The sequence below is a fragment of the Bidens hawaiensis genome, unplaced genomic scaffold (genome assembly GCF_021521415.1).
Source record: "Bidens hawaiensis isolate Kalapana, Puna unplaced genomic scaffold, B.hawaiensis_p1.1 tig00014741_1, whole genome shotgun sequence".
Lineage (NCBI taxonomy): Eukaryota > Viridiplantae > Streptophyta > Magnoliopsida > Asterales > Asteraceae > Bidens > Bidens hawaiensis.
The window spans coordinates 240388-312476 of record NW_027492298.1 but is presented as its reverse complement, the minus strand read 5'-3'; the positions used below and the strand labels follow the sequence as shown (position 1 = coordinate 312476).

Below are 72089 nucleotides of genomic sequence, written 5' to 3'. Positions count from 1 at the left end.
AGTTCACTACTGTATTTACTGATAAAAAATGTCTGATTTTGAAACCGGGATATGTGATTCCCGAGGACATGGTTATCATGCAATCACCTCGATCGAATGATATTTATGTCTTAAATATGAGTTCTAAAGTATCAACATCTATCGAAACATGTTTTGTCTCAAAAGCAACAGAGAAAGACTCTATTCTATGGCATCGTAGAACGGGTCACATTCATGTTCGTAAGATGAACTATCTAATGGCAAATGACCCAGTTGAAGGTGTGTCTTTGAAGAATTTTAAGTTATCTGACCACTGTATTGCTTGCTAAAAGGGCAAACAGAAGAAAAAGTCGCATCCTTCTATGTTATTGAACTCTATTGATACTCCTCTTGAGCGACTTCATATGGATCTTTTTGGTCTAGTGAATCGTGCAAGTATCTCTAGAGATTGGTATTGCCTGGTAGTTACCGATGATTATTCAAGATACTCATGGGTCTTATTTTATGAGTTCGAAAGATCAAACACCTGTTCTTGTTCAGAATTTAATCACTAAGATCGAATCACTATACAAGCAGAAAGTGAGAAGAATTCGAAGTGACAATGGTACTGAATTTAAAAATAATGCATTGGATTTATTTTGTATCAAAAGGGAATTCATCGAGAATATAGTGCACCATACGTACCACAACAAAATGGTGTTGCTGAGCGAAAGAACAGAACTTTGATTGAAGCACCAAGAACAATGCTTGCTGATTCAAAGCTTCTTGTCCAATTTTGGAATGAGGCGGTGAATACTGCGTGTTATACGCTCAATCGGGTTCTAACTATTAAGAGACTCAAGAAGACAAGTTATGAGCTGTTGAATAATCGAAAGCCTAACTAAAAGTACTTGAAACCTTTTGGGTGTCCTTGTACGATGTTGAAAAAGGATGTGGGTAAGTTTGATGAAAAAGCCATTGAGGGGTATTTTTTGGGTTTTGCTTCTCCAAAGAAACGGGTATTTAACTTCACGTCTGGTTGTGTTAAGGAATGGTACCATGTGGACTGTCAAAAGTACACCACACCTCCTCAAGGGAAAGGTCCCAACTGGATGTTTGACTATGATGACTTATTTAATTCATTTACTCCAACAACTGACCAACCAGATGAAGACTTGGTTCATGCTTACTTTGAAGAACAACCGGTAATTCCTAGATTTTCAAGTTCTAATGATGTTGAAGCTCCACCTGAAGATCCTGATAATGATTCTCCAGTTCTCTTTGATGCTGCATCTACTTCTTCTGATGATATTCCAGTTGTTGATCAAGTTATTGAACTTGATAATGATGATTCATCTCACAAGCTGGGAGAACACTACACTAACTTATTTGATAATGTTGAGGTTCATGAGAATCCCACTCTTAGGATTCATAATTATCATCTGAAAGAAAACATTATTGAAGAACTTGATGTGGGCGTTCAGACACGTCATCAAGTTGCTTCGTCAAGTGAGAATAATGTATTATGTGCTTATACAGATTTGCATTCATCTGGAATTGTAAATCTTGCTAATTCACTTGCTTTCTATCTCAAGTTGAGCCTATGACGCCTCATATGGCACTTCAAGATCCTTCTTGGTTAGAAGCCATGCAAGAAGAATTACAGTAGTTTGCACGTTTGGGTGTTTGGGATCTTATCGACAAACTTGCTAGAGTCAGGAAGGCGATTCCGACTAAGTGGGTATATAAATGTAAGAAAGACGATCATGGGGTGATCGTGAGAAATAAGGCATGATTAGTGGTGCAAGGTTTTCATCAGCAAGAGGGTATTGACTACACTGAAGTATATGCTCCGGTTGCAAGATTGGAGTGTATACGAATCTTTCTGGCCTATGCAGCTTACAAAAACATAAAAGCTTATCAAATGGATGTTAAAAGTGCTTTTCTCAATGGTGAACTACACGAGGAAGTGTTTGCGTTACAGCCTCCAGGTTTTGAAGACCCTGATTGTCCTGCCCGAGTTTATCGCTTAAACAAGGCATTATATGGTTTACATCAAGCCCCGAGAGCTTGGTATGGCACGCTCGCCAATCATTTGACAGATAGTGGTTTCAAACGTGGGACTGTTGACTGCACTTTATTTTACAAAAACATTGGTGATGATCTTTTCCTCGTTTAGATTTATGTTGATGACATAATATTTGGGTCTACAAACGACGCGTTGTGTAAGGAATTTGAGAAGACAATGCAAACCAAATTTGAAATGAGTTCGATGGGAGAGATGAACTTCTTTTTAGGGTTGCAGGTTCATCAGTCTGCGAAAGGAATCTTCATTCACCAGACTAAATACGTGAATGACGTCTTGAGCCGATTCAAGATTACTGCCGGAAAAACCCCTTCTACTCCTCTCCCCGTGGGTCACAATTTATCACCGGGTGAATTGAAAGATTCTGTCGATCCTACCCTATATCGATCTATGATTATCTCTTTGATGTATCTTACTGCCTCTCGACCCAACATAATGTTTGCTGTTTGTTTATATGCTAGGTACCAAGCTAGTACCCGAGTGACTCACCTGGCAGCGGTCAAGCGTATTCTTCAATATCTGTGGGGCAATCTAGACACCGGGTTATGGTACCCCAAGGACGATACATTTGATCTTACCGCTTATTCTGGCTCAGACTATGGAGGATGCAAGATTAACTTCAAATCTACCACAACAGGATGTCAATTCTTAGGAAGCCGTCTTGTTTCCTGGCACTATAAGAAGCAGACAATGGTCTCCACTTCAACCGCCGAAGCTGAGTATGTTGCAGCCTCGATTTGCTGTTCCCAGGTTTTGTGGATACAACAACATCTTCGCGACTACGGTTTGAAGTTTCTTACTACTCCCATTTTAATTGAAAATTCTGCTGCCATTAGCATCACCAAAAATCCCGTACAACACTCTACAACGAAACATATCGAAATTCGATATCATTTCATACGGGATTGTTTTGAAAAGAAATTAAGTGACCTTGAGAAAGTACATACAGATTTTCAAAAAGCTGATTTATTTACCAAAGAATTTGACAAAACACGTTTTCAATTTTTGCTTGGTTTAAATGGCTTAAAGACCCTTGCTGATATCCTGAAACTAGGATAACTATCTTTATTTTCAGTTTATTTTACCTTAAATTTTATTTTGGTTTTGGCTTTTATGGGGTGAAATCAAAAATACAAAAAGATTGTGCTTTTCGTTTGTATAGATAAAACCCAAAAACATTGAAAATTTTAAAAATTCAAAAATAGTGTGTTTTTGTGTTCATAATTTTCATGTCATTATGTTTTTAAAATCTGAAAATCCAAAAAATCTTAAAAATTTGGAAAATTAAAAAGATTGTGAATTTTTCGTTTGTATAGAAAAATCTGAAAAAGACAAAAATATTGTGTTTTATGTATGGAAAGAGAAAAACCAAAAAGATTTTTGCTTGCGTTCGCTGAAAAATATGTCAATTACTCCTATTTGAATGACATGTACTTGTATACGTTTGGTCCTGATAATTTCTTGTAAATTTTCGGGATAGCCATTTACCTGACATTTGAAAGTAATTGGGGAGTTCGTTATAATTTTTATTTTATTTTCTCACTGAAAATTATGTCGGTTATTTAAGTTTGTGGAGCATGCTTGCATGTTTTGGTCCTGTTAACTACTTGTAGATTGAAAGGATAGCCATTTATCTATAGACTGAAAGTAACTGGGGCGATTAAATTCATTTTTGTTTTATGCTCCTCAAAATCTTGAGTTTTTGAAGCAAAAAGAGAAAATGATAGTACATTGATTGTTTGACCCAAAATCTAGCAAGAAATAAGCTTAAAAGACTGAACGCTTAATCATTGGTGCATTGATAGGTCTTAAACAAGCTGTTAGAGTAAAATATGTTATATAAACATAAAGAAAATCCAAATTGAAAGAGGTGTTAGTCTCTAGCAAAAATCTCGGTGAGACGGCAGAAATGTAATAACCTGCCATACTCAAGCCTATAGTTGTTGATCACCCAAAAATATAATAAAGCAAATAACAAGCGTTAGGATTCTGGACACTGTGAGTTTTTATGCGGCTTAATCATCTGAGTATTCATAAGGATGAATATTTCACTCGCTTTTAGAGCAAAACCAAAGTCATTAAACTTTATCACTGTTGTACTATGTACAATCTAAACAACTGACTTGATCAAAATCCGTTGTTAGTCATACATTTGTTCCTCCCTTGCGCGCGTCTCAATACCAATAAGAAACGAACCCCAGGGTATACAATGTATGTAAACCGACAGATGGACTCGTGCATACTCACTCACGGTAAAGGAAACTTGATGCATTGCTCAAATGGTCTAAAATCTTCAAAATTTTGATCAACACTATAATGGTTTAAGTCAAGTTGGGTTGATTTGGCAAATATCAAATTAAGCTTAAACCGGGATTAGAGGCTGATAATTTCTGATATTATGTGCGCTAATTGAACCATTAATCATATCACAAAAAAATGCTTGAAGGCTTGTTATAAGATTTAAGTGGACAACAATATCAATGACCGACTTGACGCCAGTCATAATATCGTTGAAATATATAACTAAGATGGAAGGGCAATTCGGTCAACATGATTCTCTGCTCAAACTCAACAAAAATCCAAAAATATGTATTGATTTTGATAGACCATATAAAAACACAAAAACATTTTCTATTCTACGCTTTTATTTTCGAATAATTTTCTTGTAAATATTTTACATTTTAATAAACAAATTAGTTTTAACTTATTCGATCGCTACGGACACCAAATCTGTGCACTAACATTTGATATTATTTATAATTTCTCTTTTAAGTTATGTGTTTCAAAACATGAAACATTTTTAGGTAGGTAATCATCAAGAATGGGTCCTCGTTGATTCATTTAAGTTAAAATTGGTTTATATAAATATTTAATTCAGTTATTTAATTATGTTATTCATTTAAATTTAAATAAAAGGCAATTCTTTAACTTATGAATAACGAATTAGGTCATTTTCAACGAATTACATTCTAATTCGTTACCCTAATTCGCTTCCGCCACTCTGTAACGAATGACACTCAATTCGTTATGCATTTTTAACGAACTAGACACGAACTGAATCTAATTCGCTATGCCACGTGTTAGGTTCAGATAACGAATTATCTGATTCATTATTTCAAAATTCAAACGAATCAAATGATTCGTTACCTTGAAATTCGTACAATGTCAGCCTATATAGGACGGCGTGCATACGAATCAGTTTCCTGTTCATTGTCTTCTTCTCTATTTCGTACTGTTACTCTGCTCAAATTTCCAGAAAAACTTGATAATCATTATTCCGGGTTTTGATTATACTTTTATGTTCCTAAGGTATAGATGATCACACCGTAATAATTTTCGTCAAATTTGATGTATGTTTGGTGGGTTAATTGTATGATTATGTTATCGGGTTTTAGAGGTTTTTCTTAAATCTCAATTTTAGCTATTATTACCATGTTGTGGTTTAAACGATTGATAGCATTGTATTCGCGATGAGATTCCGAGATCAGTATGATCCTTTATTCAGCTATCTATCGATGATTATGGTGTAATCGATCTCAGACGTGTTATTTTGACTTTTACTTGTTCTTGGTAATTTAGACCTTGACCAATTAAGTCAAAAATTAAGCTAATTTAATCATTCGTTAATGTGTAACGAATTGGAACTCATTCGTGTCCAATTCGTTATACATTTCACACGAATCAGATTAACGAATAATATTTATAACAAATCAGATTCCCTTCGTTATTTATAACGAATTAGATTTCAATTCGTTCACTTTTTATAGTAATTCGTTAATCCTGATTCGTTAATCATTTACTTGATAGCGAAGTAGCTGATACGTTATAACGAATTACCATTCATTATAACGAATCAGTAATGTATTTAACGAATGACAGTTTGAATTAATTTTTAAAAAATTTAAAGATTTTATCAATATACACTAGTATTATTACTATAATATTAATTATAATAGTATGATTATTATTTATTATCACTAATTCTCATTTTTTTTTGTTTATTCAGAATTACGGCTGCTAATATGGATAAGGATCCACCTGTTTCTGATCAACAACAACAACAATAAAATCTGCCATTGCTTCCATATGACAAGAAACATAATATTTGTGCCTTTGTTGGTACAATTTTTGTTGATGAGACTGTATTTGGAGGGTTGTTGGATTTCTTACGTCGCTCGCGTATTCATTACTCTATCACTACAAATCCTGATGTTTGATTCAGTATCATTCGTCAATTCTGGAATACGGCAAGATACGTTGAAGTTGAGAACCATATTGAGGCTACAATCAACCAAACGCCTATCATTATTGATATTGCTGTGATCCGACGAGTACTTCGTTTTGGTGATACTGTTGATCAACCATGTGAATTTGACAAATGGTTGATCAAGGGTCTGTTTAGTCGGGTATTATACGGTGGTGATATTGAAGCTTCTATGTACAACAAGAATGGATTATTCATAACATACAAGTACTTATTGCATGTACTAATCCATTGCTTAGGAGGTCGAAAGGGTGGGTTCGATGAATGTCGGATTATGCTACAATCGGCATTTGTCGCTTTGATCTTGAACAAGGACTTCAACTTCTCAAAATTGATCTTTTATCATCTTAAGGAACAATGTCTTCAGACGGTTCAAAGAAAGAAGTTTCTTATGTACCCTCGGTTCCTCCAGTTAATTATTGAAGACCTGATTCCCAATTTGGTTATTGATCAGGCCATTGTGAATGATTTGATGCCGCTTGAGTATATGTCGGTTGATACTGTTCGAAGGATGAAGGTTTATAGAAAAGATCCTCCTTCGACCAAACGTTTGATTGGTCATCTAGTGAATCCAGATTATGTATGTCATGACAATGATCGCAGGATTCATGATGATTCGGATTCTGAGCGCGAGGAAGGACCAGGTGGAAATGATGATGATGATGATGATGATGATGATGGTGGTGGTGGTGGTGATGGGGATGCTGCTATTATTGAGAAACAAGCTGCGGTTGAGGCGGCTTTAGCTGCTATAATTGCCGCTCAATGCAAGAGAAAGGGGAAATAGTTAGCTACTGAAGGATCATCTAAGTGACGAGTGTTAGCTGGCGCTGGCGTCTCTTTTGGAGTTCAGCCTCCAAGGCGTCTATTATTCAAAGACCGGCGGTGCTGCTAACTACTAGCACCCCGGAACTTACTTTGACGACCATGCTTACTTCAGATTTTAGGCTTGGCATGATTTCACAATCAGTCCTATCTACATTGCCAATGCCTTCTACTGCAACCTCGGTGGTTTCTCCAACACCGATGATGATGCCTCCACCACCAATGGATATCTCGTTCTTGAGATTGAGTCGACCACAGGGTCCTGTGCAACCTGTGTCTGCTTCATTTCATGCCATGACTACACATCAGCAGACAAACATGCTTCTAAGTTTGCTACATCTTTATGAAAATCAGATGTCTATTGATCGGCTGAATCAAGAAACATTGATGTAAAATCAAAGGAATTTGATGGGGTATGTTTCCTACTGCCAAAAAGAAACAAGAGCCCTCTGTGATATTGTTACGTCTCAGGGGGTGAATATCAAAGAGCAGGAGGAACTTATCTTGCAATTGACTTGCAAGGTTGATGAACTTAAGAAACTCAAGAATGATGAAGAAGATCCAGTGTGACAATCGTCAATTTCAGGTTAACCCCGTTAACTCAACTCCGTCAATTCAAACTTTAAGATCGTTGAATCTATAACGCACACTTCATTACATTTAAACTAGGGTTTAAATGACGCTTAACACTTACTACATGTGTAGTCTTTCGGGATTTGCACCGAAACGCAAACGAGTTGACGCGAACGATTGATAAATAAACGACAAACGTCAAAACACTAATTATGTGAGTATTATGTGTTAGATATATGTGTGTTACTTGATTGTTATGTGGAATGTTAAACAAGAAACAAGAACCAACTAGTTTAGGCTAGAGATGTAACACTTGAAAGATTAGGGACTAGAGTGTAACTTGTATTATTATAAATATATCCTTAACTAAACCCTAACCTATTATTATTCTTTCTTCAAAAACCCGATCGGAACAAGCTCCCACCCCACCCTTGGCTGCCGTCACTTCCATACACACATTCAAGCCTTAATCAAGTGTTTAATCCAAGAACTAGGTGCTAGGAAGGTATAATTGATCATCCTTTATCTTCTTGTTGTTTGATTTTGATGTTTAATGGGTTAATCAAAAACCCTAGGCAGCCGATTTTCTTATGTATGTATGAGTTAACATGGTGGTTGTTGAATTCATGATGATTGATAACTAGTATTGATGTTGTTGCATGATTCATTGTTGTCTTTGATTTGAGTTAAAACACAAACCCTAATCTTGTATGTATGGTGTAATTGATATGCATGGATAGTAGTTATAGTGTCTAGAGGGTTATATGGATGCATGATAGTTCATAGATTGTTATTATGTTGAGTTTTGATGTGAACAGATTCTGGACAGAATGTATATACGATGTTTAAGTGACTGTAACGAAGTGTAAACGTGAAAATTGATTGAGATTGTGGGTACTGCAGTAAACTAGGTTGAGTCTAGTTTCTATAAAGTATAAATTCGTAATTTTTGGATAAGTGGAAGTATACTTTTATGATTTTACAAAAACGTGATGCAAAGCTGAGCTGTTAGACCTGCTGTTAGGTTATGTTGTAAATGTTATATCTCATGAACTACGAGACCAATTGGGTTGGTTCCACTTCTGGAAGTTGACTCATTGAGTTAGGAACCAAACCCAAGTGGTCTTGCATTTATTGGATTTTTTGTTTAATGGGAATTGCAAATAACATTCTGTTGCACATGAATCTGACTGATATGAGTTTGCTGTAATATTTTGGTCATTATAAGAAAAATATGTGGAATAAAAATAAGATAAAATATGTTCTGGAAACCTAAGATATGTATGCTTCTGTGGTGATTTTTGGTGAATTAATTGAGACGTTATGATCGGTGAACTAGTGCAATCTTTCAAGTAGAAATTCTGTCATAACGAAACTAGCTGCTGAGTTGTGTAGGAATGCATGAAATATGATAGTTTTTGTATAATTGTTGTATTTTGACCAAATTGCCCTTATGGGGAATAATGGTTAGTTAATCTTTGTTTGTTGACCAAAATGCCCTTACGGGAATAATTGCTAGTAAAGTATGTTATTAGTACGTGACACGAAAGTAATTGCTCACTCATGTATCGTATCACAATTGTACTTGTTTAAGTCACACACAATTCACAAACGAAACACGAAATCTGTTACGTGCATAGGTATTATGTGCCGAGTCTAGAGACTCGTTAAACGTACCGATACTTAGAAAATCTCTTTGTTATTTAGAACGCTAGAGAGTTTCTACGACGCACATCACTTGGTGATCTAGATCGGGATATTCTTCGCAAACAGTGAGTTTCACTTACCCCGCTCTTTGAACTGTTTTCAAACGTTTTTCACTTGGGGGAGATAACATACTCCGATAAACATATTTTCTGAGATAAACACATATTTAAGATTTTGTTATAAATTATATATCACTTGTAAAGGCTAAGCGGCAAACGTAACATTTGAAGTCCCACACATCGGACCGGTTAATATTTGGAATAGCGAGTCACTGTTGAGTAGTACTACTGGGTTTGACAAACCCCACCCGACGTTAAGCTCAACTGGAGGTTGAGTGGGTGTAATTTTGGCTAACATTTACCATGGTCTGGATTGACCTGGTGACGGGCACTTGATAAACAGTCAGCTTCGGTCGCGAACCACTTAGCGATACTTGTTGTATAGATTAGCTACCTATCGATATATAATTTGACATAACACTATCTGGTAATGCAAAACACTTAAACGTCGTAACGGGGTTACGCAACACTTAAACGTCGTAACGTGGTTACGCAACACTTAAACGTCGTAACGTGGTTACGCAACACTTAAACGTCGTAACGTGGTTACGCAACACTTAAACGTCGTAACGTGGTTACGCAAAACACTGATTCGTCGTAACGAGGTTACGCAAAACGCTAAACGATTTATCTTATTTAACTTGTGAACTCACCAACCTTGTGTTGACACTTTTAGTATGTTATTCTCAGGTAGCCGAGGCGGGCGCGCGGTCTAGGAACATGCATTGTTTGAATCATCTTTATTTATATGGTTTACGCTTCCGCACTTATTTGCATTTAAACGTTTTTATGGTTTGATTATAACTAATGATTCCGATCCTGTTAGTTCACACCCTCTGACGGTAAAACTCCGTTAGTGGATTTTGAGGGTGTGACAGATTGGTATCAGAGCCATTGGTTATAGCGAACTAGAAGCTGCATGCATACTAGACTATAACCGCGACGACCCATTAGTTATAATGATACGCACTGCATAGGTTTGTGTAGTCTTTGTTGTCTTATCTCTTTACCTCTTTCACTCATACGCGCGCATACACGGCATACCTGTAGAGATGTCGACGCCATCCTCATCATCGTCCGATCCGATGACTCATGCTCACGGGAAGGAACCGCAATTACCTACCGCATTGCCACCCCGAGTAGTCCCGGAACTCGAAACACCCGCACCAAAGAGGTACCGCCTATCCGGAGGCATTTACGAAAACGACGTTAGCTGGGATTGGTACCCTAATATGATCAGACGTATGGTCTATCGCGAACAAGTTCCCCCGTTACCTCACCCGAACCACCCTGCTTATCCCAACACCCTACCACCCATAACCGAACCTGTAGAGAGAGTTCTCGCAGCTGTTGTCTCATACTTGGAGCGTGACGTGGGTTACATGCGCTATACGAGGGAGAACGTTTCCAGAATGTTAAAAGACGAAACCGAGACTAAGGAGGAGATTTCCCGCATGGCAGCGGCAATGAAGGAAATGCGAGAGGCTAGTGATCAGCAAACGAAGGTTATGATGAAGATGCAATCCGAGATGATAGACTTGCAAGAGCAACTCCAAGAAGCAAGGACCCGAACCGAGATAGCTCGAGAGCGTTGCGATGTCTTACAAATGCAAATTGCTCAGAACGCAGCCGAACCTGAGGCAGAGCCTGAGGCCGAGCCTGAGGCAGATCCCGAAGAGGAGCCTGAGGAGGAACCTGAGGAAGATCCCGAGGAGGAACCCGAAGAGGAACCGGAGGAAGAACCGGCTGAGCCAGAGGCACACTCAGAGGAGTCCCCAGACGATGTGCAGATGTGCAAATTCTTGGATTGGAACTGGCTAACGCGATGAACTGGGAGGAGTTCAAGAACAAGATGCGAGAGGAGTACTGTCCGAGAGAGGAGATGTCGAAGTTGGAGTCAGAATTTTGGTCGTTGAAGATGGTGGGCTCGGAAATCGAAGCCTACACTACTCGTTCGCACGGGTTGGATGTGATGTGTCCGCGGATGGTGGATCCGCCGAGCAAGAGAATAGAAATGTACATTGATGGATTAGCACCGCAGATTCAGGGCATGGTGACGTCTTCCAGGCCAGCCACGATCCAACAAGCGATCCGTTTAGCTCACAAACTGACGGATCAAGCTGTGACCCAAGGTGCGTTACCACCTAGGGGTTCAACCACTAAAGCCCGTGACAACCCGAGTACTGACAGCAACAACAACAGCAACCCGAGCAGCGGAAAGAGAAAGTTCGACAACACCAGATCCTCATTCTCGAACCCCCCCACAGCAGCAACACTACCGAAAGCCCGATTTCACCCGGAGCTTCAACAATCAAGGTCACAACAACAATAACAACGGTAGCGGGCAGGGTTCGAACGGCTATGCTGGGAAGCACCCGAAGTGCAACAAGTGCAACTATCATCATGCTGGCCCGTGTGACCGAGTCAAGTGTCTAAAATGCGGAAAGAGGGGTCACCAAGCAAAGGAAGGTAGAGGAGACCTTGCGGCAAAGGATGCTCCTAAACCACCTGCGACGACTAAGGGATGTTATGAATGTGGTCAAGAGGGACATTTTAAGAAAGACTGCCCTAAGCTGAAACAGAATAACAACAATGGAGGTAATGGAAATGGCAGTGGTGGTGGAAACAATGGGAAAGGAAGAGCTTTTGTGATTGGGTCAGGTCAAGCCCGCAATAAGTAGCTTTTGAACTTGTTTAAACTTGTTTAATACCATAAAAACATGTCTTGGTTAATAAAAATCATTCCTTACACGGTAAGGAACCTGTTAAGTTCCCTGTAAACGATTGTTTTGCTTCTGTGTGGTTTGATACTAGAGCTAATAGGAGTTTTGTGTCGAAAGCCTTTAGCCAACTCTTAGACCTAACTCCAACCCCGTTAGACGCTAAGTTTCCTGTTGAAGTAGCTAACGGTAAAACTATAGTAACGACTCATGTACTTGCGGGATGTAAGTTAAAACTGTCAGGTCATGTCTTTGACATCGACCTTATTCCTTTTACGCTTAGTAGTTTCGATGTCGTCGTCGGCATGGACTGGTTATTCGAGAACCGAGCGGAGATTATATGCCACGATAAGATAGTCCATATTACCACCCCTTCCGGTGAGAACGTTTCGGTCCGAGGCGAGAGAAGCGGCATGACCACCAGCGTCATTACCCTTTTGAAGGCACAGAAGTATTTACGAAAGGGCCATCCGGCAATTTTGGCGCAGATTGTTGAGAAACCCGCGGAGGAGAAACGAATTGAGGACATACCGGTTGTGCGAGACTTTCCGGAAGTTTTCCCGGAGGATTTGCCCGGACTCCCTCCTATTCGTCAAGTCGAATTTCAAATCGAGTTGACACCCGGTGCAGCACCCATAGCACGAGCCCCGTATCGACTCGCACCGGCGGAACTTCAGGAGTTGTCCACTCAGTTGCAAGATTTGTTGGATAAAGGTTTATCCGACCTAGCTCATCGCCATGGGAAGCCCCTGTCTTGTTTGTCCGAAAGAAAGACGGGACTTTCCGAATGTGCATCGACTACCGGGAGTTGAACAAGGTGACGGTCAAGAACCGTTATCCTTTACCCCGAATTGATGATTTGTTTGACCAGCTTCAGGGATCGAGTTACTACTCGAAGATCGATCTACGATCCGGTTACCACCAGCTGAGAGTGCGCGAAGAAGATATTTTAAAGACGGCTTTCAGAACACGGTATGGTCACTACGAGTTTTCGGTTATGCCTTTTGGCCTAACCAACGCACCAGCCGTATTTATGGATCTCATGAATCGAGTATGCAAGGCGTACCTCGACAAGTTCGTGATTGTTTTCATTGATGATATTCTCGTCTACTCCAAGAACGAGACTGACCACGAAGAGCACTTAAGGATAATTCTGGAACTACTGAAGAAGGAACAACTGTATGCTAAACTCTCGAAATGTGAATTTTGGCTTCGCAAGGTTCACTTTTTAGGACATGTGATCAACGAGAATGGTATCCATGTCGATCCCGGTAAGGTAGAGGCCATCAAAAACTGGGAAGCACCCAAGACTCCGACTGAGGTGCGGCAATTCCTAGGACTGGCCGGCTACTACCGGCGTTTCATCGAGGGATTTTCAAAGATTGCTCAACCCCTCACCGCTTTGACTCACAAGGGCACTAAGTACAACTGGGGTGACGCGCAAGAATCCGCTTTTCAACTGTTGAAAACCAAGCTTTGTAGCGCCCCTATTTTAGCCCTCCCCGAGGGAACGGAAAATTTTGAGGTACACTGTGACGCATCTATACAAGGTCTCGGTTGTGTGCTGATGCAACTCGAGAAGGTTATAGCCTACGCCTCTAGACAACTACGGGTTCACGAGAAGAACTACACGACCCATGATTTGGAACTCGGAGCTGTGGTGTTTGCTCTTAAGATATGGAGGCATTACTTGTACGGTACCAAGTTTACCATATACACCGACCACAAGAGTCTCCAGCATATCTTCGATCAAAGGGAGCTGAACATGCGACAGCGTCGTTGGGTCGAGTTGCATAAGGATTATGATTGTGCCATCAAGTACCACCCTGGCAAGGCCAATGTAGTGGCCGACGCCCTCAGTAGAAAAGAAACCGATAAACCCAGACGAGTACGAGCATTGCAACTCACAATTCATGCTAGCTTACCCGACCAGATTCGCGATGCACAACTTGAAGCTTTGAAAGATGATAATCTTCCATCAGAACTCATGCGGGGCATGGACAAACAACTTGAAACCAAATCGGACGGGGTCCGATATTTTGAGAACCGGATTTGGGTTCCACAATACGGAGAGTTGAGAACTCTAGTGATGGACGAAGCACACAAGTCTCGACATTCTATCCACCCTGGCTCGGATAAAATGTACCACGACATAAAGGCACTTTACTGGTGGCCGAACATGAAAGCCGACATCGCCACCTACGTGAGCAAATGCTTGACTTGCGCCCGAGTAAAGATAGAATATCATAAACCATCTGATTTGCTGCAACAACCAGAACTTCCCTTGTGGAAATGGGAACAAATTTCAATGGATTTTTATCACGGGATTACCTAAGACACCAACGGGATGCGATACCATCTGGGTGATCGTTGACCGGTTGACTAAGTCCGCGCACTTCCTAGCGATTAAGGAATCGAATAAAATGGAAAGACTGACTCGCGTTTACATGAAAGAAGTAGTGTCTAGACACGGAGTGCCTGTCTCAATCATTTCTGATCGAGATTCTCGTTTCACTTCGCACTTTTGGAAGTCACTACAAAGCGCCCTAGGCACACGCCTTGATATGAGCACAGCCTACCATCCTCAGACGGATGGGCAAAGTGAACGAACTATTCAGACCTTAGAGGACATGTTGCGTGCATGCGTGTTGGATTTCGGAAAAAGTTGGGAACCCCACTTACCTTTGGTAGAGTTTTCGTATAATAACAGCTACCACGCAAGTATTAAAGCAGCGCCGTTTGAAGCACTGTACGGACGGAAGTGTCGATCACCACTCTGCTGGGCAGAGGTGGGTGACAGCCAAATCACTGGTCCAGAACTGGTACTCGAAACCTCGGAAAAGATTGTTCAAATCCGAAATCGCATGGCAGCAGGACGAGATCGCCAAAAGAGTTACGCCGACAAGCGCCGAAAACCTCTCGAATTTCAAGTGAACGATCGGGTGTTACTCAAAGTCTCACCTTGGAAAGGTGTGGTTCGCTTTGGTAAGCGAAACAAACTCAACCCACGATATGTTGGTCCGTACCGGATAACTGAGCGCATTGGTCCGGTGGCGTACCGACTGGACCTACCAACAGAACTCAGTGGCGTACACGATGTATTCCACGTATCAAATTTGAAGAAATGCCTATCTGATGAAACCCAAGTAGTCCCTTTGGAGGAACTACAAGTTGATGAACAGTTACGGTTCATTGAGGAACCAGTCGAGGTTTTGGATTGGGAAACCAAAACGCTCAAGCACAGCAAAATTCCAATCGTTAAGGTTCGTTGGAACTCGAGACGTGGACCGGAGTTCACATGGGAACGCGAGGATCACATGATGAAAAAGTATCCTCACCTTTTTGAAGGGCTAACCAAACACCGAAAACCGCGAAGCCCGGCAAACCATCAAACATCACCGGAGGTATGAACTAAATTTCGGGACGAAATTTCTTTCTACTAGGGGATGATATGACAAACTGAAAATTTTCTTATTTTTTTTCAGACACTCATCATGACTTGACTCAAATTTTCGGGACGAAAATTCTTTAACATGGGAATGATGTGACAATCGTCAATTTCAGGTTAACCCCGTTAACTCAACTCCGTCAATTCAAACTTTAAGATCGTTGAATCTATAACGCACACTTCATTACATTTAAACTAGGGTTTAAATGACGCTTAACACTTACTACATGTGTAGTCTTTCGGGATTTGCACCGAAACGCAAACGAGTTGACGCGAACGATTGATAAATAAACGACAAACGTCAAAACACTAATTATGTGAGTATTATGTGTTAGATATATGTGTGTTACTTGATTGTTATGTGGAATGTTAAACAAGAAACAAGAACCAACTAGTTTAGGCTAGAGATGTAACACTTGAAAGATTAGGGACTAGAGTGTAACTTGTATTATTATAAATATATCCTTAACTAAACCCTAACCTATTATTATTCTTTCTTCAAAAACCCGATCGGAACAAGCTCCCACCCCACCCTTGGCTGCCGTCACTTCCATACACACATTCAAGCCTTAATCAAGTGTTTAATCCAAGAACTAGGTGCTAGGAAGGTATAATTGATCATCCTTTATCTTCTTGTTGTTTGATTTTGATGTTTAATGGGTTAATCAAAAACCCTAGGCAGCCGATTTTCTTATGTATGTATGAGTTAACATGGTGGTTGTTGAATTCATGATGATTGATAACTAGTATTGATGTTGTTGCATGATTCATTGTTGTCTTTGATTTGAGTTAAAACACAAACCCTAATCTTGTATGTATGGTGTAATTGATATGCATGGATAGTAGTTATAGTGTCTAGAGGGTTATATGGATGCATGATAGTTCATAGATTGTTATTATGTTGAGTTTTGATGTGAACAGATTCTGGACAGAATGTATATACGATGTTTAAGTGACTGTAACGAAGTGTAAACGTGAAAATTGATTGAGATTGTGGGTACTGCAGTAAACTAGGTTGAGTCTAGTTTCTATAAAGTATAAATTCGTAATTTTTGGATAAGTGGAAGTATACTTTTATGATTTTACAAAAACGTGATGCAAAGCTGAGCTGTTAGACCTGCTGTTAGGTTATGTTGTAAATGTTATATCTCATGAACTACGAGACCAATTGGGTTGGTTCCACTTCTGGAAGTTGACTCATTGAGTTAGGAACCAAACCCAAGTGGTCTTGCATTTATTGGATTTTTTGTTTAATGGGAATTGCAAATAACATTCTGTTGCACATGAATCTGACTGATATGAGTTTGCTGTAATATTTTGGTCATTATAAGAAAAATATGTGGAATAAAAATAAGATAAAATATGTTCTGGAAACCTAAGATATGTATGCTTCTGTGGTGATTTTTGGTGAATTAATTGAGACGTTATGATCGGTGAACTAGTGCAATCTTTCAAGTAGAAATTCTGTCATAACGAAACTAGCTGCTGAGTTGTGTAGGAATGCATGAAATATGATAGTTTTTGTATAATTGTTGTATTTTGACCAAATTGCCCTTATGGGGAATAATGGTTAGTTAATCTTTGTTTGTTGACCAAAATGCCCTTACGGGAATAATTGCTAGTAAAGTATGTTATTAGTACGTGACACGAAAGTAATTGCTCACTCATGTATCGTATCACAATTGTACTTGTTTAAGTCACACACAATTCACAAACGAAACACGAAATCTGTTACGTGCATAGGTATTATGTGCCGAGTCTAGAGACTCGTTAAAAGTACCGATACTTAGAAAATCTCTTTGTTATTTAGAACGCTAGAGAGTTTCTACGACGCACATCACTTGGTGATCTAGATCGGGATATTCTTCGCAAACAGTGAGTTTCACTTACCCCGCTCTTTGAACTGTTTTCAAACGTTTTTCACTTGGGGGAGATAACATACTCCGATAAACATATTTTCTGAGATAAACACATATTTAAGATTTTGTTATAAATTATATATCACTTGTAAAGGCTAAGCGGCAAACGTAACATTTGAAGTCCCACACATCGGACCGGTTAATATTTGGAATAGCGAGTCACTGTTGAGTAGTACTACTGGGTTTGACAAACCCCACCCGACGTTAAGCTCAACTGGAGGTTGAGTGGGTGTAATTTTGGCTAACATTTACCATGGTCTGGATTGACCTGGTGACGGGCACTTGATAAACAGTCAGCTTCGGTCGCGAACCACTTAGCGATACTTGTTGTATAGATTAGCTACCTATCGATATATAATTTGACATAACACTATCTGGTAATGCAAAACACTTAAACGTCGTAACGGGGTTACGCAACACTTAAACGTCGTAACGTGGTTACGCAACACTTAAACGTCGTAACGTGGTTACGCAACACTTAAACGTCGTAACGTGGTTACGCAACACTTAAACGTCGTAACGTGGTTACGCAAAACACTGATTCGTCGTAACGAGGTTACGCAAAACGCTAAACGATTTATCTTATTTAACTTGTGAACTCACCAACCTTGTGTTGACACTTTTAGTATGTTATTCTCAGGTAGCCGAGGCGGGCGCGCGGTCTAGGAACATGCATTGTTTGAATCATCTTTATTTATATGGTTTACGCTTCCGCACTTATTTGCATTTAAACGTTTTTATGGTTTGATTATAACTAATGATTCCGATCCTGTTAGTTCACACCCTCTGACGGTAAAACTCCGTTAGTGGATTTTGAGGGTGTGACATCCAGATGAGTCTGGTGCAGAAGATGAGCCGAAAAAAGCTCACGGTTCGTCCTCTGGTGCAGGAACGAGTGCTGGTGCTGGTGACTCGGGCAAGCAGATTACCGTGTATCATGATTATACAGCCTCCAAATCCATTGAGATGATTGAACTGACACCGTCATTTTTTTTGATGGATCGGGGGTGGTTAGAAGTGTGGTGAATAAGGATGAGATCGAGGAGGGACAATTTGTCGAGAGGTCTCTAACACGAGAGCAGATTTCCCTACTGCTTGGATTAAATGATGATGACTTGACCGTGTTAGAAGCTGAGCCGGATATGGAAGTCAAGAACGATGAAGAGATCTTAAATGATCTGACGATTTAGATGAATACGACTTTTATTTATAAAGACGAGGAGGTAGAGATTGAAGATGCGACAGCTGAGGAATACCCTGATCTGTTTCAACACACCAATGTTGATCAGGGTGCTCCGGTGTTTACTGAGGAAACATTCAAAGCAGCTGAGGATCATTTGGATAATGTATCAAAGGGGAAACGTGTGGTAGACACAAGATTTGACTCGATCAATGATCCGAGTGTTGCTGATATTCAGAAATGGTTTGGTTTTCAAGACAAGAAAGCTTGAAAGATCATTGAAACGTATCGCTATGTTGATGAAGAGCTAAAGATTGAGGCTGTCACTCGTGCTCAAGCTAATCAGATGACGTCTTTCAATAACGCATCCAAATTGCGAGGTGACATTATTTCATATCTATATGATTCTGAGTTGAAAGTATGTATTGTCAAATGGGAGAACGGTATCCAATACTATGAAAGGATAACTGATGTTCTCTCATTACCGCGTTGGGATGTTCGGACCCTCGCGTGTCGGCCGTTTATAAACCTTGGGGGTGATCAAATAGCAGATATGGTTCATCAACATATGCTATTCGAGGTCAACCATGGGTTTAAATTTCTTATGCCACAGGTTCCTACTCGTAAGCGCATCAATGAGATTGATCCATGGACGGGCTGGAGAAAATTGGTTCTTAAAGTAAAGCTGCCAAAGACCATGAAGCGTGCGCCGGTGAAGACGTTGAATCAACACATGTCTTTATCATTCAACCGCTGGTACTACGACAACCGAACTGGCGAGGCCGTCATTGTCTTGGGTAAAGGAGTAAAGACCGAGCTAATAAAGATCATCGATCCTATGTGGCTCGTGAACTTGTCAGAGACTGACAACGACGTGCTTTTCAAGAACAAGATTTTATTTGAGCGTAGTGAAGACTATGACCGTGCAATGCAGTTTCAACGCGTTGTTCGGGTATGTCATGAGCATGGGATTCACAGTTGCAGGAATTGGCAAAGCAAGCGCTTCAAATACGTTAAAGACAAAGAGCTCAAGACGAGGGGGTGTCTGTTAGTACACGGTTTTGCGTCTCGAGTCTTTGTATTTATCGTTTTATTTATATAATAATTATTAAAGACAACTAATGTAGTTCGTTAAGGTATCATCTAGTTCGTTAAGGATGTTTAACGAACTAGACTTAATTTATGTTCCCTCATGATTCGTTAAGGATGTTTAACGAATCAGGGGGTGATTCGTTAAGTTTATCATGTTTATTGTATGTAACGAAGTGGGTAGCTAGTTCGTTACGGAATGTGTAACGAACTAGACCCATCTTCTATATATAGTGGTTCATTCCACTGCTAATTTAAGTTTTGGAGATAACTTTATTGAATTGTTGTCCAGATTCTCTCTCAATCAAAGCTTCTCATAATTATCCAATCTATAATATATCTACACCTACAATACAAATAATACTAATATATACATACATAATATATAATCGTTTAGAGCAACAATGAACTAGATCTGTTAATTAGTTATTAGATCTTAAATCTGTGATACATCTAGGTGTCAACAAGTAAGTTGAAAGGGTCAAGCATAAAGTGTTTTGCATGAAAATGGGGTGTTTTGGTCACATGTTTGCATAAAAATAAGCCAAAAACGAATTCTATGCAGACCTCCCTTAGCACAGCGCTAAGGTCTCTGCCCCTGGACTTTAGCGCGACACTAAGGTCACCTAGTGGAAATTCTGAATTTTCAAAATTGGCAGTTTTGGCCCTCGGAGTTGTTTTTAAGCGTTTTAAGACAATTTTATGGACCGAAAAGGGTGTTTTCAAGCCCTAACAAATGTAAAACAATATTGTCACATAAAATACATCATTTTGATTATATCGAAGGTTTCAGTTTACAAAACGGGTCGGTTTACATAATAAACGAATACAAATAAGACCTGAAATTGACGGATGTCACAATATGTTTTTCGTGTGTAGGTTATATGTTGTCTTATTCTTAGAACAAGTGTAGATTATACGTTTTTGTATAGGTTGTATGTTTTTTTTGTTGATTTTTAATACAAACACATGTAAAATAGTATTTTGGTATTAATCATTATAATCTAAGTATGTTTTTATGGATATTAATATATTGAGTTGGAAGAAATTAGTTTTGGATAGAAAGAAATTTTAATGTATAAATAAATTATACTTGTATAGGATAAAAATTCAAGACACAAAAAATAAGTTATAAAAATAAATGAGTTCTTAATATTTTTCAATTATAATAATTTAATTAGTTATATTAATTAAGTAAATAAGTATTATGGTTTATTAGTTATATTAATTGAAGAAAGAGAATGATTAATAATTTTTTTATTTATCTTTAAGCACTTAAAACTTAAAACAAAACTAGTGGTCCATATTCATTTATCACATTTCTTACAGTAATATCATTTCTCTCTTGAACCAGGCCCTATATATAGGGATGGATCTTGCGAGAAGTGATATTACAGCGAGAAGTGCGAGAAGTGTAGGTATAACTCCATTAATCCCTAATTTCACTCCCTTTCATATGATGTTACATACATATATGTAGGTTGGTTGTATTTATGTCTTAATTACACATTCAAACTTACCTACAAACATATAAATGTACCGAGTCACATTCAAACTTATGTACCTACACACATACAAACATACATACACATATACAAACATACGTACCTACACACATACATATGCACCTACACAACGCACCTACACATAAGAAAGGGAGTGAAATTAGAGATTAATGGAGTTACACCTTCATTTCTTGCACTTCTCGCTGTAAAAAAACTTCTGAAATAATCCAATACCTATACATATATATATATTCACAACAACAAATGTGAACAAAAAACCATAATACAAGACTTGGGTGATTCCTGTCTGTCTTGATGAAGTGATGATGTATGTATCTATATCTATACTATATATAATATAGGAGTTAGGGACCTCTTAAATTTTAAGAGGTACCACTCTTATTGCATGTTATACAAGTAATAATGCATCGAATTTTAAAAATGTAGGGGCAAAGTAGTTTGCTCATTCAAAAATAAACTGCAATAATAGTCCTTTAACTTCAATCAAATTTTGTTAATTTATTAAATAGTTACACTTTTCCCCCTAATTCTAAACTAACTACCCCCACGACTCTTTAATGACAGTAACTTTTTACTCTTTAATACTTTTTCTAAAAAAATACACCATAAAAACGAGCATTTTATTCTCTTTAATTTGAGTATGGTATTGCTATAGTTTATTAATTTTTTAAAAACTAACATGTTACGCGATTACCATTTATTACCGACAACTGGTCGGACAGGTTCGGCTAATGGTGTTGGAACGGGTTAGATTGGAACATGTTAATACAAAAAGGGTTAATTTAGTTCATCTTAGGATGACTTTAGATCGAAAGGGTTCATGTCAAAACGGAATTCGGGTCGGAACTGGTCCGTTAAAACGGATTGGGTTAAAAATAGATTATTTGAAATTACTATACATTTCATCTTTGCATCTTGTTTGTTGCCACCAGTTACGCGCGTTTAAGCATCAGTTACGTGGATGACATACCGAGTTGCTCACGTATAGGCGTTATGTGACGCGCTTACTGTCACCGGTTACACGTCCGATGCCACGTTAAATGCATACCACCGTCGGGTTACGTACGTACCGTTGCGAGGTTAAAAACATACTAACACCGATTACGTTTACGCGTACACCACTGCATTGCCCAGACAACTGGCTAGTTATATATAAACGTGAAAGTAACTTTTTTAAGAAAATAGAGGTGTCAAAAGATATTTTGCCTAACACAATCCGCCAAAAACATAAAAGGGGGGATGACATAATTTTGTATGCTAGCTATCACATTATTGAACAGAGAAAATAGTAAATTTCCACATGGGTGACTTTAAGACTTTTAAGAAATAATCAACGTACAGGACTGTCGTATAAATTATGACCAAACTTTTCACAAGAATATTGTAACAATGGTAGAGTTCGAGGTGATTGTATTAGCAATCGTCTCTCTAATCTTCATGTCTATCATTGCCAAAATTAAAAACCCTAGATCAAATCTTCCACCAGGCCCTTCCGGCCTTCCGATAATCGGAAACTTGCACCAACTGCGCACCAACCACCTTTCCGACCACCTATGGCAACTATCAAAACTCTACGGCCCCCTCATGTCCATGCGGCTTGGTCGGGTCCAAGCAGTTGTTGTTTCTTCGCCACAAATGGCAAAAGAAGTGTTAAAAACAAACGACACGATCTTTTGTAGTAGGCCTGTTTTTACGGGGCAAAGAATGATCACTTATGGCTACAAGGGTTTGGTTTTAACGCCTTATAATGACTATTGGCGAGAAATGAGAAAGGTTTGCACCCTTCATCTATTCACCCAGAAAAGGGTGCAATCTTTTTGTCCTGATCGTGAAAAAGAAGTCTTTCTCACGATTGATAGCATAAGATCGCAAATCACTACTCCAGGTTCAGTTGAAGTAGTGATTAATTTGAACGAGATGATAATGACTCTTACTAGTACTATCATTTGTAGAATTGCGTATGGTAAGAGGCAGGGACAAGAAATGAGCCGATTTCATGAACTTCTTTTGGAGTGTCAAGCGGTGTTGGTGAACTTCTATTTTAGGGATCATTTCCCGTTGATGGGGTGGCTTGATCATCTCAATGGAAGCATGGCTAGGCTGAAGAAGAACTTCGACGACATGGATGAGTTCTATCAAGAGCTTGTTGACGAGCATTTGAATCCCAAGAGGCCAAAGTTGCAAGATGATATCGTTGATATCTTGCTTGGGCTCAAGAAAGATGATTCCTGCTCATTTGGCCTCACTTTTGATCACATCAAAGCAATACTAATGGTAAGACCGACGAAATAGCTCATGACTTAAAGCTCACCTAGAAAACTTGAAAAAAGATCGCTCAAATTGAAATGGTTTGGTTTGTAAACAAGCCGAGCTTGAACCAATATTGGGTCTGCTTGTAAATGAGCCGAACTCGAGCCAAGGTTTGCTTGGTCGTTTGGAACTTTAGCTCGCTAATAAACCCCAACTTTTAATACATTTTATGATGCAAATAAAAGACATTCAATCTTTCAGACCTAAGTCACCATCATTGCGTTACCGGTCCACTTCGCTGAGCCGGACTAAACTAAGCCAATACTTTTAAAACCAAGCCAAGCTCGAGCTCTAGTTTTCAGCTCGGTTTAAAATTCAAGTTGAGTTAAGCTGGAGCTCGCCTTGACTAAGCTCGGCTCGTGAACAACCTTGTTATCTTAATGATATCAGGAGAAATGAACTTCTATATTTTGTTACCATGGTTGCACCAATGATTGCTAAATGCGTCGACACTATTTTGCAGGATATCTTCTTGGCAGGTACCGAGACGGTTGCATCAACTGTGGTGTGGGCTATGACTTTGCTTATCAAGAACCCAAAAGCTTTGAAAATGGTTAGACAAGAGGTGATGAAGATTATAGGAAACAAAGGGAAGGTTGAAGAAGATGACCTACAAATGCTCAATTATCTAAAGGCAGTAATAAAAGAATCACTAAGATTATACCCGGTTGCACCTCTTTTGGTGCCACATGAAACCATTGATAAATGTGTTTTAGCCGGATACACAATACCCAAAAAGACTTTGGTTTATGTCAATGTGTGGGCCATAGGGCGTGACCCTAAAACTTGGGAAAACCCTAATGAGTTTCAGCCGGAGAGGTTTATGGGAAGTAATATTGATTACAAAGGTTTGGACTTTGAGTTCATCCCATTTGGGTCGGGACGAAGAGGGTGCCCTGGCATGTCACTCGGAGCTACGACAGTGGAATTGATCCTTTCAAATCTTATCTACGCGTTCGAGTGGAACTTGCCTAATGGGATGAAGGCGGAGGATATCGACACCTTGACAACTCCGGGAATAGTTCTTCACAAGAAGAATGCATTGTGCCTTGTTCCTAGCCTTGATTCTAAAAACTAAGTTATGTACTTTTGCAACATTTCATTTTATGTGGATATCCTCGTTAAAACGAGATAATAAAATAAAAGTTTAATAAACATTAAAATAAGTTCATTAATTGTACATGCTTATCTATTGGTTTAGCTTGATTTATCTAGTATTGTTTATTTGTTTATAAACTGAAGTCATGATAGGTTTAGTATTCGATTAGTATAATTTTCTGGAGTTTATTAAACAGTTCAAAGAAGGGTGTTTAATTTGGTTCCAATAATTTGTTTTGTTCCTACGTTGTTTTTTTTGTTCATGTGACTTTAATATCAATATCTTAGACTACTTTAGGTTACCGAATCTTACTTGTAGACCAAATAAAAAATTTACAATACACATTGTGTTACGTTACTTGCACACAAAAGAAGAAATCACAGTATCCATCGTGTAGGAGGCTGTTTTCAGTTTTTTGAATTGATTAAGCAATTAAGTTTTACAAGAGCTGATAGAAATTCATGGTGTTTTACTAGACACTAAAAATCTCGAACACATTATTGAATGTATACGATTTTATGCTTTTGCTTTGAATGTCACACTTTAGTGGCTTTGTTGCTACTACAGTTTACAAAAGCATGGTTTCATTATCATTTATTTAAGATTTTACAAGTATTATCCTATTTCATTAAGGGTTATGGGTGAAGCTGTGAGGCTCATCATTTCCCGAGGAGAGCTTGTCTTCTCAAATTCTTTTATCTGTCAGCTGCCGAGTCCCTGAGTATTTCTTTCGTCTGAGAAAGTGTGAGAGAGTGTGATCTCAGGTTCCTCATTATAATCTAACCTTATCCCCCCCCCCCCCCTCCCTTCTCATTCCTCCTGAGCATAATTGTTCATCAACTCCCTGAGCTGAAGGAAGTTCCATTTAACACCATCTGGCGTAATATCTATTCTTTCTACCGGAAGTAGAAAATAACTCCTTGGAGAGAATGTTCCGCTTCTAGCCGAGGGTGGTGTTTGGAACTTAAAAGATGGTGATGACGTGACCAATGGCCTGCTCATTTCCGGCGAACTACAAACAATATTTTCCTCCGGCGAGGAGTCATTTTCCAGCCGGTCATCGTTAATAGGAATAATTTGATTATGATTACTCTTTGGAGCCATAAGAGGATAATACTGGAGAACAATGGAGCTAAAACTACCGGAATTGTTGTTCTAAGTAGCAGTAGCCCCACAGTGGGTGCTACTTGTTGCTGCATCGGGATAGCCAACAATAATGATATGGCGATTCAATAGTATGTGCCTAACCAGAGCTTCCTAACCTGCTAAGAATCAAAGAAAACACGACTGGTTAGTCTCATCGTAGGAGGGGGCCTCCTACAATCAACCTCCGGCGTGAGAATCAGTGATATAATACAATAAAGAGATTGTAGGAGTATGAAGAGAGAGAGAGAGAGAGAGAGAGAGAGAGTAAAGAGAAAATAGAGTGAATGAGAATAATTACACTTTGGTGAGATGTTCTATTTATAGGCAGTTGGAATTTCTCTGGGGAAGCTTAAGCTTCTTAATGGAAAAAGGTCAGTTATTCTTTCAGCTTATGCAGACCGGTGTATGCTATTTTCGTGTAACCTTTGCTCAGCTTTGATTTGTCTTGTTACTTTTATTTTATGGTAGACACCAGCTTTTCGTCAGTCATGACTTTTTCTGACATTGCTGTAGCAAGAGCTTCCTGGTTAACTTAAGAATCTTGTTAGGCAAGTGTCGGGCTTCCCCATTTGGCAGCTTATGCTTGCTGCTCTTTTATGTTGTATAATTGCGTACCTGGATGATGAATTCGATCAATGATGCAAACCTATAATATTGATTTCAATCTTGGTTTTTTGAATAATTGTCTGGATTAATCTCTAAATCGTGAATCACTTTCAGATAAACCTTTTTGCGGGTTACACGCAATGATTTATCGGATAAGACAGAGATATTTCTGTACATGGAATTGAATTTTGATTGTGTTTGTAAATTGAAGAACCAGAGAAGAAGTAATCGTCTTCTCTGTTCAATATATTCGATGGAGCCAGAAAAAATTGTGTAGGGAATTAGCAAACACAGATTAATATATAATCCAAATTCATTCCCCTATAAGCCCAGATAAATTAGTTAAAAGCCCACTTAACATTATACTTAAGCACAAGTATACAAAGCCCAAATAACATTATTGTTAAACAAGCCCGCACTCCCGCATCACCTAACTCGTTTAATCTCTAACGTTATTTCCTTCATCGACAAGTTAATCCAATCACACTAAAACAACCAATAATCCTCCCCTATTTTATTGATGTCCATGATTAACTTAACCATCGTTACAGAAATGCAAACGTATGCATAAATAAAAATTTTATACGGATTGAATTTTCATCTTAGTAAATTACACGATCTAAATATTCGAATATCGGGGTGTCCTATGGATTGAACCCTTGCTATCCATTTGAATACTTGAAGGAAAAATACACATACGTTTATAAATCCAAATTCCACTCGACACAATATTTTACTAGCCCGTGTCCTAATCCTTCAAAGAATTTATCAAAGCTCAAGTCGAAAGGTTTTTGAAGTGGCTAAACTTCATATTCTTATAGGTAGTTCATTATTCTTGCACCTGCACTACAATTTATCAATGAACTATTAAGAAGCTATACTTCAACCTTATCTCGCGGTCCGAACACAAACCCTGGGATGTTTATGATATTGTGTTCCAATATCCATATGACAAGCTTTCCACATTGAATTCAACATCTAACGTTGTATTAGATGGGAATTGGGTGTCTTGACATATGATATTAACGTATGGACTTTAAATCCATCCCCATTACTGATATGTTCACGAGATCTCTTCCTAACCTTTAAGTTAGATCATCAGCCAAATTATACTCAGATATTACAAACTCAACAGATATCACACTTTGCATGATAAGCTCAACCGTCTAGACTTTCCATTATACATCCGACTATTACCCTTAATCAACACTATCCCACCTAATAGATTTTGGTGATATCCATTTGACCACAATGGAATTTTATAATAACATTTTCTTAGCCATTCAACCACTTTCATCACTTGTTGCATATGCTAGAAACTCACATTCCATTGACAAGTGATGCAAATTCAGTCCTTAATTACCTAAGAAATGAAGCATCCTCTTAAGAAAGAATACAAATCCACTTAGTTATATAACTTTTATCTGAATGCCCATTCTAAAACTGAAGGAAAACCTAAATAACACAAATCATAGTTCATGATCTCTTTCAGGTACTTAAGCAGTCTGTTTACTGCTTGTCAATGCTGAGCACTATTAATTACTGACTGGGTCTATGGTAGTACTTACATGAGTACAATTAAAATGATTAAATTTCTTCAACACTTTCTCAATATAATGAGACTGTGTCATGGTTCTACCATTGTTATTCCTTTTAATCCTTAAACCAAGGATCACACATGCCTCCCCCATATCCTTTATTTCAAAACTAGAAGATAATAATTTCTTATTACCCAATGAAGACATGCTATGAAAATTACATAAGTCTATATGAACGAGTTAATTCACATGTATAAAATTTATTTTGATGCATATCCATAGCCGATATTAAATTCATCTTAGTCATATATTTCATTTTTAAATAAGTCATGACCTAACCTGGCATGTCACAATATATAAACATAATCTAGCATGTTTAAAATGATGATGACATACAAACAGATTCAATAGCAAACGGGACATTTATATTAACTTTAAACATTCAATAACACAAATATCCAAATCCAAAAGATTTCATGTCGAGATAAGATAAAATTATCCAACTTAATAACCTGTTTAAACCCAAAATTATATAAAACAACCCAAAAAAGAGGTTCTTTTTAATCTCTAAAACATACAACACATATTCCAAAACAAATGTTTTCCAAAAGTAAATACTGTAACATCCCAAATTTCGAATAATAGTACTAATGAATATTGACTCGTTATGATGGAAAAGTTTACTTGAGTTAATAAATAAATAGTAAAATGGTAAAAGGGAAAGATAAGTAGGCTAATTAAATAGAATTAATCATGGACCAAAAAGGAAAGATGGGCCTTAGGTCCATGGGCTTAAAGGAGTATAAATACCCCCCTTAAACCCTAATTCTTTCCATTTCCATCCATAATATCCATCTTATCCTCTCTACACCTTAAAACACACACTTAAGCCATAAACACCCCATAGCCGCCGGCCACCATCCGAAACCCCAAAACTAAGCTTCACAACATAAAATATTGGATTATACAAGGGAGCTAACAAGTCCTCGTTCACAACCAAGCTAGCCGTGACCTTAGAAATGTCAAAAAATATGTTCTTTAACCTTAAAGGTTACGTTTTTATGAACGGTTTGCCTTGAGACTTAACCCTAGAGTAGATCGGGTCTTGATACATCATAAAAAGGCAAACTTGATGATTTAAAATGGACGAAATGGACTCGTGGGTATAAACGGTTCTTAAGCAAACCCTAGATCTAGCCTAGAACGTTTTAAATCTATAAAGGTCTAAACCTTATGCCTAAAACGGGTTAGATCTAGGTGATGTTATAGTAACGGGTGTAAAACGGATAATGAGATAGGAAATATGTGAGTAAAGTTGTGGTTATGGACCGATTAACTGTCATGGTACCTAAAATGGAATTAAGGATAGAAAATATGAACTGGAAGCATCAGACCAAGGGTTTTCGGTTGCAATGGGTTTTCGGCCAAAATGGGTTCTCGGTCAAACCCGAGTTTTCGGTCAAACCAATGTTCTCGGCCAGAACGGGTTTTCGGCCAAAAATGGGTTCTCGGTCAAACCAATGCTCTCGGCCAGAACGGGTTTTCAGCCATCAGGGTTCTCTGCCCAGAGTTCTCGGCCACCTAGGTACTGTTTGGTTTGGGCCTGGACCCAGTTGGGCCCAGATGAACAGTTGGACTGGCTTAATTGAGCCCATAAGATGCTTAACCCCAGCCAGGGGCTCTGCCCCTTGGACCCCGCTAGGGGCTGCCGCCCCTAGAACCCCGTTGCCAGGGGCGCTGCCCCAAGACCCCTGTGCGTTGAGGGCAATAATTAAACTAGAAACGCAATATGGGTAGTGATAGTTAGATTGATACGTGTAATTGTTATACAGTTAGTCGCACACAACTAAAGAAAGGGATAACGATTAACGGTGAACGCAACAGGATCCAAGTGAGTTTCTAGCCCCATTTATGTGATTATGTTTTCGGGGTTGTGTGCATACTCGATGTGATTGTTAATATATTTATCCTAAGTGATAAGTGTATGCCATATGTGATTATGTGAATGTAGGAATGATTGCTTGTCGGTACGTGAACGATCTTCGGATATTGCACGTGCTGTTATGTATGAGATATAAATGATATGTATGTATGTTATGAACGTAAGAGATAGAAAGGTAGAAAGAGGGACTGGACCCTCATAATATCCAAGGCAAGGGACCGAGCCCTTTAATAATCTCGAGGCAGTAAAAGGGACCGGACCCTGATAACTTCCGAGGCAGAAAAAGGGACCGGACCCTAATAATATCCAAGGCAGAAAAAGGGACCGGACCCTGATAACTTCCGAGGCAGAAAAAGGGACCGGACCCTAATAATATCCGAGGCAGAATAGAATAATGTGAAGTAGAAATTTGAATAGAGTATGAAGGTAAGTATATATGTATACTATGAATGAAGTATGAAAGTATGTAAGTATGTATATAAAGTATGTTATGTTATTAACTAGAACTCACTCAGCGTAGCTGACTTTTAGTATGCACGCAGGTGAGTAGGATGAGACAGCTCGCTTGATGGGAACACGTGGCATTGAATAAGAGGCTGGCATCGGAAGACTCATGACGTGTTATGTTTTAATTACTTAGTTTTTGAAAGACAAGTTGTTTGTTTAAGACGAGTTTTGGATTGTTATGAAATGTTTTATGAAGGTTTTTATTTTCCGCGAATGTTTTTATTAACTCTGATGATTAGAACTATGTTATAGAGTAAATCCAACGTCCAAATATGAGGTACCGGTAACGCGGCCTTACAAATGCCAGTCTAACTTTTACATTGCACATCCTAAGTACGTATCCATCTTCTTTCAAATTCTTCAAACCATTTCAGATCCTTGCATACTTGACTCGTATAACCCGGTCTATACACCATGCAAGCATGTCATCCTGTACATAATGGAATTCAGATATATACGATATATAATTCTTAACAGAATTATATTTATAAACCATTGAACTTTTAAGTCCAATAACAAACCCAAAACCATGGTTTTGTTTATTTCACACCAAACGGTTTCCTGACTTGTATACTTCTATTGGTTGATAATTACCCAGGCCGTGGCCCATCAACCCCATGTGTGTACCATTTGGACAAATATTTTAATACCATTTTTATTTCATTCAAATTATGAAACCACTTTTGTTTCTTTGAATCAAATTCAATTTTGTATTTTACAAAATTTAACATGTCCTGAATAAAACATTGAATCAACTACAAACTCAAAGGTTTGTCAATTTAAAGTAGAACACTAAACGTAACTTATGAAGCATTTGTGACTTTCAACCTATTTGGACCCGCCATGTTAAATTAGTAAGCTAGACTTGTCACGAACCAATTCTCCAATCGCCATCATTGAATAAACAAGAATTTGAATCATAACCCAAAAAGACAGAATCCAAATGCAATCCATGCCATCCAAATTTTCAAATAATTCCAATACTGAGAAACACAAGCCAAGTATCTGTTCTAACAAGTTTAACATTCAGACAAACAAATTTCCTTCCATGCCAAAATTAAATAGGTTTACTTCCGGTTGCCGTAGTTAATTAATTGATTTCAAATTGTTGGAGTAAAAATTGAATCCAAAAAGTCAATACCTAAAATTAATATAATCTGACCCAAAACGAATTGCAACCCAAAGTAAATATTATTGAAATTGATTAGTGATGACTGATTCGTTGCTAAAAAAATAAAACATATTCTGATGGAAGCCAAGACAAATTTATTCACTGGTCCATTATTTTAATCATTGGAAGAGTCATTTGTAAGGTCACAAAGATTTCAATTGTTTTATTCCATTAACTAGGTTAGAACCCGTGTGACACACGGGTTAATCAAAAAATCTAAATTCTTAAAAATGCACACATTACAAATATAATGCTAAAAACAAATATAATGTTTAAAATATTAGCAAAACTGAGACAAAAAATCTTTTTACTACCATAGGACCAAAAATCTGCAACTTTTAACTCAAACAAACCAAACTTTCACAAATCCCTAAATTGCCCTTGGACCAAAAACTGAAGAATTTTGACTCGCACTCTGTAAGGCTCCGTTACCGGTGCCCTACTTTGGACGTTGGATTTACTCGTAAACACAGTTCTAAACATCAGAGTTAATTGAAACTTTCACGGAATAAATAAAACTTCAAACATTCATTACAATCATTCGATACTTGCCTTAAAAACATAACATAAATAGTTTATTTAAAACATTATGACAAAACTTCTATGGATGCCAGTCCCTTCAATCCGGCTATGTGTCTTTCTCACAAGCCAACTGCTTCAATCTATTCACCTGCGTGCATACTAAAAGTCAGCTACGCTGAGTGAGTTCTAGTTAATCAGGTAACATACAATATATTCACATGTTTATACATACGCATCCGAAGATACATATTATATAACCTGTTTTACCTTTCTTTCATACATATATTATCATATACTTTCTTTCATTTTCCATTCTTTTCTTTTCTTATATACTTTTATATTAAACCTTACTTTACATAATTCTACGTTTTAAAGAGCATTACGCCCTACTACCTCGAGTATTTGTAGGGCCCGGTTCCCTTTCTGCCTCAAGTATTATTAGGGCTCGGTTATGGCTCGGTTCCCTTTCTGCCTCGAGAATTATTAGGGCTCGGTTCCCTTTTCTGCCTCGAGTATTATTAGGGCTCGGTTCCCTTTTCTGCCTCGAGTATTATTAGGTCCCGGTTCCCTTTCTTCTAACAACCATACCATACATGTCAATATATTCATAATATTAACTTTCATACATACATACACCATTCATACATCATATATAACAATCATATCTTTAAACTACCACCTGGTGGTGCATGTAATATCCGAAGATCGTTCACGCACCGTCAAGCATTCATTCATACATAATCAGACAAGGCATACACTTACCACTTAAGGTAAGTGTATTAACTAATCACATCGAGTATGCACACAACCCCGAAAACATAAAAAAGGAATGGGGCTAGAACTCACCTGAATGCGGTTACATTCACCGTTAATGGTTATCTCTTTCTTTAGCTGTGTGCGACTAATTGTATAACAATTACACGTATCAATTAACTATCACTACCCATATCGCGTTTCTAGTCTAATTATAACCCTCAATGAACCAGCGGGGTTCTAGGGGCGGCAGCCCCTAGTGGGATCCAATGGGTAGAGCCCCTGTCTTAACACATTTTCCATTAGAATTTTAAATCATTATTCAATTTGCTAACTTAAAAGGTTCGAGGACTTTTAGTATGCACGCAGCTCGACCCAAGCCAGGGGCTCTGCCCCTTGGACCCCGCTGGGGGTTGCGCCCCTAGAAACCTACTGCCAGGGGCGCTGCAACCGGACCCCCGTTCGTTGAGGGTATTAATTAACTTAGCAAGATGATATGGGTAGTGATAGTTAATTGACACGTGTAATTGTTATACAGTTAGTCGTGCACAGCTCAAGAAAGTAATAACCATAAACGGTGAACGTAACCGCATTCAGGTGAGTTTCTATCCCATTCCTTGTTATGTTTTTGGGGCTGTGTGAATACTTGATGTGATAGTTAATACACTTACCTTAAATGGTAAGTGTATGTCATGTATGACTTGTATGTTAATTATGTATATCTTAAACATGAATGAAAGCTTGTCGGTGCGTGAACGATCTTCGGATATTGCATGCACTGCCAGGTGATGGTTTGATGATATGATTGTGTATATGATGAATGAATGATGTAAGTATGTATGAAACTTTCAATTATATATATATGGAAAAGTATGGCATGAAAGTAGGAAAAAAATGGGAGACCGGACCCTAATAATATCCGAGGATGGAGGGTACCGGACCCCTAATAATATCCGAGGAAGAAGGGAGACCGGACCCCAATAATATCCGAGGATGGAGGGTACCTGACCCTAATAATATCCGATGTATGTAGGGCGCAATGCTCTTTATAATGTAAGGATAGTTATGAATGTATATGGAAGAATGATGGGCAGGTTAAGTATGTGAAGCGTACCTTCGGGCACGTATATGTGTATGTAAAGTAAGTTATCTGATTAACTAGAACTCACTCAGCAAAGCTGAATTTTAATATGCACGCAGGCAAATAGGTTGAGGCAGCTCGCGTGACTGAAGACACATGGCATGGAATCAAAGATACTGGCATCTTGAGGAAACGTTGTGATGTTTTAAAGACTATGTTTTGTTTTTAAATGACTATGAATGTTTTATAAGACAAGATTTGAAGGTTATGTAAAATGTTATGGTTGAAGTTTTATATTCCGCGTAAAGTTTTAATTAATTCTGATATTTAGAACTGTGTTTATGAGTAAATCCAACGTACAATGTAGGGCACCGGTAACGGGGCCTTACAAGTTGGTATCAGAGCAAAGTGCGAAAGATTTAAGCATCCTGCATACTTAAACTCGAACAGAGAATGGGATTTAAATAAGAAAATAAAGTAGATGACAGTTCAAGAATTCCATGTGTCACTCAAGCAAGCTCAGTAACGGTAAAGTGTATGATTAAATAAGGAATGTTAATTTTAGCTTAACTGTTAAAGAAAGGATATGCGTATGTTACGTATAGGATTTCTTGATTGTGTGATTGATTAACTGTTTAAGAATAGAACTAGTACAAATAGACTCATAAGGGAAGTGTATAGGACATGGAAAGTAACGTGATCAGCTAATCACGGCTGGCCACTGTTATTACCTGTTAGCCTTACTATCCTTGTACTAAATGGTTCCTTAAGTGATGACGTTTGTGTTTTCCCTTCCAGAATACGATGGCTGGATTTAAGGAATTTGTAGGAGCAGGAGGCCGCACTGGACGTCGTGGCAGGCCTCGTCATGTCCGACAACCTTCAGTTGAAACATCTTCCAACACAGGAGGTGAAGGAAGCGCTGCTGGGCGAAACCCAAACAACAATGAAGGTCATCAACTCGACCCTGCAGTTCAAGCAGCCATTGTTCAAGCTGTAGCAGCTGCTGTGAAGAACCTGACTCCTGAAGGGTCTGCTAAGAGCCAGGAAAGAGTTGAGAAGTCTGGGGAGAAAAGTAAGAAAAATGATGAGAGAGAGAAGGAGGAGTCAAGTGTGGTTAGGTCGGTGAAGGTTATGATAGGAAGAGTGGCCGAGGTGGGTGTAACTATAAGTCCTTCAAGGGATGCGACCCGTCGAAGCTGACTGGTTTAGGTGACGCAATCGCTACTCTTCAATGGATAACCACTATGGACAAGGTTATCCGTATTAGCGAGTGCCATCCCGACGAAGCCATGGATTATGCCACCCAATCATTTGGGGATGAGGCAATGTACTGGTGGGAGTCGGTTGAGCAGAGGAAGAGTCGGCAGGAGATTAAGGCAATGAGGTGGGATGATCTGAAGAAGTTGGTAATGGAGAAGTTCTGTGCTGATGCGGAAGTTGAAAGGGTTGAAATGAAGTTTTTGAGTCTGATGGAGGGTAAGATGACACACCGCGAATACATCACTGAATTCAACCGCCTGTCTAGGCTGGTGCCAGACATGGTGAACACTAAAGCCAAGCGGGTTAAGTGTTACATCAAGGGACTGCCACAACATGTTCGCGTCTTGGTCAAGGCTAGTAGACCGGCTACTTTTGATTCTGCTGTGGTACTCGCAGAAACGGTTTACAATGACTTTACGGCAGACGATGTGGTGGCAGAGGAGAAAAAGGATAAGAAGTGGGTCGCTCATGTTAAACGGCCCGGTACTCAGTTGTGGAACTCCAAAGACAAGAAGCAGAAGGTGTGGGAGAGAAAGACATGCAAGACATGTGGAAAGGTGCACGGTGGCGAGTGCAAGTGGGGTACTGGTTCAGATGTGTGTCACATATATGGAAAGGCTCATGGTGGAGAGTGTAGGCTTGGAACAAATGCCTGATATAAGTGCGGGAAGGTGGGGAACTATGCTAATGAATGTGATGCAAAACCCGCATGCTACAAATGTGGTAAGACGGGTTATATGGCAAGGGAGTGTACTGATGGTGGAGCTGGAGCTATTGGAAAGAAATATGCCGATCAAGCTAGGCCAAGGACTAGAGCCAACACGCTGACTCAGGAACAGGCTAAACAAATTCCAGATGTTGTGACATGTACGTTTTTAGTAAACGGTATTTCAGCTTCAGTATTATTTGATTTGGGTGCGAATAAAAGTTTCATAGCCACGCCATTTAGTGAATTAGCTAAAATGAAATGTTGCCGAGTGTCTGAAACTTTTATAGTAGAAACTGCTAGTGATACCTCGGTTAAAATAATGAGAATGGTTAAGAACTGTAAGATACAGTTAGAGGGACATGAGTTCCCTGTTACTTTGTATGTTATGACATTGGGAGTCGATGTGGTTTTGGTAATGGATTGGTTGTCTGAGTATGAAGCTTAAATAGTGTGTAAGAGTAGGATAATAAGGTTAAAATCCCTAGGTGGTAGTGCGGTGACAGTTTATGGTGACAAGGAAAGTTCTGGGCTTAATGTCATTTCGATGATAAAAGCCGAGGGTTTGTTAAGGCGAGGGTGTGGTGCCTACCTAGCGTATGTTGTCATCGCTACGGCTGAGACAAAAGAAATGAAAGATGTTCCTATCGTGTGCAACTACCCCGAAGTATTCCCTGAGGATCTTCCGGGATTGCCACCGGAGCGAGAGATAGAATTCTAGATAGATTTAGTACCAGGAGCCCAACCCGTCGCGAAAGCAGCTTACCGTTTAGCACCGTCCGAGATGAAAGAACTGATGTCCCAACTACAAAAACTCCTCGACAAAGGTTTCATAAGACCAAGTGTTTCCCCATGGGGCGCACCGGTGTTGTTCGTGAAAAAGAAGGATGGAAGTATGAGAATGTGCATAGACTATTGCGAGTTGAACAAGCTTACGGTGTAGAATAGATATCCTTTGCCAAGGATTGACGGCCTGTTTGACCAACTGCAAGGTTCAAGTTGGTTCTCACGGATAGATCTCAGATTAGGCTGTCATCAACTGAAAGTGAAAGAGGCAGACATCCCTAAAACAGCATTTCGGATGCGTTATGGACACTACGAGTTCCTCGTGATGTCATTCGGTCTAACGAATGATCCCGCGGCACTTATGGACATGATGAATAGGGTGTGCCGGCCGATGTTAGATAAGTAAGTTATCGTCTTCATTGATGATATATTGATTTATTCTAAGAGCGAATCCGATCATGCCGGGCATCTGAGAGAAGTATTGGAGACTCTGAAGAAAGAGAAGTTGTATGCTAAGTGTTCGAAATGCGCGTTCTGGTTGCGAGAAGTGCAATTTCTAGGTCGCGTGATTAATCCTGAAGGGATTACCGTGGACCCAGCCAAGATTGAGGCGATAACAAACTTGAAGACTCCACAGAATCCGACTGATATACGAAGCTTCCTAGGGTTAGATGGCTACTATAGGAGATTCATAGAAGGTTTCTCCAAGATAGCCGCACCGTTGACCGGTATGACCCGAAAGTCGGTAGTATTCAGATGGGATAAGTATCAAGAAGAAGCTTTCGAAGAATTAAAGAAAAAGCTCACACAAGCACCAATCCTTGCTTAGCCCGATGGTGGTGAGGATTTAGTTGTTTGTGCTGATGCCTCGCATCAAGGGCTAGAGTGTGTGTTGATGCAACGAGGAAAGGTAATAGCTTACGCGTCTAGATAGCTTAAAGTCCATGAGAGTACTTATCTGACGCATGATTTAGTGCTAGCAGCAGTAGTGCGTGCTATCAAGATATGGAGGCATTATATGTACGGTACTAAGTGTACTATTTATACAGATCATAAAAGTTTAAAGTACTTCTTCGAGCAGAAAGAATTAAACATGAGACAGAGAAGATGGTTGGAATTGATAAAGGATTACTACTGAGAAATTAAGTACTACCATGGTAAAGCTAATGTGGTCGTCGACGTGCTAAGCCGTAAGAATGAGGAAGTCCTTGCAACAGTGAAGTCATACAAGCAGGGGCGGATCTACAGTGTTAATGGGTGGTTCCCCGGAACCACCCGAGTTTCGAAATAATAGTGAATTTATATATAGAAAATATTAAAGGAACCACCTTATAAATTAGGAAGGAACCACTTAATTTATAATCAAAGCCTTGGTCCAGCCGGTAAACAGGTGGTTTTGAAACCTGGAGGTCACAGGTTCAATTCTGGTTTCCAGCTTAAATTTTTAGACTTTTTTTTTACTAACTCACACCTTATAATAATTAGGCTTTTATAATAAAAATACAAAGACACCACAAAACAACAACGCCTCCTTCCCTGACCCTCTTCAAACCTACTAGTCGTCCCCATTTAGCCGTTCTCCGACCACCACGGCACCGCCGCCACTTTTCCAGCCGATCAATACACTCATCATGCCTTCTACTCTTCCTCGAAGCTCGATTGCTCAAATCCTCCCACTTTGAAGGTAAGTTTACATTCATTGTTAAATGTTAATTGTTCTTGATTGTTAACTACTTAATTGCTAAGTTATTTATTAAATTTAGTTTTAGTTTGTTAGATTGTTGGTTTTAATTTGTTAGTTTTTGTTAGTTTCTTAGTTTTTAGTTTGTTAACAAGTTTCTTTACCCGCGCACGCAACACGCAGGGGGTCATAGGTGTTAGATAGTGCAATGGTAGTCTAGTCATACCATGAGCTCTTTTACCCGTACCACAAATTGTAGATAACGCAATGGAAGTATTAGAAAAAAATATACTTATGTTGAAAAGCCTTGTAACATTAGGACCTACAGTTTGGTAGAAGTTGACAATCATCATCAAGCCTTGAACCTGCAACCGCTCTCTTCCCTTACTTTTACAATATCCATATAATACATCATCATCAAAGTTCCAAGTAGTATGTAAACATTATGTTGAGATATTTTAAAAACGTGTCAGATTGAAAAGTTATGTTGATGGAATAGACTAATTCAACAACAAAGGGAGCAATAATGTTATTAATCAAATATATAAATTCAGTGTCATAGTGTATGAAATCATTTCAAATTATCCACGGATTTCAATTAAATTTAGCCCACTAAAAGTATAATGAGATGACATAGATGAACTTTAATGACGGTGTCTCTTTTATTATTTTATCGTATTTTTATTACGTAATGAACTTTGCCCGATCCATCGAACCGACCCGAATCTCAAACCGACCCGGATATTTTTATACTCGACTCTATTAAATTGAAGAATCTAAAAGTTGTGCACCACCTAAAAAAAATTCCTGGATCCGCCACTGCATACAAGCTGATTATGAATTCAAGTCTTTTTGAGGAAATCATCAAAGTGCAGTCAGAGGTGTTAGTAAATGAAAGGCTAATAAAGAGATAAAGGATTTTCGGTCAGCAAGATGAGTTGATAGAAAACACGCATGGTGTGAAGACTAGGTTTGACCGTATGTGGATCCCACGTCATGGAGATCTTAGAAGTCGAATCTTAGATGAAGCTCATAAGTCAAGATACTCGATTTATCCAGGAACTACAAAGATGTACCAAGATTTAAAAAGAGATTACTGGTGGCCAGGAATGAAAAATGATGTGGTGTATTATGTAGTAAGTTCTTGACTTGTTTACAAGTCAAGGCCGAACATCAGAAGCCTTATGGAAAGATGCAACCGCTTGAGATACCTGAACGGAAATGGGAACACATCACTATGGATTTCATAACTAAGCTACCCCGTACAGCTAAGCATCATGATACCATCTCGGTGATTGTGGACCGTTTGACCAAGAGTGCTCACTTTCTGCCTATACGAGAGGCTATCTCGTCAGAAACGTTAGCAAGTTTGTTCATTAAAGAGGTTGTGTCTAAGCATGGAGTACAGTTATTGATCGTGTCTGATAGGGATACTCGGTATACTTCGAGGTTTTGGAAGAAGTTCCATGAAGCTATAGGAACGAGATTGAACATCAGTACGGTGTATCATCCTCAAACAGATGGACAGTCTGAAAGGACGATCCAAACCCTTGAGGATATGCTACGTGCTTGTGTTTTAGACTTTGGAGGAAGTTGGGATGATCATCTGCATCTAGCAGAGTTCTCCTATAACAACTACCATTCAAGTATTGGTATGCCACCGTTTGAGATGCTTTAGGGTAGGCGATGTAGAACCCCGGTATATTGGGGAGAGATTGATCAGAAGGAGATGGGAAGTTTAGAAGTTGTGCAAGAAACTTCTTCAAAGTTCGATCAGATCAAAGCAAGAATGAAAGCTGCTCAAGATAGACAGAAGTTGTATGCTAATAAGTGAAGACGATCGATTGAGTTTAACGTTTGTGACAATGTGATGCTCAAGGTCTCGCCTTGGAAAGGAAATATTCTCTTCAGGAAGAGAGGAAAGTTGAGTCTGATGTACATTGGACCGTTTAAGATTATGGACCGTGTAGGTGAAGTGGCTTATAGGTTGGATTTGCCCGAAGACTTAGAAGGAATTCATTCAACCTTCCATGTTTCTCATCTGAGAAAATGTCTGGCTGATGACACGTCCCACGTGCCATTAATAGATATTGAGGTTGATGAACGACTAAACTACATTGAGCAACCCGTAGAGATAGTGGATCGCAAAGAAAAGAAACTCCGTAACAAGGTTATACCCCTAGTGAAAGTGATATGGAAGCATCGCAAATGATCGGACGCTACATGGGAAATTGAGGAAGAAATGCACAAGTTTTACCCGAATTTGTTTATGTAATAGTTAGGTTCGGGGACGAAACCTCTTTAAGGAGGGAAGACTTGTAACATCCCGTTTTTATGTTTCAATTAATGAAATAATAATATTTAATGTATGAGATGGGCTTGTGTTAGGTTAATTAAAATGGGTAGTGGACTTGGGTAATAAGAAAGGAGAAAGACCATGGGCTTAAGCCCATGACCCATCATATATAAACAATAATTACCCCATAATCCTTTCATTTCACATATTCCATACACCACCCAAAACACATACTTAAGCTCTCTCTCTAGTTTCTCTCCTTTCTCTAGCCGAACCAAGAAGGAACTGATCCCGACCCGAGGTAATGATAGTATGATGTTGTATGGATCCAAACCTGCTAGATTTAGTTACGAAACGACGAGCCAACACTTTAAACCGTTAAAGTCACGAGATCCGGATGGAATAGGGTATAAACCGATCAAAATATAAGCTTATGGGTCACCCTAGCTCAGATCTGGATCAAACGGGACGAAAAACGGTGAAAAACGGTGCGAAAACCCATTTTTCCGGCCACCGCCCGTTTTTCCGGCAATGACGGCACCGGAAAGGTGTCCGAGGAAAAGGGAATGTCGGAGAATGTTTCTGACATTCTATGACCTAACCCTAATTCGTTAGTGGGTGACTAACGAATGGGTCTTAGTTCGTTAGCGAGAAAGGACGAATTAACCCCAATTCGTTATATCATTTCGTTAAGGAAAAAGTAACGAATGAGTTTTGATTCGTTAAGGTCCAATTCGTTATGATGACCAGTTCGTTAAAAGGTCTAATTCGTTATGAGGACTGGTTCTTTATAATGGTTCAATTCGTTATGAAGTTCAATTCGTTAACCAGACCAAACGAATAAGGTCTAATTCGTTATAAAGTAACGAATGGGTTCATTCGTTATGAACCCTATTCGTTAAGGGACTGGGACGAACTAGAAGTTTAATAAAATGGCAGAATGGTCCCTGGACTTAGAAAAAAATGGATTAGTTACAAAGAAGTCCTCAAACTTTTTTAAGTTAGCAAATTTAATAATGATTTAAAATTCTAATGGAAAATGTGTTAAGACAGTTAATGGAAATAAAATTTTTCCAGCCAGGGGCTCTGCTCCTAGGACCCCGCTAGGGGCTGCCGCCCCTAGAACCCCGCTGCCAGGGGCTCTGCCCCTTGGACCCCACTAGGGGCTGCCGCCCCTAGAACCCCGCTGCCAGGGGCGCTGCCCCCGGACCCCCGTTCGTTGAGGGTAATAATTAATCTATAAAGATGATATGGGTAGTGATAGTTAATTGATACGTGTAAATGTTATACAGTTAGTCGTGCACCGATCAAGAAGGGAATAACCATAAAACGGTGAACGTAACCACGTTCAGGTGAGTTCTAGACCATTTGTTGTTATGTTTTCGGGGCTGTGTGCATACTCGATGTGATACTTAATACACTTACCTTAAATGGTAAGTGTATGTCATGTATGACTTGTATGTTAATTATGTATATCTTAACACATTAATGAAAGCTTGTCGGTGCGTGAACAATCTTCGGATATTACATGCACTGCCAGGTGATGGTTTGATGATATGATTGTGTATATGATGAATGAATGATGTATGTACGTATGAAACTTCCAATTATATATATGGAAAGGTATGGCATGAAAGTAGGAAAGAAAGGGAGACCGGACCCTAATAATATCCGAGGATGGAGGGTACCGGACCCTAATAATATCCGAGGATGGAGGGTACCGGACCCTAATAGTATCCGAGGAAGAAGGGAGATCGGACCCCAATAATATCCGAGGATGGAGGGTACCAGCCTAATAATATCCGAGGTATGTAGGGCGCAATGCTCTTTATAATGTAAGGATAGTTATGAATATATATGGAAGAATGATGGGTAGGTTAAGTATGTAAAGCATACCTTCGGGCACGTATATGTGTATGTAAAGTAAGTTATCTGATTAACTAGAACTCACTCAGCGTATCTGACTTTTAGTATGCATGCAGGCAAATAGGTTGAGGCAGCTCGCGTGACTGAAGACACATGGCATGGAATCTAAGATACTGGCATCTCGAGGAAACGTTGGATGTTTTAAAGACTATGTTTTGTTTTGAAAAGACTATGAATGTTTTATAAGACAAGATTTGAAGGTTAAGTAAAGTGTTATGGTTGAAGTTTTATATTCAGCGTAAAGTTTTAATTAACTCTGATATTTAGAACTGTGTTTATGAATAAATCCAACGTCCAATGTAGGGCACCGGTAACGGGGCCTTACAAAACGTTGATGGATTTCAGTAAGGTTTGCTGCGTAGGATTCGTTTTTACCATATGTACATAGATCTAGGGTTACTAAACGAATCCGAACCTAAATGAACAAATTTCCACTTTAAACGTACCTTTAACGAGTCGATCTACGAGCACGATCTAATATTGATGTTGGTTTGGTTCGCCACAACGTTCTAACAACAAGCTCGGGTTTTCAACTTCGGATCTTGGCTCTGGATAAAGGATGGTGTTTGTGTGTGTTTTCCAAGATGTAGGCTATGGTGTAAAGATGGATAAATATGGAAAGGATTAGGTTTTAAGGGGTATTTATACTCCCTTAAGCCCATGGACCTAAGGCCCATTCCATTTCTTATTTCATCTTCTAAAGTCCAAGCCCATCCACTTAGAATTTATTATCTAAAACCGATACACGACACATTATTGCATAAACGAAATTCTCTTTTATTATTATAACCGAAAGCAGGATGTTACACACTCAAAATCTTAACTCTAAACTAAATATTTGATATGTTCACCCTGCATGTGTATAACCTTTAGTTCGCAAATTTTATGTTACAAAAATAACAAATAAAAAATTCTATAATTATTCTTCATATGCGAATTTCATTTACAATATGTTGCTGGTAATTTGTGACTGACACTTGTGGTTAAAGAAAAAGCAGATCCAGAATGGCCATCTTTAACACTGCATTTTCGGGTTTAAAATACAAGAAAAATAAATGATAAGATTGGATAGGAGAAGAAAAGAAAATAAATTATATACCTAAAAGGAATTCTAGAGTTAGAATAAAAGAAAAGAAAGTGTTAATTACATTCTTGAGTTAGATCGAAGTGAAAAAATAGGAAAAAAAATTACAACTTTACAATTATGTCCTTATAGCAACATGGAAAAGAGAATTGTGATAAGATAAATTATTAATATTGTAATGAGCTATAAATTTTTCTTCACAATCATGCCATATTTGGCAGGAAAGTTTTGAAAGAAAAAAGGCCTAAGTTTTCTTTCCATTCTCTTTCTTTTCTTTTAATAAAAAAACTCAATAATGAAAAAAAAAATTTCTTATCTTTTCTTTTCTAATCTCTTAAATAAAAAACTTAAGAATGTAGTGTAACTTGATCATGATCTTAAATTTATTTATTTGTTTTCTAAGTCTCGAAAGTCTTGTTTCAACTACTTCAAACATCAAACCTCAAAAAATAATAAATAAAATAAAAGATCCAATTCTACGTAAAAATATATGGAGCAAGAAAACCCAATTTCATTATTTTCTAATTCACAAAAGTCATCTTTTTACCCTTTTCAAACCAGTTTCTTTAAGGTAACTGATAATTATTAATATGTAAATAGTTTTTATAACATAAGAAATCATAATGTTTACATATGAAATTCTTGGTAGTGAAGAAAGTGTTAATGAGAATGTTTTACAAAAAATTATAGACATCTGGAATATTAAAAGTTAAATACCAAAAAGAAAAGAAAAAAAAACATTTTACTTATAAAGTGATTGTTTTTTTCTTTTTTCCCTTTTGTTTTATTTGACAAGGAATGTAAGTACTTGTTCAGATCATGTTCGTTTGAGCCAAACTAATTTTTACTAAAAAATACATAAATTTATTTTAAACTAAACATGAATCAAAGCCGGTCATTTAAAATTACTTATAATTAACTGTATAATAAGGGTGATATAAAGTTGTATTATGATATGTAGACTGATAAGATATTTGGTAGGGGTTATTCTTTTTGTTATCACAAATCATCTCCTTAAAAACAATAAAAGTCCATAATTATTCGAAAACAATCCACTAATAATAAAAGTAATTCAACATTTCGTATTCGAGGACATTTACTCATTAATTTATTAAACATTGAATCTTGTACTATATTAACTTGCTTTTTTTGACATTTTAATGTGTATTTTTAAAGATAATATGTCTTTATTTAAATAATACTTATCGACAACTGATGATATACTTTAATTTTTTTTGTAATATATTTCTAAGTAAATAATTTGTGTTATATAATGATCATAGAATTAGAGTTTCAATTGAAAGACAACGTATTACATATAAATCAATTACGTGAATGAGATTACATGATTCAGATTAAATGAATCACATTAAGAAGATTGATCGATTGAATCCGATTGAATATGTGTAGGTGAATCGATTGACTCTAATTGAAGCTGTTAATCCGATTGAATATGTGAAGGTGAAACAATTGATTATGTGAATCCGATTACAAAGGTTTGATAGTTACCTTGAATACTGATGAATTTCAATGTAATATGTATATGGTGATTACAAGGGTTAGAAATGTGAATTAGGATGATAAAAATTTAATAGGAATCATAAGTTTGATTTTAAAATTGAATTAAAATAATTAGGAAATGTCATGTAAAAATTTGAAGAAATTTGGTAAAAAATTAAAGGAGAATCTGGTGAATCCAACTTGTTTATTATATAGAGAGTTAAAAATTAAAAAATAATTAAGAAATGTCATTTGGCAATTTAAAGAAATTTGGTAAAAGACAAAAGAAGAATTTTATGAAACCCACTTGTTTATTATATAGAGAGATGAACATTTTATTTTATCTTGTTCATACAAACATTCCAAATTCAAAATTAAACACATCAATATCGAACTTGTTATTTGTTATCTTTTCCTCTTTTGATCAAAAGTAACCAACAAAATATTACTTTGTACTTGGTTTAAATCCAATTCGGAAAGAAACCTTCCTGTTCGTGAAGGAATCTGATTGAATCCTTATGTATTAAATCCACCAAAATCAAAAGTTTCCCATATGAAACATTATCATGATTTTTCAAATTAATAATTACCATACAATGAAATAATAACGTTTGTGCCTTTTCACCCAATTTCAAAGATGACCCAGAACCAATTAAATAATCAAGAATTCAAGATTACCAAATCCAATTTAACCGCTAGACTATACTAATTATAGTCACCATATATGAATTAAAATTTCTGAAAATTTTAGTCGACCCATGTATATTACTAGAAGCTTAAAATTGAAAATAATGACCAAATCAAACCCAAATAGGTTTATCTTTGTTGTATAATTACATATCTGGATGATGAATTCGATTAATAATGCAAACCTGTAATATTGATTTCAATTTTGGTTTTTTGAATAATCACTTTCTTTAAACCTATTTGCAGGTTACACACAATGATTTATCAGATAAAATAGAGATTTTTCTGTACATGGAATTGAATTTTGATTGTGTCTGTAAATTGAAGAACCAGAGACGAAGTAACCGTCTTCTCTGTTCAATATATTCAACGGTCAGACAAAATTGTGTAGGGAATTAATAAACACAGATTAGTATATAATCCAAATCCATTCCCCTATAAGCCCAAATATATTAGTTAAAGGTCCACTTAACATTACACATAAGCCCAAGTATACAAAAAGCTCAAATAACATTATTGTTAAACAAACCCGAAACCCGTGTCACCTAACTCGTTTAATCTCTAACGTTATTTCCTCCATCGACAAGTTAATTCAATCATACTAAAATAACCAACATTTTATTCATAAGCTTACTAACTTGTGAGCTTATGTTAGTTGCTTTTTTATTTTTAAATTTTTCATGGTTCCCACGTCATCAGTTATCATCTGCACACTTATATTATCATTAGTTTCAGATTTTACAAGTATTTTAAAGCATTGTAGTATACCGGTATTATTGTACTAATTGATTGAACGACAACTTGATCGTCAAATGAAATTCGGATATTATGAAGACGTGGAGAATTTGGAATCTAATTCTGACTTTTGGAAGTTGGGTAATTGAACAGTACTACAAATGTATCCTTATCTTTTGTTGTCTTTTTGTGAATATGCGATTTTGTTAACATTTTATAATAAAAAATGTAAAGATAATATCTTTGTATGAGAAATTCGGTGTACAATACATTACACTCATATGAATATAAATATAAAGTATTCTTTAGTGACTTAAAACTAAATAGAAAATGATTCAAACATCAAACTGAAGTTTTCAACAATTTTCTTGATAGTAAAGTCTTCAACTGCAACTACAACGACCTATTTAGGTAGCATTGGTTTAGCCTTCGTGTTCGACTGAGTCTTTTAAAACAAATTATACGTTTCTTACAGGATAAGTTAACATGAATAGTTTGTATAATACCGTTCTCGCATCTGAAATATCACAAGGCTTATTGGTGTTTCTTGGTTTTGTGGAAAAAGAAATAGAAGGGTGTTGGAACCAAATTAGAGTATTCCTGTCCATGTTAACTGGTTTTCTTTATCATACGATATTTTGTTATATTTGATAGATGTACCATCTTGTTCATTTATACACAAAGAGAAACCATAACCCATTTATTATTGTTATAAAGAATATAACTCATTTGTTATTATTAAAAAAAATAGTTGAATATGCCTTAAACTCCTTTAAGCGGATCGAGAGCACTCCGGCTCGTGTTTATCTTCATCTTTATAATTACACTAAAGATTATTATATTAATCTCTCTGTTTAATTAAATAGTAATTTATATCCTAATTAGTAATTTGATGGTCTTCCGTAAAGACTTTCATGCGCACATTCCTTCATAAGGACAGGTAACCAGACGAGTGACTTACTCGTACGTAGCACTATCCGATGCTTTGACTCCTTCTTTTAGTAGTTCCTTTGAAGCTAGTAACTAGAATATAGGACCCGGAAGACGGGCTCTTATTGCTAAAACCGGAGCTGTTGTAGAGTTGATAAATCTCATTTGAGGGGATGCCTCTTGCAACAAGCCCCTCAGGGGCGGTAGTCTCCCTCCTAAGGTCGGTCGACGGTAGTCTCCCTCACGCTCGACAGGTATCGCTTCTCCGACTAAAAGAGAGCTTATTGTTACAAGATCTCTTTCATCTACTCATAACCAATTTCAACAAATATTAAAAAATAAAGGTGTATTGATTTTTATTAAAGGCAAATTCTCAAAATAGGCCAAAATAGAAGAGATAAAATCAAAATATGCCAAATTTCAAAAAATTTCAAAACAATAATCTAACCAAAATCATCGGCGTCGATGCATTTGGTTTCCCGCCGACGGATTTCGGCCGTCACTAAAATACCGACACGTGTATAAAGTCTGACCCCACCCGATAATTTTCTGATCAAATCCACCTCCTTCGTTATCTTTGGTGTAAATATCATTTCCGTGAAAACCATCTCCTCCCTGATGTTTGGTCATGGTTTCATCTCCGTCGTGAGTTTTCCAAAAAAGTTGAAAATCGTGTTTCTTTGAAATTCGTCCGACCAGACAAATTTCATGTGAATTCGTCTTTTCACATAAGACCCACCAAATCATCATCTTCATCTTCTTCACATAATCTACCAACAAAATCCTCTCTACGCCGCCGCCGCCACCAGCCATCTTCTTCCTCGACGAACTCCTTGACCTTACCCTTTACCGGCGAATCCATATGAATTTCCGGCGGTGGCGTGGCTCGCTGGAAAAGGGTGAGGTCTTGGAGTTCGTCGAGGAAGAAGATGGGTGGTGGCGGCGACGGAGGGAGGAGGATGTTGGTAGATTATGTGAAGAAGATGAAGATGTCACACCCCAAAATAACGGCATAACTTGTCGGGGCGCGACATAATTTGTATCATAGCTCAAAACACTAATATAAATATAAAGTGTCAATATCTAGTTTTATTTATTCAACCAAGTACGAGTTTCACAAATCCAAAATTATCCATTACCGTTTCTAGGATTCCCTTTTGTAGGTTTTCTTTGGAGAAAATATGTATATTTGTATTAAATGGAGATTAAGTTGGAGAAGAAGAGGTATATGTATATACTAGGGTATAGACCCGCGTGACACGCTGGTGGAACAACATGTCAATACAAAAAATCAACTTATACATAGATTTAAGTTAACATACTACTTCTTCATATTTTGTTACCAAAATATTTATAAAAATTCATTGTCTTAAAATTCAAACTTCAAAGTTACAATAAGTTAATTGAAACAAACCAACCAAAAGACATTAACAAAAATACTAAACATCTTCTTTCATATTAAAACATCATCAAAGTCTTCAAAAGTTATACAAACATAAACTTCCACTTCCTAATAACCTGAAAAGTTATAAAAACAACACAATATTCAATGAAATTAAACTTAACATAACAACATGTTTAATAATTACTAACATCTAAGCATTACAAAGTTGTTATGTAACCTACAAATCTAAAGTTCATAAAAATACTTATTAGTTGGTCTAAAAAGATGTTGACAATATACTTCTTTTATAAATCTATGAAGAATATCTAAAGCATTAATATATTACCTTCTCCTTCGTCATCGGACAACAAACTTTCCGGATAACCATCATAATCACTTTCATAGTTTGCACACTCGTCTAACCATTTAACCTTCAAACCAACCTCCCTTTCCAACTCAACATGTGCAATTTATTTTCTATGATTAGATAACTTCAACATATCTAGCTCTCTCAAAAGGAACAAATCATCACATGACAAAAGTTGTTTAGGATTCAAATTTTTGTACTGGCCATTCTCAAACTTTATACAACTTTGTTTTGATTAGGATAAAAATACCAATCCCTAACATGTTCAAACGGTAAAACATCTTGGTGAAGATCAGCAAGGTAATGATGTAAAAGATTTATGAGATTGGTTTCCTCTAGACATGGTAAAAGTTTCCGAACACCAATCTCATGAATCTGATGTTTGAGGAGGTCATTAAACATCATCACAGATTCAATATTATCTTTGTGTATCATGAGTAAATCGCTAAACAGAAATTCATACTTACGTAAAACAGTAGAGAACTTCCAATTGACAATGGTAGACATTTTTTTCGATTAATTTTGTTATGAAAAGCTTTGAGTGTAAAAGATGAAGAAGAAGAAGATGATGATGATGATGATGATGATGATGATGATGATGATGATGAATTAAATTGATAATTATAAAATACAAAAATGAAGTGACGGTTTAGTTTTCCAAAGATGTAAATCATTATATCTATCTAATGAGTATATCATGCATAGTTACCCTATATTTCTAATATTTTATTAAATATTATATTTACTATTTTTAATAGTTTAAGTTAAAATTGAAATACTCATATAAACAATGGTATGTTATTAAACATTTGAATCCGGATTTTTTTGTATATATTAACATTAAATATTTATTTATAACTTAATAACAATTTTTAAGATATGATAACAAACAAAAGTATAGAAAAAAAAAGTATAGACCAAAAAAAGTTACATGATAACAATAAGTGTATAATAGAACAATTTCAAAGACATGACAAATTCACTATGTTTTCATTCTACGTTTCCAAAATTCTCCTTGTACACAACATTTGTTGTTTTATTTGTAAGCTTTTATTCTTTGTCGAGTATCACTAACTTAATACCATCTCGACTCTTCACTCTTGACAAAGCGACATAAAGTTGACAATGGGAAAATACTGGATCTTTAAGATACAATCCAACTCTTGACAAAGATTGAACTTGACTCTTGTTGATTGTCATGGCAAAACATACTGAGATAGGAAACTGTCTTCTTTTTAATCTAAAAGGAAGTTTCTTATCAGTTGGTGTAAGATTTACTCGACTAATTAGAGTACGATATCCTATATTCGTACCAGAGACAACTTTAGCATCAATTACAAGCCTACCGAGACTAACAACTTGAAGGCGCGTTCCATTGCACAAACCCTTTTTATGATTAATATTCCTTAATAACATGATTGGAACACAAACTTTGAGGACCAATCTATGATTGGGCATTCCTGACATCTTTAAACCATTTAACAAATCAGGAGAGTACAAGTGTGGATCAAAATCCTCTGAAACGTCTTCACATTCAGCTAAACTGTCGGAACTTAGATACTCGACTTCTTCACCAGGAAATATGGCTAACATGCGTTCATTAATTTCTTGAACAACCTCATTCAAAGGTGACAACAGCGCACGATCCTAAAAGTAAGTAAGTTTGTTGAATCTATCTAATATATTAGGATATACAAAGGTTATTAAATCACCCATGGGATCAACTGAGTTCAATATCAAAAGATCGTCTGGAATATCAATAACCGATTGTCCGTTATTTGGACCACCACGTTTCCTTGACCTATATCTAATAGCCAATCAGCAAACTCTCTGATGTTTTCAACGTCTGAAGATCGACATCCAACTGTAAGCCTCATGTTCTGAGTTAGTTTAAGAACTTTACATTTTGACCAGATATAAGAAGAATTTATGCAAGCATTGACACATTCACTTCTTGTACCGTTGGTTACAACGGGCAAAATTTGACGAAAATCACCACCAAAAACAACCTTACCTCCAAAAACGGCTTCAAAAGAATTACCAGAATCACCATGCATAACATCATTTAAAGTCCTATCCAACGCCTCGAAAGCATGCTTATGAATCATGGGTGCTTTATCCCAAATTATTAAGCTTGTCTTTTTCAATAAATCATGTACGTCGGTATTTCCTTTAACCTAATTTATGAAAGAATAAAAAAAACATAAACAAAGTAAGATATTTAAAAGTAAATTGATACTGGAATAACAAAAAAACCCATATATACTCAAAAAATGATTAATATAAACATTAACATAAACTGGGTTGTAATATTACCGGACAAATGGAATCTTCGGTCAAATTAATGGGTATTAAAAATCTCGAATGTGTTGTTCTTCCACCCTCCAAAAGCAAAGAAGCTATACCACTTGAAGCGACATTCAACACAACTTCTCCTTTTGACCTTATCGATGCAGATAAGGTTTTCCATAAATAAGTTTTTCCAGTACCGCCATAACCATAAACAAAATATACTCCACCTTTTTTATCAATCAAAGAACTCATTATTTCGTTATAAACCCCTCATTGTTCATCTGTTAACGAATCAAACAGATTATTAAATTCGTTATTCATGGTCTCGGTGTCATATGAGAGCTCTTCCACCATTAACGGATTAGTTTCTCGTGAAATTGTCTCCATATCTGGAAATGGCATTTGTTGATATCTTCTAAGACTGGAGTTGTCTGAAATTAAAAAATTTTCAATTTCGAGGAGTGCTAGGTTTTTTAACTGTTGTTCATTAAGAATCAAACCTGAAAATTAATAAAAACAAATAATTAAATAAATATTTATGAAATATTAATGGATATTACATATTTCCATAATTGAAAAAATTAAAAAATGAGTTAATCGTACATGGGTTATTTTGATCTTTTTGTTGTTTATATAGTATACTGTCAACTAAAAGTTTCCAAGTGCTTTCCCAAACAAAATGAGGTCTAGATAAACTATAAGTAATCAACATTGTAGCAAATAAATTTCTTAAATAATATCCGGTAGAGGTATGACTTGCTTCTTCAATGGCTTCTATGTATTCCTTGTCATCATCTAAAAGACCTCTTTTGTAACATGCATCTCGAAAAGTTTCAGACACAACTCCATCAACTGTTCGAATATCTTCAAAACATTCTAGGCCTTTAACCTTATTTAATAATATCCTTAAATAGTAAGCCTCGTCGAATGCCGACGGAACAGCATGAACTCTACCTATTGCGAAACCCCTTAGGCGAGGTTCCCATTTACGTAACTGTTTTTTTCCAAACATACTTTGTTGGAAACTCTGCGTATGTGAGAGGTTTTGCAAGGTCATGGCTCTTATTACACTCAAACCAACCGGTAAACATCGAAGAAGCATTAGTTGTCTTGTTTGAAATATCTTCAATATCTTCGTTAGCACCATATATTACCTGTTGCTCACCGGGTAAATGAAAAGCAAGTCTCATAACAGATGGAATCCTATAATGCACATCAAATGAAAATATCCTCCATGTTGCCTCGCATGCAGAGACATATCTACAATCATAAAACGCTTTGATTTCATCTAAATTAGGATCCGGGTTATCAGCATTGTTATTTTGTACAAGAGAAATTGTTGCTCGGTCTGGACCTTATTAATGTATTTGAACAAATACTTTATCGATGCATCTTGATTACACCACTCAACATTAATATGTGCTTGAAATTGTTTTAATAAAGTCTTGTTGTATGGAACAGTAGTTCTGTTATCCATCAATATATCTGACTTAACAGCATATTGCCCGTTATCTCTTCTTTTGTATACCGGAAAACCTTGCGAATCAACAGCTGTCTCATCATTAAACATTTTAGGAAAACCTTTGGAGCATTTTTTGTTTACCATGCAGATACACTTCGGATTAGCATCACCACACGGACCGTGAATCATATGATCAGATACAAGCTTGTATAGGTCTGGATCAGTGTCTTTGTTTGGCATCTCAGCAGAAATAAATTTATCTACATTTTGTGGATTATGAATCTTGCTACCTGGATGCATAAATATGCAAATATGAGCATGCGGTAGCCCCCTTTTTTGAAACTCTATTGTGTAAACAACTGCAACATACATAATAAAAGTAAAAATTAATCAACTTTTATTAGTTAAACAAATAATTTGTTTGTTTAAATTGATTTTTAACTCTATAGAAAGTAAAATATTCAAGTAGGTCATGTTTATAATTTTATACTCATCAAATTAAATAAAATTACCTGCTTGAACATTTCCAAACAAAGACTTATCCTTAACCAATTTAATCATTGCATCAAGTTTGACTTTAAAAAGCTGACATAAAATATCAAGTCTATCCTCCGACTTTAATGTTGTATCCTTAAGAAATCTTTTAACTTCTGGCCAATTGGGATTACATGTTATGGTTATGAAGAAATCGGGATAGCCAAACCATCTACAGAGACACATAGCTTCTAGATAACTTTGCATCATATATCTTGCTCTGCCAGTAAATGAGGATGGTAGAATAACACGTTGACCAGCGGTTGAAACATCAGTATTCCCAACAGATTGTATACCTCGTAAACTTTGGTAAGTATCACATCGAAGTTCATGTTGTTTACCGCGTATAAAATGTAATCTTTGAGCCTCAATCATTGTATATTTGTCAACTAAAATTTGCTGAAACAAACACCTACCATTTAACATGGTTGAAAATGTATTTGGCCTATCTTGAATATGATAAGCAAAAAACTCACGCATTGTAACCTTCTTGCGTGCTGCGGTTGATGAAGAGGAAACATTCTTATGAAGTATATTAACTTAATAACCATCCTCATCAAAAGGATGAAACAACGGGTATTGAAGAGGTGTATACGATGGATGAAGTTCACTAATACGCTTTAACGAACCAGATTGCTTGGTAACAATTATATCTCGGTTGTCGACAGCGTGACCAATATCACCGACGATTAAAGCGGCAACTTCAGAACTGGATGGTAAGTTATATTGTCTCGCATCATGCTGTCTTGTTCCAATAATATTCAACTTCAAATCGAGTTGTGGGTTTTCTTCAAAACAATCTCTTACCATCCGATAAGCTTGGACCAAATGATTATTTGAATCTAACATCGTCTTCAAATAATTAATAATATACATCTCTAGCTCATCGTCCATTGAATTATTATCACTGCCCACAAAAAAAAAACATTTCCTAAGATTATAAATAATAAAAACTAAACTAAAAATTAATAACATAACAAAAGTGGACGAATATCATTAAAAGTATTTACCCAAAAACACCCTAACGGTTAGAAACCTGGTTTTCAGTGTCGTAAATGTAAAGTTGAGAAAACTGTGGTTTACAACCTTCTAATGGTAAAAGACTACCCAAGCAATGATAGTTTTCACTGCTAAGTCGAAACGTATATGGCGCATTGCCTCTGTTTATGGAATGATCAATCTTTCCTCCCATAAACGTAAACGAAAACATCGAATTGAAACGTCTAATGTTTTTCAAGAAATACTTACTCATGGCACTCTCACCACGAAATAAGTCAAGATAAGTATCATCTGGTTGTCTAACATCGGGAAGTTCGACTTTGCCATTATAACAACAAAGTGAAAAAGCTCCTTCTTCATTAGCACTACTTGGTCTGTTAACTTCGGCTTTCCACAACAAAGCATTGCAACTTAGACACATAATAGATTGATTTCCATGATCAAGATATTCTAGTAAAATTTTAATATCAGCATTTGGAGTTACTTAGTATACCTAAATACATAATAAATGATTTCAAGTAAATTATGACATATATATCATACCTGGTGATATTCCTTTATAAACATCTACCACATTATGATAATCAATAGTTGTAGTATGTTCATTTAAATCAGCCATAGGTATAGGTACAATAGGAGTTCTTTTTCTTGACCTTCTACGAAAGGTTGTAGACAACTTCGGAATGTCATCAACAACACAAGACGCGTTTGATCGTTCTTGAAGATTATATTTATTTATACGACCTGTTCAAAATTAAAAAAAGAAAGTTATTATAAAGGTTGTCAACAAAATTAAAAAAAGAAAGTTATTCAAATTGTAAATTATATTCAAATTATTTTATGTTAAATTGTAACATGTTTAACTTAACAAATTAGAAACGTTTGATTGAAAAATTATTTTTTGTTTCATTAAAAAAACATACATAAAAAGGACAATAATAGTTCAATTTGAAAAACAAATTACCTGAAGATGTATTTCGAAGACCAGCTTTGTTTCTGTCAACAAAAGCAGTTGTTTTGGAATCTAAAATTGATCGTCTTTCTTTCCTTTTGGACGCAGCAGAGTTCACAAATGGTGTACATGTTTTAGAGTCTTGAAATTACAAAGGTAATAATATCAATATTTAAGCATAACCAAAGACTAAATAAAACATGTTTATTTAAAAATATTTTAAAAGACTAACTGTTGTTTAATACAATCGAAGAGTAGACATTTGGCGTTGTTGATGGAGACAGGTTCTCGTTATTAGATTGTAAACGCGTAAATTGTGTGGATGAGTGGATATTTTTCAATTTGTCAAAGTTTATATTAACTGTATCGTTTAACATATTAATCATAAAAATAAGAAACACAAATTGATGATGACAATACATAGTGAAAAACAATTTAATAATATACAAGGGATACAAGGATTAGATGATTTATATGTTGTATTCAGATGATTATTTGGATTGTTGCTTAAACCACTAACAGGTATATTAGAAGCACCTGAAATAGACAATTGATTTGTTAATTTTCATTTCTAAATAATTTTTATAATATAAAGTTATAATTTTAATACAATTTACATACTTGCGAATTAATTTCCACCATATGCTTTTCATTTATTTAAAATAAATTCAAAAAAAAAATATTACTTATAACGAAAATGCAATATACCTGAAGACCTATTTTGTAGAGCATTTTTGTTCCCGTCAACGGAGGAAGTTCTTTTTGCATCTAAAATTGATCGTCTTTCTTTTCTTTTGGACGCAGCAGAGTTCAAAAATGGTGTACATATTTGAGGATCTTGAAATTACAAAGGTCACAAGTTTCATTATTTAAACCAAAATAAAGTTGTAAAAAATACTAAAAATATTAACAGAGTATATTTAAATTGAAAACAATTCGTGAATACTAATCGTTGTTTACTACATGCGAAGGGTAGACATTCGAAATTGTTGATGGATACACGTTCTCCTTATAACATTGTAAACCCGATACTTGTGTTGATGATGAAAAATTTTGCAGGGTGTCGAAGATCCAATTAGCTGCATCGTTTTAAATATAAAACGAAAAATTTAAAAACATAAGACTAATCAATAATATAGATAATAACGATAATTTTATTAACGTACCAGGGACACAAGGATTAAAGGAGGAATACGTTGAATGCGGATAAGAATTTGTATTATTAGATAAACGCTGGATATTATCTTGATAACTACTAACCGGTAAATTACAACCACCTAAATTATAGAATATGAAATATTAACTTATTTTAAAAAGTGATTTCAAATTTAAATTCATGATTTACTAAATATTACATACTTGCTTGATATGGTAGAGTGACAATTGGTGATGATTGATAATCAATGAAGTTTGTATTATTGGATATGGTAGACAATGGTAAACGTTGACTTTGGGCTACATTGAAAAAAATGAAAAATTAAAATAATTACAATATTGCACCGTTAAACAAATTCAAACCATAGAAATATCATTAATTGGGTAAAAACAAATAAAATTACTGTACCTACCACTGTTACTTAGGTTATTCTGAGAAGATGAAGATCCTTCATTTTTTCTTTTCTTTTTGGATGTAGACATCTTCAAAAAATATAGATAACAACCCTAAAACTTGAGTTAAGCCTACTTTATTGAACCATAAGATAGAAAAATAAAGTCTTAAAGATTAAACATTCAAAACACCATTAAGTAATATAACTCAAAATGAAAAACGATGTAAATGAGGAATACCGGAAACAAATAATATTACCTTTAATTCTTACACAAAAAATCGAAAAACAAAATATTTAACAACTGCTTTCTTAATAATCAATTTTCTATATGTATATATTTGGATTTGAATAAACATCGCAGTCGGCTAAATATATAAATAAAAATGTAATTGAAAAAACAAAACTTTAAAATTGGTATTTATGAACCAAAAATGTATCCGGAAATTATTGTTTGAATATAAACAATTTTTGGTTTGTGGTAAACGTAAACAATTGACATGGTTAACATCCTACCAACAAAAAAAACGTCGAAAACACTTACAAAATCAATATTAAGCTTCTTGTGTAAACGTTTCTTGAGGAACAAACATATTCATAATGAAAACGAATATAAGTGACAAAGAATGTAAATTTATATTTGTATATATAAACAAATAATGGAAATTATACTCTTTAAATGGAAATAATAATTGGCATTATATTAGGATTGGTTTATTTTTAGAGAAAATATGGTGATAATAATTTAGAAATATGATGACTAAAATAGAATAGATTTATGCAATTAATATATGATAATCTTTCTCAATATTATTCTTAATTCAATTATGACTTTTTAAAAACAATTAACATGTAAGTATTCGTATAAAATAATATATAAGGTTTTTATAAAAATTAATTTATGGCATAGATAATTATATAGGAATTATTGTATAGAATAAATATTAAAGATTGCATTCAAGTTTAGGTAATATATATTTGTTTCCTAATGAACGGATGACAATAAATATTATAGGTAATAATCCAAATATATAAATATATATACTTATAAAAGATAAATACAATACAATTAATGACAATGTTCTTAAACTTATAACAAAAAAACCATAGCATAAAGTCATAATTAGTAGTACAAACATACATACTTAAGTTAACAAAATAATTAGGATAATTTACATAACCAAAGCTAACAGAATATATATAGAACCTGTTAGCATAATTGTATTGTTTAAACCCTAATGCATCAAAAAGAAAACAGTCCATGATAAACTTCAACATCAACCAAGAACATCAGTGAGTATCAACGAATGAGTAGCCTCGTTGTACTTGAAAACAGCCAATGTTCCAATCTGTAGCCCCTTTCAACCGAACAAAATTTGTCCAGTGTCTAACCCTATACCTCTCAGTATTGCCATTCAGTTCAATAGCAATCTCAGTGGAGACATCAACACCATTTGGATTGATTAAAACTAAATCTGTTTCCACATCCAAGTTATTGTTCCGTGCAAACTTGTAACATCCTAAAATTTGTAATGTTGAATAAAGAAAGTTATGTTAGTGATTTCGCGTTTTTAATTATTAATATCGGGTAGGAGCGGATCAGGGACTTGGATTAATTGAGATGGGTTAAATGAGAATGGGATTTAAGGGATATAAATATCCCCTAAACCCAAAAATATCTTCATTACATCTATTCCTTCACACTTCCAAACACACACAGACACCCCATACACAAGCCGACCGGCGGCCGAGATCCGAGGAGAGAGAGAGAGGCCGAGAGCCGTAGAGAGAGAGACCAAGATCCGAGAGAGAAGAGAGAGCGGTTGGTTGTGATTAAGCAAGGAAACAAGATCCAACAAGCTCAAAAAGGTAAGATTCTTGACCTTTGAAGTTTAAAGATCCAAGCTTTTTAGTGTTAAGTGACCGGATATGGTCGAGAAGCGTAGTGGGTGATATTGAACCATAGCGGGGGTGTTAAAATCGCTCAAAATGTTGGACAGAAACCAAACAGCAGGCTGTCTGGGCAACTTCGCCTTCATCTGGGCAACTTCGCCTTCAAGCGATGAACTTCGCCTGCAAGCTAAGTTCGCCTGATGAACTTCGCCTGCAAGCTAAGTTCGCCTGATGACAAGTTCGCCTGAGGTTTAAGTTCGCCTGATGACAAGTTCGCCTGAGGTTTAACTTCGCCTAAAGCTAAGTTCGCCTGAGGTTTAACTTCGCCTAAAGCTAAGTTCGCCTGAGGTTTAACTTCGCCTAAAGCTAAGTTCGCATGAGGTTTAACTTCGCCTAAAGCCAAGTTCGTTTAGAAAATAAATTAAAAATCTAATGAAAAATGTGTTAAGACAGTTAATGGAAATAAAATTTTTCCAAGCTGACCTGGCAGCTCGACCCCAGCCAGGGGCTCTGCCCCTTGGACCCTGCTAGGGGCTGCCGCGCCTAGACCCCGCTGCCAGGGGCGCTGCCCCCGGACCCCCGTTCGTTGTGGGTAGTAGTTAAGACTAGAAATGTCACACCCGGCCCTGAACGGCGGAAACAGCCGGGCGCGCGCGAGTGGGGATCGATAATTAAGCACGGGCCATTGCAAACATTCAAAGTAAGATTTTCATTGCGCATGAAATGTTTAATACAAATACATTACATTGTTTAAAAATTACATAAAAACATCCAAGTATGAAAACTGTTGAAGATTTCCACGCCATATCCCCTTGCGCGGCGGGAACAACCGTGCGCATCGAAGGGATAGAACTAAAATCTTCCAAAAAGCTAGTTTTAGATGTTCAGCGTGAGGTGCTCTAAGTGTGACTCCATGCGTTACCTAGTTATCTCCTGAAAGACACGTAAAACATTTGAATCAGTATAAACTGAGTGAGTTCACAAGTTTTAGTAACTTGATAAATCGTATTGCATCATAATCTTGGTAAAAATCATTCTGAAACATAATTCTGATAGCATCATTAAAACACATGCTTGGTAAAACATAGTTCTATCAACATATTCTGATAAAATCGTTCCGCGGGTTACGCGCGAACATTTCTGGGAACTGTGCTCGTCTGTGTAAGTGGCGCTGCCACTACGAGCGAAATAAGTAATACCGTCCCGCGGGTTACGCGCGGACGTTGTGCCGGAAAACAAGGCGCTCGTCTGCGTAAGAGGAGCGACCTCTACGAGCGGGCTCAATCCCATAGTACTGCCCCGTGACATGCTAGGCACTCGTCTGTGTAAGAGGTGCGACCCCTACGAGTGGGTGGATCAAACCAGCAGTCCCTACCCTTAGAGTTCCAATAGTAAAGTGATCACTTACTCGTATCTTGCGCACTCATATCGAAACCCATAGATAACCGTTTGCATTGCTCGTAAATATACCATAATGAAACATTATTTAAACACATAATTGCTTGCATTGCTTGTAAGAGTATCATGACAAAACATAATTTAGGTACGTGTCCCTCGCCCCGAAAACAGTTTAAAAATAGTGAAAACAGTGAAAATAGGGGCTGTGAGACTCACCTGTGGTTCTTGTTAAGGGATTAATCGAGATTCGGGTTTTCTTGGTGTTGGCCTTTGAATTGAAGGTCTAGTAACAGGAACGGAATTGAAAATAACGGATGCTTGGGAGATGTTTAGTGCAAGTTTGCAGTTCTTAAGAGAGAAGTTTGAAGTGTGTTTTGGGTGATAATTTAGGTTACATATTTATAGGCAAGATTTAGGGGAACACAATCCCTTGCTTTAGGGGATAGAAATCTTTTCATATCTAGGTGTAATGATGATAAAGTATGGAAATTATTATTATTTATTTAAAAGTGGAGGAGTGGATAAAAGATTATGATTTGATTTGGACAGGGCATGCAGGTCTGTGGTTGGTGGGAGTAGGGTGGCTGACAGTTGACTTTTCATGTTACAGTATGCTTTTTCAGGTGCTTTAGTCAGTGTACAGTTAAAAAGTAGAAATTTCTGAAACACGCTACTATTTCCTTTTGGGCGGGAATAATCCTCCTTAAATCTGGAGATTAGGCTAAGTGTTCTGCGCGTATAACTTTGTGCGCATAGCTTTCTGCGTGAAGGACATTTCTTTGTTGCGGGTAGGTGCGTAACCTTCTCGCAGTTAGGGACATTGAGTTTCTTTTGTAGATTCTCCAGGTGGTCTTGGTATTTCAACATAGTGATCAGTCATGTTGAAGTCAATTCCATCTTGGAGCTTCAGACAAACTAGCTCTCAATGTTCCCGCCATGCGGGGAGGTTAGTTCCCCTTCCGCATGCGCATAAACGTTTTGGGATGCACCCACCTTAGCATCATGCGGGACGGTCAACCCATCAGACAACATAAAGTTAAGTTACATGAAAACATAAAGCCAAAACATTCGCGCATGGCGCACATAACATATGCCCACGCCGGTTCTTACATCGCGCGCTCGCGCAGGGCGCACATAACACATGCCCGCGCTGACTCTAACATAGCGCGCTCGCGCAGGGCGCACATAACGCATGCCCGCGCTGACTCTAATATAGCGCGCTCGCGCAGGGCGCACATAACATATGCCCGCGCTGATTCTAATTTAGCGCGCATAATATTCACAATCACCTAATTATTAGGTTGATTACTTAGTTTATAGGGTTGGGAAATTACCGGGTGTCACATTTTCCCCCTGTTAAGAGAATTTCGTCCCGAAATTTAGGAGACGTCGCTGGCAGAAGCCATGCTCTGAAAGAGGTGTGGGTATTTCATGCGCATCTGGTCTTCTCTTTCCCAAGTGAATTCAGGCCCACGCCTTGAGTTCCATTGAACCTTTACTAACTTGATTCTGCTTCTGCGTAACTTCTGTTCTTTCCAATCGGTCACGGCTAGAGGCTCTTCTACGAAGTGTAGTTGTTTGTCGATGTGAATCTCGTCCAACGGTAAAATTATCGTTTCGTCAGATAAACACTTTTTGAGGTTGGACACATGAAACGTATCATGAACTCCACTGAGTTCGGCGGGTAAACGGAGTTTATAAGCAACCGGACCGATCCTTTCCAGGATCTCAAATGGTCCAATGTAGCGCGGATTCAACTTTCCTCGCTTGCCGAAACGGGGGACTCCTTTCAATGGAGAGACTTTCAAAAGTACTCTATCCCCTACTTGAAACTCCAACGGTTTCCTTCGCACATCTGCGTAACTCTTCTGTCTGTCGCGCGCTGTCTTAAGGCGATCCCGTATCTGAAAAATCTTGTCTGTTGTTTCTTGGATCAATTCTGGACCAGTCATTTGCTTGTCACCCACTTCAGCCCAGCACAGTGGGGATCTACACTTGCGCCCATACAAAGCTTCAAACGGCGCAGCCTTGAGGCTTGTGTGATAACTGTTGTTGTAAGAAAATTCAACCAATGGGAGGTGAGTATCCCAGCTACCTCCGAAATCGATTGCGCACAGCGCGCAGCATATCTTCCAATGTCTGGATTGTTCGCTCGCTTTGCCCATCCGTTTGGGGATGATATGTCGTACTCATGTCAAGACGAGTACCTAAAGCCCCTTGTAACGATCTCCAAAACCTCGAGGTGAACCGACTATCTCTATCAGAAATGATGGACACTGGGACTCCATGTTTTGAAACTACTTCTCGAATATACAATCGGGCTAACTTTTCCATCTTATCGGTTTCCTTGATCGGCAGGAAGTGCGCTGACTTAGTTAGCCGATCTACAATAACCCAGATCGTGTCATAACCCCCAGGTGTCCTTGGCAGTTTGGTAATGAAGTCCATAGAGATTTGTTCCCACTTCCACATGGGAATTTCTGGCTGTTGAAGCAACCCTGATGGTTTCTGGTATTCAGCCTTTACCTTCGAACACGTCAGGCACTTACTGACATACGTCGCGATGGCGCCTTTAAGATTGGGCCACCAATACAGCGCTTTAACATCTTGGTACATCTTGTCTGCGCCAGGATGTACGGAATACCGCGTCTTGTGAGCTTCGTTTAATACTTGCTCGCGCAATCCTCCCTTGAGAGGGACCCATATGCGGTTAGCAAAATATCGAGTGTCGTTCTCTTTGAGCTCCAAATCCTTAATCATACCCCCAAGGGATTCGTTTTTAACAAACTCTGGTTTCAAGGCTTCTTGCTGAGCGTCTCGGATGCGGGTAGAGAGATCTGCGCGAATGGTCAACCTTAGAGCCTTGACTCGTAGCGTTTTTATTCGCTCCTTCCTACTTAGCGCGTCTGCTACCACATTCGCCTTTCCAGGGTGGTACTTAATTTCACAATCATAATCATTCAACAACTCCACCCATCTTCGTTGCCTCATGTTTAAATCCTTTTGATCAAATATATGTTGAAGGCTCTTGTGATCCGTAAAGATTATACACTTTGTACCATAGAGGTAATGGCGCCAAATCTTTAGCACGAAGACAACCGCTCCAAGTTCCAGATCATGCGTTGTGTAGTTCTTTTCATTGGTCTTGAGTTGGCGCGAGGCATATGCTATGACTTTGTCTCGCTGCATAAGGACACATCCGAGTCCCTGATGTGAAGCGTCGCAGTAAACGACGATGTCATCCGTCCCCTCGGGCAGAGACAAAATTGGCGCACTACATAACTTCTGTTTTAACATTTGAAATGCTGCTTCCTGATTTTCGCCCCAAACAAACTTCTTGTCTTTCTGAGTTAGCGCGGTCAGTGGTAGAGCTATCTTGGAGAAGTTCTCAATGAAGCGTCGATAGTAGCCAGCTAGTCCTAGGAATTGCCTCACCTCAGTTGGGGTTTTTGGCGCTTCCCAGTTTTCGATGGCCTTGACTTTGGAAGGATCAACGTGTATTCATTTCTCGTTTACAACGTGACCGAGAAAGTGAACTTCTCTAAGCCAAAACTCACACTTGGAAAACTTCGCATACAACTTTTCTTTCCTCAACAATTCCAAAATCAATCTCAGGTGTTGCTCATGCTCGGCCTTGGTCCGAGAGTAAATCAGAATATCATCTATAAACACAATTACAAATTTATCCAAGTATGGTTTGCACACACGGTTCATCAGATCCATGAATACAGCCGGCGCATTAGTTAGCCCGAAAGGCATCACTAAGAACTCATAATGGCCGTATCTAGTTCGGAAGGCTGTTTTCGGCACATCTTCCTCATGGACCCTAAGTTGGTGGTATCCGGACCGTAGATCTATTTTCGAATAATAACTGGATCCCTGCAACTGGTCAAATAAGTCGTCAATCCTCGGTAAGGGGTACCGATTCTTGACTGTCAGCTTGTTCAGCTCCCTATAGTCAATACACATTCTGAACGAACCATCCTTCTTCTTAACAAACAGTACTGGAGCTCCCCAAGGTGAAAAGCTTGGGCGTATGAAACCCTTGTCCAATAGTTCCTGCAACTGATTGGATAGCTCTTGCATCTCAGATGGAGCTAATCGATAAGGCGCTCGAGCTACTGGCGCAGCTACTGGGACTAAATCAATACGAAATTCGACTTGTCGCGGCGGCGGTAATCCGGGCAAATCTTCAGGAAAAACTTCTGGAAATTCGCGCACTACTGGTAAGTCTTCAATTCTTCGCTCATCTCCTTCCTTCTCTACTACATACGCCAGGAAGGCGTAGCACCCTTTCCTTAGACACTTGCGCGCCTTTAGGCACGAAATCAGTTTCGTCGCAACTCCCCTTCTTTCCCCTTGAATCACCAAGGTTTCTCCGTTCAACAGTGGGATCCGAACCTGCTTCTCATGGCAAATAACCTCTGCGTGGTTCTCGACTAACCAATCCATACCTATCACAATGTCAAAACTTCCCAAGTCTATTGGCAACAAGTTAATATTGAACCCGTGACCTCTCATGACTATTACACATTGTTCAGTTCTTTCGTCCGCGCATAACTGCCTACCATTGGCTAGTTCTATGGTATAAGGTGTGTCTAGCCTACTGGTTGCTAGGCCTAGGGAGTTTTTAAACTCAGCAGATATAAAACTTAGGTCAGCGCCAGTATCAAATAAGACAGATGCAAAATGGCCGTTAAGCAAAAACGTACCGGTTACCACATTCGGCTCTTCTTTAGCTTCGCTTGCGCCGATCACAAAAGCTCTCCCGCGAGCTTGGTTTCCCCTTTGCGGGCAATCCCGACTGAAATGCCCTGGCTTTCCGCATGCGTAGCAGTTGTCACTGGCTCCAGCTTCTTTAGCACGGCAATTCACCGTCTTGTGCCCTGGCCTGTTACATTTGGTGCACGTGACGCTCGCGCATTCACCCTCGTGGTGAAACTTGCATTTGTTGCACCATGGGTAAGGCCCGCTGTATCCTTTCCTTGATGGCTCCGCGGCTTGGATCGCGTAAACCCTTGCGCTTTCCTGCTTCTTGAACGGTGGCTGCTTGGAGTCGGACCCTCGGTGGTGAGAGTTCCATTTCCTCTTGGAGTCAGAGGTTCGCTGCTCGTTTCCGCGCGTAGTCAACATACCCGCACGGACCGTATCCCTTGTAAGGGTGATGGCCCGCGCTACCGCCTCATCAAAGGTTGGGGGCGCTGCGGCGTTGAGCGGAACCCTAACAACAGGAGGTAACCCAAAAATATACCTCTCGATCTTCTTTTCCTCCGTGTTTGCCATGTCTGGCACCAACTGGCAAAGCTCGTTGAACCGGTTGTTGTAGGCGTCGATATCCGTTCCTACCATGGTGTGGTTCCAGAATTCCTGCTGCAGACTCTGAATTTCTGCGCGAGAGCAGAACTTTCTCATCAACATTTCCTTCAGTTCTTCCCAGGTCTTGTGAAGAGCAACTTCTCGCCCCAAAGTCTTCACTTGAAGCTTCCACCAAGACGAAGCTGCTTCTTGGAACATGCAGGTCGCGTAAAGGACCTTCTGGTTCTCACTACATCCGCTAATGGAGAGAACTGTCTCCATCTTGTCAATCCAGTTGTAGAGGCCAATGGCCCCTTCGGTACCCTTGAATGGCCAAGGCCTACAGGCCATAAATGTCTTATAGGAGCATCCTTTGTCCAAGGCTCCTGATTCGGGTTCTGGGGTCTCGTTCTGACGACCCTGACTAGATTCGGCCTTGCTGGCCTCATGTGTCGCGATCGCCTGCGCGATTATTTCCGCGAGTTCCTCGGGTGTCATGGTAATTCCCTTGGCTCTAGTTGGAGGCATTCTCGCTTTAAAAGAGTGAAAATATATCAAATTTAGCGCATGTACTCTGAGCACATAATGTTCTTATCTTTATTCACTAGACACTGTGTGACCCGTGTTCCTAAGTGTGTGTATAGTTTCTTTTGAAAATATTTTCTTTAAAAAATATTTCATGCGATTCCCCAACGGTTATAGTATAGGTTAAAACTTCTTTTCCTAGTTCGCTATAACCAGTGCTCTGATACCAATCTGTCACACCCGGCCCTGAACGGCGGAAACAGCCGGGCGCGCGCGAGTGGGGATCGATAATTAAGCACGGGCCATTGCAAACATTCAAAGTAAGATTTTCATTGCGCAAGAAATGTTTAATACAAATACATTACATTGTTTAAAAATTACATAAAAACATCCAAGTATGAAAATTGTTGAAGATTTCCACGCCATATCCCCTTGCGCGGCGGGAACAACCGTGCGCATCGAAGGGATAGAACTAAAATCTTCCAAAAAGCTAGTTTTAGATGTTCAGCGTGAGGTGCTCTAAGTGTGACTCCATGCGTTACCTAGTTATCTCCTGAAAGACACGTAAAACATTTGAATCAGTATAAACTGAGTGAGTTCACAAGTTTTAGTAACTTGATAAATCGTATTGCATCATAATCTTGGTAAAAATCATTCTGAAACATAATTCTGATAGCATCATTAAAACACATGCTTGGTAAAACATAGTTCTATCAACATATTCTGATAAAATCGTTCCGCGGGTTACGCGCGAACATTTCTGGGAACTGTGCTCGTCTGTGTAAGTGGCGCTGCCACTACGAGCGAAATAAGTAATACCGTCCCGCGGGTTACGCGTGGACGTTGTGCCGGAAAACAAGGCGCTCGTCTGCGTAAGAGGAGCGACCTCTACGAGCGGGCTCAATCCCATAGTACTGCCCCGTGACATGCTAGGCACTCGTCTGTGTAAGAGGTGCGACCCCTACGAGTGGGTGGATCAAACCAGCAGTCCCTACCCTTAGAGTTCCAATAGTAAAGTGATCACTTACTCGTATCTTGCGCACTCATATCGAAACCCATAGATAACCGTTTGCATTGCTCGTAAATATACCATAATGAAACATTATTTAAACACATAATTGCTTGCATTGCTTGTAAGAGTATCATGATAAAACATAATTTAGGTACGTGTCCCTCGCCCCGAAAACAGTTTAAAAATAGTGAAAACAGTGAAAATAGGGGCTGTGAGACTCACCTGTGGTTCTTGTTAAGGGATTAATCGAGATTCGGGTTTTCTTGGTGTTGGCCTTTGAATTGAAGGTCTAGTAACAGGAACGGAATTGAAAATAACGGATGCTTGGGAGATGTTTAGTACAAGTTTGCAGTTCTTAAGAGAGAAGTTTGAAGTGTGTTTTGGGTGATAATTTAGGTTACATATTTATAGGCAAGATTTAGGGGAACACAATCCCTTGCTTTAGGGGATAGAAATCTTTTCATATCTAGGTGTAATGATGATAAAGTATGGAAATTATTATTATTTATTTAAAAGTGGAGGAGTGGATAAAAGATTCTGATTTGATTTGGACAGGGCATGCAGGTCTGTGGTTGGTGGGAGTAGGGTGGCTGACAGTTGACTTTTCATGTTACAGTATGCTTTTTCAGGTGCTTTAGTCAGTGTACAGTTAAAAAGTAGAAATTTCTGAAACACGCTACTATTTCCTTTTGGGCGGGAATAATCCTCCTTAAATCTGGAGATTAGGCTAAGTGTTCTGCGCGTATAACTTTGTGCGCATAGCTTTCTGCGTGAAGGACATTTCTTTGTTGCGGGTAGGTGCGTAACCTTCTCGCAGTTAGGGACATTGAGTTTCTTTTGTAGATTCTCCAGGTGGTCTTGGTATTTCAACATAGTGATCAGTCATGTTGAAGTCAATTCCATCTTAGAGCTTCAGACAAACTAGCTCTCAATGTTCCCGCCATGCGGGGAGGTTAGTTCCCCTTCCGCATGCGCATAAACGTTTTGGGATGCACCCACCTTAGCATCATGCGGGACGGTCAACCCATCAGACAACATAAAGTTAAGTTACATGAAAACATAAAGCCAAAACATTCGCGCATGGCGCACATAACATATGCCCACGCCGGTTCTTACATCGCGCGCTCGCGCAGGGCGCACATAACACATGCCCGCGCTGACTCTAACATAGCGCGCTCGCGCAGGGCGCACATAACGCATGCCCGCGCTGACTCTAATATAGCGCGCTCGCGCAGGGCGCACATAACATATGCCCGCGCTGATTCTAATTTAGCGCGCATAATATTCACAATCACCTAATTATTAGGTTGATTACTTAGTTTATAGGGTTGGGAAATTACCGGGTGTCACAAGAAAGATGTTATAAGTAGTGATAGTTAAATTGATATGTATACTTGTTATACAGTCAGCCGTGCACAACTGAAGAAAGGGATTACGATCAACGGAGAACGTAACCGTGTTCAGGTGAGTTTCTAGCCCCATTTATGTGTTATGTTTTCGGGGCTGTGTGCATACTCAACATGTTTGTTAATACACTTATCCTAAGAGATAAGTGTATGCCTTATGTGGATAATGTGAAATGTATGAATGATTGCTTGATGGTACGTGAACGATCTTCGGATATTGCACGTACTGTCAGGTTGTAACGCTATGTATAAGGTAAGTATGTTATGTATGTTTATGTGTATGAACATGATAGAGATAATAGAAGAAAGAAATGATAATGTATGGTTGTATGGTTACGAAAAGGGTACCGAGCCCTAATAATACTCGAGGTATGATGTATGGTTGTATGGTAACGAAGAGGGAATCGAACCCTACTAATATTCGAGAACTAGGGAACCGAACCCTACTAATATTCGAGGAAGAAGGGTACCGAGCCCTAATAATACTCGAGGAAAGAGGGTACCGAGCCCTAATAATACTCGAGGAAAGAGGGTACCGAGCCCTAATAATACTCGAGGAAAGAGGGTACCGAGCCCTAGTAATACTCGAGGAAAGAGGGTACCGAGCCCTAATAATACTCGAGGAAAGAGGGTACCGAGCCCTAATAATACTCGAGGAATGTAGGGCGTAATGCTCTTTATAACATAAGATATGAAAGTAAGTTAATACAAAAGAAAGTAAGAAAGTATGAAAGTAAGAAAGTATGAATGTAAGAAAGTATGAAAGTATGAAAGTATAAAAGTATGAATGAAAGAATATAATGTTATGTGAATGGTATGATTATGTGATTATCTAGAACTCACTCAGCGTAGCTGACTTTTAGTATGCATGCAGGTGAGTAGGATGAGGCAGCTCGCTTGAGGAGACACATGGCACTGAACAAGAATCTGGCATCTGAAGACTTATGATGTTTTAATTTAATGCTTTAATGTTGAAAGACAAAGGATGTTTTGAGACAAGTTATGAATTATGTAAAATTTTATGAAAGTTTTATATTCCGCGTAAATGTTTTAATTAACTCTGATATTTAGAACTGTGTTTATGAGTAAATCCAACACGAAAGTAGGGCTACCGGTAACGGGGCCTTACAAAACTCAACCGGCAAACGCTATAAATAAAATTAGAAGTATAAAGTTATTTGTTTGAACATCAAACATATGAAATTAAAAGACTTGTATAAAATGAGTTTACTTACCAGCCTATCTCGTACTATCACTTCCAAAATGTTGTCTTCTTGAACATGAGGAACAATAATATCCAAAACCGGCTTATAAACATCTTCCATACCAACATCAAGTGCTACAAATACACATCATATAACTTATAAAGTAATTAATAATATAAAGTGTAAAAAAATACAGAAGATATCAAAAATTGATAAAAATACCTTCAAGCATATTGTCTTGGTCAGATTGGTCATCACTTTCAATCTCAATAACCATTGGAACATAACCGAGTTCGAGATGGAGATTTGGACCGGTTTAAATCAAATCATCATTAAAATTTACACGTTCGATACCACGGCTATCAAAAACATACATTCTGAACGTCCACGTACCTTGAAGACGTTGAAACACCGAATAATCATTAACGGCAAGCTTACAATGCTTGGACATCTCTTCCCACATACTAGTAAAACCAAATCTCGGAGTAGTCAGCTTGACGCACTGAATGTACAGATTCCATTTAAATCCATCAACAAACTCAGCAATGATTTCATCATACTGTCCGGGCTGTAAACTAAAGTAGCTTCTAACCTGATCATCTCTCAATGGCTACAAACAAATCAAAAAAAAATATCATAAATATTATAAGAAAAATTAATACTTTTATAAATAACAAAAAGGTTTATTTATTAATTAATAAAAAAATTTAAACCGTTACTTACAGGATATTTAAGAGTAGGGTAACGAACCACAGCATCAACAACCATGTCGTCATGAACTGGATGATCTCTAACGTAAACAAATCTCCATTCATTTTCATTAATTGGAGAGAAAACCAAGACATCTCCAAACATCAACCTATTGTCTTCAACAAATTCAGCCCAACCATTTTGAAAAACATAACGTCCGTTTGTGAATTCAACTTGAACAAACCAATCTTTGTCTTTGTGATACAAAACAACCGGGTGCATATTAGCACCTGGTTCAAAAATTTCTTGACAAAACACAGCTGGAAGTGTCTGAAATGAATTTTATGTTGTAGGTTTAGTATAATGGAAGACTTGAAAAATAAATAAAGACTTTATCATACATACCGTCTCTCCGTTTAAATTGTGATAGAAAATGTAAACCGCAGGAATAACATTCTGTTTAGTAAAAATTTAATATTAGTTAATAAAAAATTTGAAATACAATAACTGATATGTTATTATTTTAATAATTTTATATACATATACTGTCATTGATAATTACATGATTGTGTTAATATAGAAATTAGTCCTATTAAAACATGCTTATACCCAAATCTTAACAAAAAAAAATCCAATGACACATAACAATAATAAACTTAGAATCAAAAACCAATAAGTTGTTATCAACAAACTTATAACACAAGGATCGCTGTATAAAAATAAAAATATTATAGTTAACACCCTCAAGCATGCACAAAGAGTATAAGCAGTTTATAATTTAGTTTAAGATGAACTAAATAGAAAACCTTGATGTTATAACTAAACCCTAAACAACAACATTAAAGATTATGACTAAAAACAATCATCGGTTAATATAAATTAGGGCTAAAAAGATTAAAACAGTATTAAATAAGAATATTTATACAATTAAAGTATCTCACATATTAGTACTTACATTATCCATCGATTGATATCTATATCAAAGAGGAAGAAGCTTTTTTAAAAGTTCAGTCGATCTTATGTTCCAGTGGCCGGAATTTCGAAGAATAAGCGAGGTAATAGAATTTTAGATGATAATTAAGCTTAATAAACGAAGAGTCGTATATTTTTAAAAAATTAATACAGAAAATATGGGTATGGGCCTAATGGAATGGACTTCTTATATTGGATCATGTTAAAACTTTATAAAATTAGCCTATATCTTTAACAAAGTTATAGAAGTTAGTTAGTAATTTCTTTTATTGATTTGTTACCAAATTAAAATTTAAAAGCAGTATTTTATAAAGATAGTGATAAATATATGTTACAAATAATTAATAAATAACATTTTTATTTATGTGTTACATTTAGTAAATTATAATACAAAATATTTTAAAAATATACTACATATTTTTAATACAAAATTAAAACGAAACCGTTGTATACAAAATTAGACAAAAGTTGAAAAGCAAAATCAAATTTATTGTTATATTATAAACATGTTAGGAAAAAAAGTTTAAAAGCAA

The 72089-nt window shown here is 37.6% G+C and overlaps 3 protein-coding genes across 3 annotated transcripts; 1 reads left to right on the top strand and 2 right to left on the bottom strand.

Annotated features, from left to right (window-relative positions):
• The first annotated feature begins 22692 nt into the window (after positions 1-22692).
• On the top strand, positions 22693-24772 carry LOC143547577 (6,7,8-trihydroxycoumarin synthase-like). The gene is made up of 2 exons (XM_077038971.1): positions 22693-23628; positions 24128-24772. The coding sequence occupies exons 1-2, from the start codon at positions 22744-22746 to the stop codon at positions 24740-24742; spliced, it is 1500 nt and encodes a 499-aa protein (XP_076895086.1). The 5' UTR covers positions 22693-22743; the 3' UTR covers positions 24743-24772.
• Positions 24773-50424: 25652 nt separating this feature from the next.
• On the bottom strand, positions 50425-51918 carry LOC143547573 (uncharacterized). The gene is made up of 4 exons (XM_077038968.1): positions 51691-51918; positions 51286-51551; positions 51070-51175; positions 50425-51021 (listed from the first exon to the last, which is right to left on the bottom strand). Exons 1-4 carry the CDS (start codon positions 51916-51918, stop codon positions 50425-50427), a joined length of 1197 nt encoding a protein of 398 aa, XP_076895083.1.
• Positions 51919-51936: 18 nt separating this feature from the next.
• Positions 51937-54037, bottom strand: LOC143547572 (uncharacterized). Its single transcript, XM_077038967.1, has 5 exons — positions 53641-54037; positions 53046-53487; positions 52736-52926; positions 52423-52620; positions 51937-52166 (listed from the first exon to the last, which is right to left on the bottom strand). Exons 1-5 carry the CDS (start codon positions 54035-54037, stop codon positions 51937-51939), a joined length of 1458 nt encoding a protein of 485 aa, XP_076895082.1.
• Positions 54038-72089: the final 18052 nt, after the last annotated feature.

Bases quoted from the DNA above. Each gene is read 5' to 3' on its own strand.
- LOC143547573 (XM_077038968.1), bottom strand. From the start codon at position 51,918: ATGAGTTCTTTGATTGATAAAAAAGGTGGAGTATATTTTGTTTATGGT. The intron at 51,176-51,285 runs GTCAAAATGTAA...TATTAGATATAG, and splicing joins ATAAATTCTTCTTATATCTG to GTCAAGGAAACGTGGTGGTC. The intron at 51,022-51,069 runs GTATATCCTAAT...ACTTACTTTTAG, and splicing joins TGGGTGATTTAATAACCTTT to GATCGTGCGCTGTTGTCACC.
- LOC143547572 (XM_077038967.1), bottom strand. From the start codon at position 54,037: ATGATTGAGGCTCAAAGATTACATTTTATACGCGGTAAACAACATGAA. The intron at 53,488-53,640 runs GTAATTTTATTT...TGTATGTTGCAG, and splicing joins GTTTGGAAATGTTCAAGCAG to TTGTTTACACAATAGAGTTT. The intron at 52,621-52,735 runs GTAATAAGAGCC...GTTTCGCAATAG, and splicing joins GTTTACCGGTTGGTTTGAGT to GTAGAGTTCATGCTGTTCCG.
- LOC143547577 (XM_077038971.1), top strand. From the start codon at position 22,744: ATGGTAGAGTTCGAGGTGATTGTATTAGCAATCGTCTCTCTAATCTTC. The intron at 23,629-24,127 runs GTAAGACCGACG...ACTATTTTGCAG, and splicing joins ACATCAAAGCAATACTAATG to GATATCTTCTTGGCAGGTAC.